The sequence below is a fragment of the Suricata suricatta genome, chromosome 11, assembly GCF_006229205.1.
Source record: "Suricata suricatta isolate VVHF042 chromosome 11, meerkat_22Aug2017_6uvM2_HiC, whole genome shotgun sequence".
NCBI classification, from domain to species: domain Eukaryota; kingdom Metazoa; phylum Chordata; class Mammalia; order Carnivora; family Herpestidae; genus Suricata; species Suricata suricatta.
This window is the reverse complement of record NC_043710.1, coordinates 71,404,713-71,476,801: the sequence shown is the minus strand read 5'-3', so window position 1 is coordinate 71,476,801 and position 72,089 is coordinate 71,404,713. Positions and strand designations below refer to the sequence as shown.

At 41.8% G+C, this 72,089-nt stretch overlaps 2 long non-coding RNA genes across 2 annotated transcripts; one reads left to right on the top strand and one right to left on the bottom strand.

The window, feature by feature from the left end:
* Positions 1-32,211: 32,211 nt before the first annotated feature.
* On the bottom strand, positions 32,212-49,625 carry LOC115271759. The gene is made up of 3 exons (XR_003900086.1): positions 49,585-49,625; positions 48,765-49,004; positions 32,212-32,532 (listed from the first exon to the last, which is right to left on the bottom strand). It is a non-coding gene; the product is annotated as an uncharacterized LOC115271759 (long non-coding RNA).
* On the top strand, positions 43,135-43,829 carry LOC115271760. The gene is made up of 2 exons (XR_003900087.1): positions 43,135-43,372; positions 43,603-43,829. It is a non-coding gene; the product is annotated as an uncharacterized LOC115271760 (long non-coding RNA).
* Positions 49,626-72,089: the final 22,464 nt, after the last annotated feature.

Here is a 72,089-nt window from a genome sequence, read left to right as displayed (position 1 = left end):
AAGCTCAATCCCACGAACTATGAGATCATGACCTGAGTCTAAATCAAGAGTCAGACCCAGGCGCCCTCCTGCCATCACTTTTAAGGAGAAAGCCATTTACTCTAATTCCCATCTGATGACTGCAAGCCATAGGGTCTTCTCAAAAATAACCTGAAGATTAACTGAAGAGCAACAAGTTCTGTTTAACCAGATTATATGACCCAGATTCATGTTTTCATGGGATATGGATAAAATCAAGATGAAAATAAATCAATGGGATAATTTTCACTCTAAATGTTCCATGAAAAGAGCCAGGAGGAGTCTTACCCAGCACACACTTGCCTACAGATCCAAACACAGACCAAAATGATTTGAATTCAGGGCACCTTGGTGTATATGGGGGCTAAACGGCCAGGCAAGAGAGTATTTCCTGCTCATTAAGATCACACATCTCAGCTCCTGCGGCCCTTCTGGAATCTGTCAACATTGCGAGTCACATCATAACGATAAGGAAATGTTTTTAACTTAACTTATGACCTTCAGTCTAATGAATCTTCTAATTCTACCAGTTCCAACTGTTGAATAATTCAACAAACACTGTTCTGACCCAAGGCAATTTAAGATATGGTGATATTTTTGCTGTGAGATGAAGAGAAGAAAAGAGCTGATGCTGCTTCCCCTTCCAGCTCGTCATGTTAAAAACACCTGAACACAACCATTTTTTAATTTTTCCCATGCAGAGTAAAAAGCTGAGGTGGGAAACAGTGATGGTTTTAAACCACGGTCCCTCTTTATTGTAAAATCTCCCCTGAAAATGTCTTCTCTTTCTCCACCCCCAACCTCTTCCTTAAAAGGAAGAAAATTGTAAGTTGGAACACTATTCACCAAGGGGTATAGTTTGTGCATGTTTCTAAATGCCAGAAGTTTCTGAAGCCAAGGGTAACTTATATTTTAGTCAATCTATGACTGCCTGGGGAAATATGTAAAACATTAATCAGGGTAACCGCAATTGCATACTTCCCATCTGAACGGAAAAGAAATATACACAGAAGAATGACCAGAGATTAAAATTGAGTTCCTGATGCGTCTGAAAGTTCAATTAGCTTCTATGCAATGAACCAAACATCTTTAAAAAGAGGAAATTGTGAAATTAACAGTCTCAAGGAAATTATTTTTTGTTCTGTAAAAAATTAAGAAAAGGAATTCCATACGAATCTCTTTGACAATTGGCGAGTATGTTTAAACTCTTCCAAATAGTACAAGGTATTGAAAAGGTCACTGCTTAGGGGGTTAAGATGCCTGGGTTCTTCCAAATCCATTCTATTGATCACTAACTAGTGGAATGCGCTTAATTTTGGTAGTGGAAAGAACAGGAATATTAGCACTAGGGAGATCAAAATTTAAATTTGCTTAAATGTTTAACTTTTTTTGAGAGAGTAACAAAGTGCAAGTGGGGGAGGGGCAGAGAGAGAGGGAGACACAGAATCAGAAGCAAGCTCCAGGCTCTGAGCTGTCAGCACAGAGCCCATGTGGGGCTCGAACCTACGAACCCTGAGATCAGGGCCTGAGCCTGAGTTGGATGCTTAACCAACTGAGCCACCCAGGTGCCCTGAGGCAGATCTAAAGTTAAAACCTCCTTTGCCTAGTGCTGTGTCCTCCAGGCAAGCTCCTTACCCTCTCTGAATATCAGTGTCCCCACATGTAAAATGGAGACCATAACCCCTCAGGGCTAGGATTAAGTAAATTAAGGATCTGAACAGAGCTTGTACCAGGGTTTCTTCTTCATTCCTTTCTTTCTCTGAACTGATTCTTTTTTCTTTTTTTTTGAAATGAGGGATTTAGGGCAGACAACTAAATTCTCTCTACTCTAAAAGCCTATAATGGTGGTAATGTACACAGAAGGAAGAAGGACCTCAATTTTCAGTCATCTAAGCAACTACACAACATCTGAATACCCAGCTCCCCAGAGCCTAATAAAGAAATGGCCGTATGTGTCAATATGAAAAGCACATACACTTGTGTACATGTTCCATAAAGAATTTTCACAGACTCAGATGACTTAAGAATTTCAGGATGCTAACCTAAAAAAGGAGTATTTCCAAATAAGTAATGGAAACCAATGGCTTCTGTTGAGAAATGTCAGAATAAATATGACATTTTTACTTTCTTTTAAGATAGTTCTAGGTAAAACTATGTTTTAGCCATCTAATCAGAGGATATAAGAGATGGACAGGAGGTGAGAGGTCTAACTGGTACAGCTGTTTCTTTGGGATCATTTCGCATCACTATCACTGTTTTCTTCCATACATTCAAACCCTTTGGCTATTTGTTCCTCAAAGTGATGATGCCACTCTCAGCCCAAAGACCCTCTCCAAACTCTATGCGTGTTCTGAGCCACTACGGGACTCCAGCTCTGTGCTGTCTCTCCTATCCCCAGTCAAAAGAAATTTATCATTTTTTTTATACCTGACGTTAACTCATTAGAACTAATTAACTCTTTAGGTTTCTGGTAGATTTCAGTGTTAGATATTATTTACAAACCTGAAGCAATGTCCCTACAATGCGCAACCTCTACACTGTTTTCATTTTGAGAAGTATTGCTGCATACAAAAAAAAAAAGCATTTGTTTTTGGTCCCAACTCTTCCTTCCCGAGTCACAAGTAATATGGTAAACTCAAGAAGCCAAGTGCATTTCTTCTTCAGTAGATGTTTTCAATAAATGGGTCATATGAAGAGTCAGCGTGGTGGGAATCCATGGAGCAGTGGCGGGTGACAGGTATGGCAGTGTCAGGCAGGCAGGCTCTCCAGGCCCTTCCACACCAGACTGGTGCACTGGCAAAGTCCAAAGTTTCCCCAGCAGATTTACATCAGCACAGGCGGCACACACCATGCCGATGGGCCATGTGCCACTGCAATACAGCTCTGTGGGCGATGTGCCCGCACTACCAGAGAATTATGAGCATGGGTCACAGAGAATGACAATCATCAGATGACATCAGGAAAAGGCACCCAAAAAGCATACCCAAATTTTCAAATGGGGTTTCCCCAAACCTTCTGGCAAACAATCACCCGACAAATAGATCTAGTCTCTCTGTAAAACAGAAATGAGGTGAAGCTTTGAAAACAAGTCCTGCTTTCAACCAGAAGGCAAGCAGAAGAGGCTTTTTCTGCCATGACCACCAGAGACCTGAAGTTGTTGGAGTGGGAAGGGACATGCATTTCTCAATGGCAAAAAGTTGTACTATATTCCCTAATATAAAATATACCCACTAGAATTAATAAAGAAATGAAAGCACCCTAGATTGCACTTAATTTTCTGACACAGACAGTGATAAAAGCTGAGAAGTACCTATCCACCGAGGCCACACAGCTCCGTATGCCTCCCTAATGACATTTTAACAAGGAGGATTTGTACATGTCAAGCAGGGAATAAATAGCATTTTGGTTCGGAAGACACTTCCTTATCTGCTGCCCATACTAAAGAGAAAATACAGTTTCAAGGATATTTGGACATAATTTTTCATTATGAGGTCAGGTTCCCAAACTAGAGAATGAAATAAACAGCATGAATTGCTCAGGGAGCTACTTTGATGAATTTGGAAAAGAAATGCAGCTTATTTATTACCCCTTTCTCTTAATGAAAAACTAGTCGGTATTTCTTTAAAAGAGACATTTAGAACTGGAGATAAATCTCCTTCCAAGTTAAAGATTTGGAGAATATTACAAACCATGTCTTACGTTTAATAATAAAAGTAGTTATTGAAACCATAATTTCAGCAGGGACAACTGCTAAAGTCAATCCCCAAAACTGATCATTGATGGAGGGAAAGGGGAAAGAAGGAGGGAAGAGACGCTGGAGACTCCTCCCCTTCCCCACAACCTGAGCCATGCTTTGGGGAGTCTTCTCCGGACCAGAGGTGTTCCCCGGGGGTAGTGTGCACCTTGCCGTCTCCAACAAATCTCAGAGCCAGGTTGCTCACCTGCCTTCCCCATGAGCCTGGGGCCCTATGAAGGCAGAGAAAAAGGCCCACCCCATTCACCATTTTATCTGTGGCACCGAGTACAGTGCCTGGCTCTCAGTTAATATGGGAGGTAGAGAAGGAAGGAGAAGAAGAAGAGAGGGTGTACTGGAGGGAGGAGAAGTATGAAAGCACAAGGCAGAGTTGTTTCTTTTTCAAATCTCCAACAGTTTTTGTTGTTAGCCTGGTGAAGGAGAAGGTAATAAGTAGTCTATCTTTTAAGTAAATATGGGGTTTCAGCTCCTGGATACCCCAAAACATGCTGAGCCATATAGTTCTCTGACTCCTGAGAGATCATCTTCAGTTACACTGTGAGCTCCCAGGAAGGGACCCCAAACCAAAAACCTCCAGAGAGCCAGTGGTGATTTCTAGATTCTCGGCTTAGCAATTGTTTTGTTTTGTGTCTCCTGTCTTCTACTTATTTTTTTCCTCACTGAATGCCAAGGAAGGCCCTACAAAACAGTTGTAGAATTAAGTCCCAACGACCTAAAAGGTGATCATGGAGCATCTCTGACTCTGTACCCTCTTTACTCAAGGAGACTGAGGTTTCAAATCCAAGTTGAAATGAACACATGCTAACCTCTGAATAATAACAGTAAGGAAAGATCTCTTTCCATAACTGCCTATCAGATGTCAGTGTAGCCCAGTGACAGCCACATTTAATGCCAGGACCTCCACTAGGAGCTTCGAGGGGGAGGGAGAAACAATTGCATAACTCTGAAGACGAATGGCTAGTGTCTTTCTCACTTCTTTGTCTTTGTCACACGAAGTCAGAAAAGATAAATATAAAATTGCAAACTTAAGCATATTCAAGCTTCATGTGTTTATATTCTGAAAAGGAGAAAATGAAAAATATTTCCATTGTCATAGCAACCTGAATTCACCCACAGTAAGTGTATGGTATATGACAATGGTCTGCTGAATTACTGACCAAGCTCCTTCTAAAGGCAGTTTGTTCTATAGGGTAAGGGGGCAGAAAGGACTTTAATGTCCTTAAAACAACCCAAGATTGGTTTCTACAATTTAACCATTTTAATACACATTTTACTTATACTATAAATAACCGTATTTCATGTTCTATTCATATGTGGAATTCCTGGAACATCTACAACAAGAAAACAAGACTTAGAAATAACTGTTGGCAAGAACATGGAGAAAAGAAAACTCTCATGCACTCTTGGTGGGAATGTAAAGTGAGTGGTATAGCCATTATGTGAAACAGCAAGGTGGTTCCTCAAAATCTTAAATAGAATGAAATACAATCCAGAAATTCCACTTCTGGAAATTTTTTCTCCCCAATAAAAGAAAACACTGATGCGAAAAGATATAATATGCACCCCTATGTTCACTGCAGCATCATATACAATAACCAAGATATGGAAGTAACTTAAATACCCATCAAGAGATGACTGGATAAGGATGTGGCATACATATGCAATGGAATATTAGTTGGCCATAAAAAGGAATGAAAGCTTGCAGTATGTGACACCAGGGATGGACCTTGAGGGTAAGTAAAATAAATCAGACAGAGAAATACAAATACCATATGATTTCACTTCTTTGTAGAATCTAAAAAACAAAAGAAACAAACAAAGCAAACCCAGACTCATAGATACAGAGAACAGACAGGTGGTTGCCAGAAAAGGGAGGTATTTGGGGGTAGGTGAAATGGTGAAGGGGATCCAGAGGTATAAATTTCCACTTATAAAATGAATAAGTCATGGATATAATGCACAGCACAGGGAAGATAGATGATAACATTGTACTAACTTTGTATGGTTACAGATGGCAACTAAAATTATGGTGGTCATTTCATAACCTATATAAATGTCAAACTGCTATGCTGTACACCTGAAACTAATATAATACTGTGTGCCAATTACACTTCAATTTTAAAAAAGAAAACAAGGCTCAAAATATAAGTCTCAAGTTGTTCCACACTCATTTTTAAAATATGTTTTAACGTTTATTTATTTTTGAGAGACAGAGAGAGACAGAGCACAAGTGGGGGAGGAGCAGAGAGAGAGAAAGAGACACAGAATCTGAAGCAGGCTCCAGGCTCTGAACTGTCAGCACAGAGGCCAAGGCGGGGCTCGAACTCACAAACAGTGAAGTCATGACCTGAGCCAAAGTCGGAAGCTTAACTGAGTCACCCAGGGGCTCCAGTTGTTCCACATTCAAATCTAAAGTGAATATCTGCATTACTATAATGTTGCTCAGCTTGTTATGAGTAAAAGGGGTAAAAGTCACGGTACCCCCGGTTTCTATTATTTATAATAGAATTCTATTTTTATAATTAAATTAGCTAAAGTCAAAATGACACCTAGAATACACAGGATAAAGAAGCATAATGGTAAAATCTCATAATGGTAAAATGAGGCTGTGGGCTTGGCAGTGATTGGTCAGTAGCTCAAACATAACTACGTGCTTCTGGTACTTAATTACTCTGCTGGTCAGTGTCTCTCTGTAAAATGGAGGTAATGATACCAGCCTTGTAGCCTGAGCACTATGAAGCCCAGAAGACAGTGGCTGTTCAGTAGATGTCAGCTTGCTTTCTTTCTAAAAGCTAATATCAAATGCAGCCCCTGCTCTTGGGAGCTTGAGAAATGTCACTGGAAAAGTAAGTCAAGATGAAAACAAAAAGAAAGAGAGAGAGAGAGATTAAAAGCAATACAAAGTAGGATATGATCAATGCTAATAGATGACACACTGGGGAAATGTTTCATGATTTGTTCACTTTCAAGCATTTAGAAATAAAAATTAAAATTATAACCTGCGTATATACTTACATTCAAATACCATACTTATCACACAACATTTTAGAATAAATGGAATTTTACTTAGCAGATCCAAACTTCTGATTTTGTACAGACATAAGGAAGGAAATTTTAGAGGAAGGCTAAACAGTTTTTTGGTTTTTTTGCAAACCTTTAAAATCTTATATGCAGTGATATGGTTACTGCTACCACAGTATTGACAATATGAAGTATTTTTCAACAATCTGATATATACATATATATATATACATGTGTATATATACATTGATTTTCCAACAAATCAATCTCATTATACATATATATATGCACATGTGTGTATGTATGTATATATGTGTATATAGATATGTAAAATTCCAGGCTCTTATATGACTCCAAAACCCTGAGAAAGACCGAGTTAAATGAATTGAAAAAGAAAATGATGGACAGAACCTGGGGAAATGTGGAGCACATGGAACCTGATAGAGTTACCACAGAGACGCTCCGCCACACACATGATCAGCCCCTCCAGCACTGCACTGGGGACACTGGGAGTGAGGCCACCAAGGATTTGCAGGTGCATGTGGCCAATATTCCACTTATTACAGTAAACAATGTGGGACACAGCAACCAGCTACAAAGTGAGGAGGAATAAGGAAGGGAAAGAAGAGAAAGATAAGACATCACTGTAGGAGCGGAAGGGCTCAAAGAGGAATTTTTGCATTTCAGTCGCTACTCCGACCACAGTGACTGTCCCTAGCTCCCCATACGTCTATTGTTGTGTTCTTTATGGGACAGAACTGGCAGTCCTCCTTCAGAAACCTTGACATCATTTGCCTTTTGGCCACGTATTATAGATTCAGAGACATGGATATTGCCGCCCAAACCCTTTTTATGGGGATGTTTTCTAATCCTGGTCTTATCAAAGTCCCATGTGGAATTATCTATAATTTTCTCAAGGACGGTATGTACTAAACTCCCAAATAATTATAAAAATAAAATTTGTTTCAATTATTTCACTAAATTACTTACAATTTAAATTATTTAAAACATATCATGCTCTGCCTTACTCAATTAGGCCAGCAAGAATTCCACTAGACAGAAAAAGAGATTTGTTTGCTTTCCTGAGACTCTCCATGTATCATTAGAGGGTCCGATGACCTTTTCTGAGCTCTGACAAAGGCCACGCCAAGGATGCCTTAAAAGTATCTCATAACCATGTGGGGCTTGATTCCCCAAATCCAGAACTAAGGTTTCATCAGCTGATGGAAAAAGCTTGATATGTCAAGAGACTCCTCTGAACTCAAGGAAAAGTGGGTATATACTTGCTTTTTCCTATTCAGTACTCAAAAGATTCACTGAAACTACTTCTAGACTACTTACTTTCAGGAAGACATAAAAGAAGGAAAGACAAGGAATTCCGAAGACTGTTAAAGTTACCCATGAACAGTTATTACCTACTGAAGGCAGCTAAAGAGGTCACCTATCTTATAATCTATTCAGTAGTAGAATTTCCAATTAAATGTTGCTTCTCAGAAGGTTCTTATCACTATTCCATCATTTCAGATGCCTCTGGTAAGCAAAAGCTAATCTAGTATCATGGCCTTTGTCCAAGTTTCTTTTGGTGACATAGAAGCAAATGAATGCCTGAGTCCATTTAGCCTTCTAGAGTTTTAGGCATTTTAAAAAGTTTTTTTTTAATTAAAAAAAAGCAAAGGAAAAAAGTCAATATACATTAAAAAGAAGTGATATAGGAATAAGAAAATGTGGGATTCAGGGGGGAAAGGAAAGAATAAATTTAACTGGATATTAATTAGAAGGCATTAATATGAAGAATCCTTAATAAAAGGAATGGCTAAAATATCTTGGCATCCAGCCAGCATGAGCAGGTCAAAGAGCTAATAGTTTGGAGATTCAAGGTACACTGCACTTAACTCTTAGTTGTGGCGTTTCTGCTTTTAGAAGGAAATATCCTGAGGAATCAAGTACTAATGGGTAAGCCACCAAGGGGTTCGAATAACACAAACATTTGGAAGCTACAAGCCTCTTAGGTTATATGTTGCACTGAACCAGGCCCAATGGTGACTATAATTTGCCTGTGCTATTCTTAGCTGGGCTTAAGTGTCACATAGTAAGATTCTTGGATGTAAATTCCACAAATAAGAAAACAGCCAAATTAAAAGACAAAAAGAATGAGAGCAAACGAAAGCTTTGTCCTTAAAATATCTCACCTTAGAGAAAAATTCTCAACCTTGTGGGTATGATGTCATTTTAATACCCAAAATATTGGGGTGCCTAGGTGGCTCAGTTAGTTAAGTATCTGACTTCAGCTCAGTCATGATCTCACAGTTTGTGGGTTCAACCCCACACTAGGCTCTGTCCTGACAGCTTAGAGACTAGAGCCTGCTTAGGATTCTATGTCTTTCTCTATCTCTGCCCTCCCCAACTTGTGCACTCTCTCTCTCTCTCTCTCAAAAATACATAATTTTTTAAAAAACACAAAGAAGAATACAGTTTTTATGCCTTCAGTCTGTCTCACATTCCAATTACCCAGAGGTCTGAAGCTCCAGGTTGGGAAGCGTTGCTTTAAGACATCTTTAAACGTGGCATCTTCCTCCTTACCTTTCCTATTTAATGATATGAACTCATTAAATGCCTTTCTTGCTTGGGTGAATTCTTCCTTACATTCTGAAGTTCCTCCCATGATGAAACTGAAGTAATTTGCCTCTGAAAATACTATCTTTTCAAAAATCCCCTGAGTATGGGGATTTGAAATGATTTATGGAAACAACACTCATCTGAAGTAGTCCACTGTCATAGCATTTTTTAATATGAGTAATGATACAGCTCTCTTTCAGTAACTCTGCCCTATAATAAACTATCACCACACTACCCACAGATAATGATATAACAATTTTTCCCAGCTATTCATACTACTTAATATGTGCAGACAAAAAGCAAACAGGATACCCACTACTTAAGTTATTTTGCTGTCTATCTGATGTCCTACATGCTGCCACACTCAGCCTGCAATTCTCAAATTTTCTCTACTCTTCTGTTAAGGGATATGCTAACGTCCACTTTAACTCATCAAAGAGAGGCCATCATTGCACCTATCGCCTCAGGTACAACCTGAGATGGGAACTACACTATCTCAATTTCAGGACAGATAAGGGACCAGGTGATACATTAACTTTACCATCTGTTTATTACAGATACATAAAAAAAATCTTTCCCACTGTAGATCTTGCATCCTGAATGAGTTTATGGCCCTTCTCTTGTACCATACCAGATGAGAGCGGGTTACACTGATGCATTTACCCACAGGGCCTTAAAGGCCCTTAAAAGAACTATTGAAAGTGGGAGTTTACAAAGATTTTTTTCTTTAACTGTCAGCAAAACTCAACTAAAAGAGAGAAGTCTAGCTATTTTTATGCCATCTGTTCCAATTTCATGCCTTACCACTTTTATAACCAAATAAGAAAGCTGATAAGGATTTCTGCTCTTCCTTTTCCCTGTAGGGCAAAATTTCCAAAGCCCTGAGTTAGGTTTTTTGTTTTGTTTTTTTTTTTTGTATTTGACTCCTGGAAGACAACTAGGAGTCTAAGTTCAAGCACATAAATGAATATTCTGAAAACACACACACACACACACACACACACACACACACACACCGCTTCTAAGCTAAATCTGAACCATTCCTTAACAGGAAACAAAACAAAACTGATGAAAAGAGGGGTAGCAGGGAAAGAGGCCATAGCCAAAGGCTGCATCTGCCCAAGAAACTGGGTGACAGTGACAGGTTTTATAAAACGGGTGCTTAGAATTCTGGATGACAGCTGTACAAACCTCTCCAACTCCAGCTTCACTTTCCTGACTCAAAAATAGTAGCGGCTCAGGGTGTAATAGATCCTATCCCTAGTTAAGTAAAACTGTCTTATCCTTGAAAAACTTGAGGGCAAACTGCAGTCCTATCTTAAAAACACCCTGACCACATCCTCTGCTCTCCATCCCACATGTGAAAAATAGCCTGAGGAAGAGATGAAAGCACACTGAGAAGCTTCTCCTTTAAAGACTGGGCAGGCCATTCCGGGCTCAGTCCATTAGTCTTCAATGATAGGTCTGGTTCCTTTCCAATTCATTTCAACTCAACAAAATTTCAAGTAATGTAGATGCCATAAGATAATGTGCAAGTTATGAGATGTAGAGAAATATTTTGGTTCTTCTTGAAGCGCTGAATTCTGAGAACCAAATACACCTATCCCACCACTGCAAGGTAGACTTCTTGTGTCATCCACCATGTATAAAGGAAAGACAGGAACATGACCTATAGTCCTCTTTTTATAGTTTGTAATGTTCACTACATGGCCATCAGGGTGGTCTCCTTAGAAACTTCTTTTTTTTTTAATCTTTTAATGTTTGTTTATTTTTGAGAGACAGAGACAAAGTGTGAGCCAGCAAGGGGTAGAGAGAGAGGGAGACACAGAATCAAAAGCAGGCTCCAGGCTGTCAGCACAGAGCCTGATGCAGGGCTCGACCTCACGAACCCTGAGATCATGGCCTAAGCCGAAGCTGGACGCTTAACAGACTGAGCCACCCAGGCGCCTCTAGAAAGTTCAACCCAATTCCTACTTATTGCCCACTGAACAATTAGCCTTGATTATACACGTGGCCAGTGTAGGTGCTACCCCCAATTATTGCCATCTTCAGTGTCAAAGGGGAAAACTTCCTCTTCACGAACTAATTAACAGACCCTTCTGTCATTCATTTAAATTGTATTTTTCCGCTTTAAATGTCAAGAGCCTAAATCTTATGCAGCTGCAGAAAGTTCAGATTTCCATACTGTATTTCCTTTTCCTCCCTTTTCTTACTTTCTGAGAACTGTTTGAATAATTCCATTCTCTACTTTTCTCAAACAGATACTATTTGGAAGAGTGAGTCATAGGAATTAAAAATGCAGGAGCACACTAGGAAGTGTGAGGCTGCTTGCCCAAGGTGACACAGCTAAGGGAAAGTCAGATCGCATGGCCTCAGTTCTTTCCTGCCCAGCATTGCCCAACACCACACAGACACACACACATACCCCACACGCATTCCAACTGGGTTCTCTTTTCTCACCTAATTCTGTTAGCACCACCATCTTTCTCTTTGACATCCAAACTCTCATCCTCCTCCCCCACATGTCATCGGGGGCTCAACTGTTCATTCTCCCTCCACACCTCCGTGGTACGATGGTCCCCAGCTCCATTCCACCTGCTCTAGGTCCATTCCTTATTATCCTCATCATAACACCCCTGCCTCTTCAGGGTCTGTTTCCTTCTACCCCATGTCCCTCCAATACCCTGCTTATATGGCACTACCTCCAGATAACTCTATCCTGATCATGGTTTTCATAATGATGCCCAAATGCTTACTTTCCTTCAGTGAAGCTCTACCACCTAATGAATAAAGTCCAAGCTCCCTCTCTGACATCCAGGACTCTTCAAAATCTGGCTCCAATTTTCTCCTCCACTGCCATCCTCCACACGACCAATAGCCTAATCAAATGAAACCATGCACTGCTCCCTACCAGTTCCTTCTGTGCTCCCCAGTCCTGAGCCTCCGCTCATGCCGCCATGCCCAGCTGGGACATCCCGTGGCACAGCCAGGACTGGGGCTAATTCAAATGATCTCACTCAAGACCCTTCAAGCCAGAGTACAATCTTCCTTGTCTGAATTTCAAGCATAGGATACCTGGTGTTTTTACTTCTTCTCTGACTTACTTCTCCCAATCAGGAAAGCATCGAGTCAGTGTTTGCTTCACTGTGGGTCCATCTCAGACTTAACACAACATCAGGCACACAGCAAGCACTCACATGAGGTGTTCCATTGGATGCAGCTGGGATCCCGGAGGCTGGCTTCCTCTATCGGAGTATATTTATTCCTGGAGCCAAGCACAGTCTTACACACATGAGCCAATAATAATAAAAGTCAGAGAAGCAGAAGAGTGAGTAGATACTTTATCATCCTGGGGCAACCTGAATAACACACACACACACACACACACACACACACACACACACACACACATTAAAATAGAAAAGGTATTGGGACATATCAGGGGTGGGTGGAGGGGGCTGGCTTCAATGTTCCTGGTTCCATACACAATTTCTAAGCAAGGTGGGGGTGGAGGGAGGGGAGTGTTCTGGGTGAAAACTGATTACATAATGGGCCCCTTTTGACCAGGAAACCCTGATGTGCAAACAGCTAAGCCACTACACAGATACCTTTAGAGCCCATGGAAAAATAAAATGCTCAGTCATAATTAGGTTATATTGTTCATTAAAACATAGTTCCAGCTGCACCCAAAGCAAGCCTGAAAGCAGCTGAATCTCAGCATTCAGCAATGATTCAGAGGGGGGAAATGAGGCTACGTATTCGTGAGTATTCAATCACACATCAATCAGAGTTCTCCTCCACCTGTCCTTCCTCGCTTGTCTCTATCCATATACATACCTACTCTTCAAAGGCTAGACAGGAAGGCGGAAGTCTACAGGCCTAAGAGGATGGAGGTTCCACTTTCTTGTTGTAATTTTTTAAAGGGAATTTTTTTCCTTCCTAAAATTTTGAGAGATGGAAAATCCATTAGGTCATTATGACCAACCCAAGAGACCAATTCAAGACTGTTCCCTACAGTTCGTTCTCCAGCAATTTTCCAGTCCACTTCCCTGGGGAAATGTTAAAGTGGCCTCCTCCACAGCTACTTTCAAATTTAGCCCAAACCTGGTACCACTGTAAAGCTTTAAATGTAAACTTTATAACAAGACCTGAGCTGAAATTGCAAACAGCTATGAAAACCAGGATCTCTGCTTTTTGCAATGGGGTAAAAACAATCCTAGGCACAAATGAAAAAAAAAAACCGTATCAGGTTCGTATGCATTTCTGAGGTACCCTCGCCATAGCTGTTCTCCCCAGCGAGCCTCAACATGCGAATTTTAGTATCTTCATTCTCAAAAGTCACAACATCTGAGCTAGGGCTGAGGTTTCCATTTGGAATTTCTCTTCCCCACCAGAATGGTCAAAAACAGGCTGCCAACTTCTAAAATTCTCAACAAATTAGTAAGATAGAAGAGCAAGGTTTGGTCACCAACCTAGGACCTATTGTTAATGTTAGAAAGAATCCAAATTGCCCAAAGTCTGAGACTGTATGATTTATAGCTTAACTCTAATTAGGAGAACAGCACCGGAATTGGGGCAGATCTGGGTTCCAATTCTGGCTCCACAACTTATTAGCTTTATAATCTCATACAAATTAAGTGAGGTCTCTAAGCTTGGTTCTGAACCATAAAATGGGCATAATAATACCTACCTCATAGAACTCTGATGATCTTGACCCAACACATAAAAATGCTTATCACAAGGGCACCAGGGTGGCTCAATCAGTTAAGCGTCTGACTTCAGCTCAGGTCATGATCTCAATCAGTTAAGCGTCTGACTTCAGCTCAGGTCATGATCTCAAGGTTCCCAAGTTTGATTCCTGCATTCCTGTTAGTGTAGAGCCTGCTTGGGATCCTTTCTTTCTCTCTCTCTCTTTCTTTCTTTCTCTCTCTCTCTCTCTCTCTCTCTCTCTCTCTCTCTCTCTCTCTCTCTCTCTCTCTCTCTCTCTCTCTCTCTTTCTCTCTCTCCCTCCCTCCCTCCCTCTCACTCTCTGTCTCTTCCCCTCTTTCATTTGTGTGCTTGCTCTCTCTCTCAAAATAAATAAATTTTAAAAAGGTTTTTAGTTAAACATTTTTAAAAGCTTTAAAAAAATTTTAAAATACTTGGCACAAAACATCCTGTAGCCCAGAGTAAATCCATAGTAAATGTTAACAGTATTAAATGCACTTAAATTACTATTAAACCTAAAAGAGTCACAGTACCTTGCATTTAGAAATGGCTCAATTCACACATGTAAAATGATGCCCAAGTTGTTTTTTGGCTTTGGGGTTTTTTTTAATTTTATACACAGTTTTCTTATTCTCTATCCTTTTGTTATTTCTTTATCTCCTCGTTTGTTTATAATATTAACAACCATAAATTTGGAGGACATCTTTTATGACTCCAAATGCTTTATAGAAAGCTTACAAATGAGTCATATATAATCTCGTTCACTTGTAAATTTCCTGACTATAAATTCCAAACATTTAAGGCATTCCCTCTGCAGCTAAGGGAAACCATGAGCATTTGACCAGTACATGTGAATTAAACACGCACTCCTTCCTAGGGTAGTCTCTAGCAGATACCCATATTCCCCCTAAAACAAAAACACCCCCATCTCCGTAAAGGAGCTATCTATTTGCCATGCCAACAGATGACATATCTTTTTAAAGCAGAATGGGGAAAGGTAAAACTAAACCACCAAAACAAAACCACCATCAAAACCATTCAGTGTCATTTAGGCTCAACAACAAAAATTTATCCATTGTTACACATCAATATCTAGAAAAAATAGCACAGATTTCTTATATTGTTTTAGGTCAGTGCTTGACAAGAGCTAGTCTTAAAGGAGGTTCATTCATACTTAACCCACTCCTCATGTTGAACAGACTATATGTTCGATCCCTAACCCATAGTGATAAAATTCTAAAAGGTAGGTGCTATTATTATCACCTGATTACAGAAAAGGACATTAAGGCACAGGAAGGTTAAGTAAATTCCTAGTCTCCTAAGATTTGGGGAGTTGCAGAGCCACACTCAACCCAGAGCAACATATACTTAATTATTCCACTAGACTTCCTCCTTAATATCCAAAGGGCCCAAAGTAGCTCTTTTTCACTGATGAAAATGTAAAAATCTGATTGTTTCACCATTCATTCATTCATTAATTCATTCAATATGCTTTTAAACTGAGTCTCAATTTAATGGCAAGGACTGTTCTAGGTAGTAGGAATTTAGTAATAAAGACGTTGTATCTGCCAATAAGAAAATTTTTTATTTAAAAAAACCCTAAAGTTGGGGCACAGGTGAACCACTGAGGTGGCTCAGTTGATTAAGTATCTGACTCTTGGTTTCAGCTCAGGTCATGATCTCATGGTTCATGGGTTGGAGCCCTGTGTCGAGTTTTGCACTAACAGCGTAGAGCCCTGAATGGGATCCTCTCTCTGTTTCTCTTCCTGTCCCCACCTTTCCTCTCTTTGTCTCAAAAATAAATAAACTTAAAAAAATCTAAAATTAAGAATTATCCACGTAATTCAATAAAATTTACCAAAGAATATCCTAAAATTCAAAATTACATGAATAATCACTTAAAGTCAGGACCAGTGATACAACCTCTTGGAAGAGCCTGTGAAAGGATACAGCAAGGAACACATCCTGGTCTGAAGGGCCAGGAAACACAGATCTCTGATGTTGCTAGTGGGGCTATGAGTCAGGGTTAACTTTAGCCATGGGGTCTATAAACACAAAGCGACTTCCCCACTTGCACAGTCTCTCTCTCTCAAAAATAAATAAACACTGACAAAAATTATAAACACAAAGTAGTCACTGGATTTGTTTCTATAGCATTTGAATTCCCAAGTCCTGTCCAGTGAAACTGTTCAGCGAACTGCCTGGTTTTGTTTTTTTTTTTAATAATCAAGATGGCTGCCCATAAAGTTTCAACAAAATTTCACCAAAGTTTCAAAATGCCAGCCTTCCTTCCACCTCTCCATGGCTGCCTCTGTATGCTTAGAAATTAGGAAAGTTCCTACAAAATTTCAATAGGGTAACAGCTCATAAAATGCTTTCCCCGGTCCGCAAATTTTAAACAGTTCTGTCTTCTAACCTGGCATCCAACATTGGCTTGGAATTTATCTAGGACTCTTCCCTGCCTAATAATTTAAAAGTTTTCATATATAAATCTCTAATAAAAGGAATGCCTTAGTTTTCTCAAATGCTCAGTGGCAAAGGTTAATATTTCCAGCCAACAGGAACTTAATTGTTTGAAATTTCTTTTCTCATGCATTCTCCTTTAAAATCTTTCTATAATGCATTAATACAATGTTTTATCTTAGTACCAGTCTGGTGAATAAAATAAAATTTAGGCTCTTGGATGCTTCTGTGAGATTTCTCAGAATATCAACATGTCTTTAATGTTGTTTCAGTGCCCGTATTTGGATGTGGAGAACAGGGCCCTTGGTGTGGACAATGTAGTATAGTTTTAAGAGATGACAGAGAGAGGGCAGAGTCACTGGATTTCCACTTTGCCTCTACCTTGTATCTCTCAACAAGAAGCACAGTATGCCAGATAGAAAGGCGGAGGGGATAATGTAAAAACCTTTAACCCACAGCCCATCAGAGTAAAGCCCTTTCCCCCTGCAACCCAAGAAGCTTCATTTTTATCTATTTCAAACCTGGAGCTTCCATGGAGGATTTCAACGTCAAGAAAAGATGCCACTGCTTTAAAGGTTAGAGAATTACTAATACCTGATTTGAATTAGTCCAAGTATCCAAACCCAAATGAATTAAATCTTGGAGCGATCTAGAAATTTGCAATGCGATCTTTTTCAGTCCAGGCTTCATTGATAGTAAAGACTGGAAATCTTTTCTAAATCTCTTCCAACTTGAGATTCTATAACTCAGTGAATCTGCTGTCAGCTTGGACTACTACCTTGGACATCTGTGTAGTAAACAAATTCCTCACAAAGGAATTCTTAAGACGTGCCTCTTAAAAAAGAACTGGGAGGAAAAAATATGGCTAAATCATGGTTACAATTTTGTCTAAGAACAGAATTGCCTCACATTAAAAGAAACCTGAGTTACTGTGAAGAAATAACTCTCTATAAATCCCAAGTACTGAATAATTATGCTTAAGCTTTCCAGTTGGTTTCCTTTCCAAAGAGGCAATAAATATGTCCTAGGTGCCCTTGGCAAATGGGTCCCATTCCAAAGAGGAAAAACTCAGAGCAGAAACCAAGGAAATGAGCAGGAAGAATGAATAAGAATGAAGGACAAGGCTGTCAACCGTGAAGTCATCGTTTTGCGTGACATGTTTAAATGTACCAAGGAGAAGACAGCTCAACTAATAAGACCAACCAAAGAAACGAGGAGAGACTAAATCTGAAGTGCTTTAGTAGGAGAAGGGGAAGCAGAAGCTGCCCAGAGGGTGAGAGAGAAGAGAAAGGAATAGAGCCCTATACTCGTATGTGAAGAACCAACTGTGCTCCCACTGTGTGCATACATTACCCAGGTCACTCAGCAACAGGGGACAGGGAGGACCAGCTTCAGCATCACAGAGAGAAACGTGGCCAAACTTACAAGGGCCCTGCCCAGGGCCTCCCCACACTGCCTAAAAAGGAGAAAAGATACACTGAAAGGCTGCTCCCTGGGCAACGGGGGAGACGTTAGAGGGTCTGCAATGAGCCCAGGCTCATGCAAACCACTGCTTGCGCCGGGCAAAAAAGCAAAGGCACAAGAAAAGTGTGGCAATAATTACAGAAGGAGCAGGAGATACTCAGGCTTGACTGCTGAGGTCAGGGTGACAGTCAAATCCCTAGGAAAAGCAACATGGAACATTGTTAACTTATTCCTCCTCGCCTAAAGTTCTAGAAGACTGGAGGGGAGAGAGGGGGTTGGTGAAAAGATGCCTTTCCACCAGATTCATGGTGGCGGGTTCAGAGAAAATTACTACAGACTTCTACTGGAGGAAGGTTTCTCAGTGCTTACTTGCTTCTCAGCAAAGTGAGTGACCTAAGTCAGCAGGACCCAAAATTCTGTGTATAAAAGCACCCCTGATCCGAAGGCACAGCCAGGTTTGGGAGCCACAGCTAAGGAAACAGCTTTCACAGCACGAGACTGCTAGAGACTGAAGTGGACAGAGTCCAGAAACATCAGGAGTAAGGAAAGGAAATGATACATGGTCCCAATGCAGTGCTTGCGGCCAAGTAAATTCGTCGAGGTGTTCAGTTGACATGATTTAGAGGTAGACGGTTCTCTCCTTGATGTCACCTCAAAGAAGAGCCATCTGTAAGCACAGGAATCCTGAAAAATGGTCATAAAGTTCTAGTCCTCACTCTGCTGCTGTTTAATCATGTCACTTTGGGGCAACACAGTTGGCTAATGTGGTTGAGATGGTCACAAGGGCAGCTGAGCCTGAAGGATTTCAGCCCATCTGATGCCATTTCACTCACCCAACAAAGACTCAGATACACAGCGTAGTAGAAGGAGCTCTCAGTCCCAAGGACAGTGCATGAAAACCGGTTGTATGCAAGTCAATACATTTATTTTCTGCATTCTTCCCTCTGGCCCTTCATTCTCTCTAGATCCATGGTTCTTGACGCCTTGGGGCCTCTCTGGAAGCTCCCCCCAGCCAAGTGGCTTCTGATCCCTTTACACATTTCTGATCAGGTCAAGGCCCTAAAAGCCTTCATATTTCATAAAGTGGTAACTGTTCAAAATAGAATAATATATAAATCCAGATAACCTAACCACACTGGTGAAAGTAACCAGTGAGTTCCTTGTGTGGAACTTTCAAGTTTGTTAAACCAAAATGGGGTGGGAACAAGTAAACCAAAAGCTCTTTCAATGCATGAGTTTGTTCACAGGATCTTTCTAGGTCATCGATAATTCAAAAATGGATACAAGCAAATCAGGTCTCATTTATTAGCTATCTTTCACCTGCAAAAAAATTTAAGTTTCATGAGGGCAGGACCTTGCCTGTCTTTGTTTCCCACATATCTCTTGCTCCTTCAAAAAGCCTGACACAGAATAGGCACCCCTTCCTTATTTATTCTACAAAGTAATGAAAAAAGTAATTTGCAATTGTTAAAAATAATTTGTGGGCCAACATCCAGCAGACTTATCTTTGTTAACTTAGATTTCTCCTTCAATTAATACTACAATAAATATGAATTTCATCGGCACGTTATTGAAGAAGTAAGGTAAGGTAACCAGGAGAGGAAAAATACTTGGTTGTAGAAGATCTACAGTCAGGTCACCATGAGGTCATTTTAGTTCAATAATTTCATCAACTACTTTTCATGGATTTAAGAATGAAGCACCTGCTTTTTTGTATAAATGTACCATTCTAAATGTTCCTGAAAAAATTAAGAAGAAAAACGGCATTAATTCAATTAGTGGAAGATGACATATACCACAGTTGTTAAAGAAAAACTATGATCTCTAACATACTTGGGTTCCATTGCTAATTATGTGGGCAACCATCAGCAAGTTACTTAGCCCTCCTTGGGCTCAGGTTGTTTGTCTAATGTACTGAAAAAATAGGCACCTGGGTGGCTCAGTCACTTGAGTACCTAATTGCTGATTATCAGCTCAGGTCATGATCCCAGGGCTGTGGGATCAAGCCCCAGGTCAATGGAGCCTGCTTAGGATTCTCTCTCTCCCTTTCCCTCTCCCTCTGCCCCACTCATGTTCATGCTCTCTATCAATAAATAAACTAAAATAAAGTATTTGAAATGTATTTCATTTGGGTTTTTTAGATTGTGGTTTAAAGGGAATTTCTCTGGATCTGTGTGTTTACTAAAACTGTCTCAAGAAAACACCACATGTACTGTAGAAATTGACTGATACACAGTAAATATGGCTAACTTTATCACATCGCTTTGTTTGATTTGACTTTCTGTAGCAACATTGTGAAAGTTAATGTCACTCTCCTAAACTAGTGCAAAAGTCACACTTATGCCTATAAATTCTGTTTGCAAACTCTCTTAAGAAATGACAGCTATTCTCAGAGCCTTTCCTGGCCTCCTCCCTGCCTCATCCCACAGAGAACATAGAAGCGATGGCTCTGAGTCACCAACGTGGATATCGTTTCAGAGACCCTCTCCTCAAGCTTCGACTGTTTTGTTCTTTCAAAGCACTATCCCTTCAGAATAAGCCACTTCTCACATGTAAGGGTTTAACATTCTGAAGTTCTTCACAAGTCAGCTCTATTAATTACAGACATCTTCAAATGCAGTTTTTCTTTCTTTTTCCCCTTTTGATGTATTAAACTGGCTCTCAGAAATTAAATTAATTCAGAAAGGAATGACTGAGTATCTCCAAATTAAATCAACTGTTAAAAACTGCCTGGAATATGATTTTTTTGTTGCTAATACTAGACTTATCAACCTACAAAGTTGACTTACTTGTTATTTAAAAGGACAATGGGCATTAATACTGTATAACTGCATAGGTCTTGCCAGAAAAAAGTCTCATGTAACTGGTTTATATTATAATAAAAATGCTTAGATGTCAAAAATAGAAAACCATCCCTTCAATCCTCATATACAAGTCTGCTTTGTAAACAGGAAAAAACAAATGTTTTAGGATTCATCTATAAAACAATTTAAAACGCCATACAACTGGTTTATATTATAACCACAAACATTTAGATACTAAAAATAGAGTTTATATATCAGTTTGTATCCCAAAACAGTAAGAAAGGAATGTTACAGGACCCGGGAATTTTAAATGTGTATAGCCAAAAAAAAAAAAGAAAAAAAAAAAAAGAACTTTTTCATGAACATGATCACAAACTACATTTCCTAAGATTTACATGTTCAGAAAATTTTAGGAGAAGAGATCATAGGTACCAACTCGTCTATTATTCTTTTGTAGGCAATGTAAAAATTACACCTTGAAAACAGATGAAAATCTATTCTATTCTGTATGAGGATTATAGATTTGCAATTGGGTGATAATCTGCCATTATCTGCAAGGGTGGCATCTCATTATGTAATGAATATTAAAACCTCTTCTTAGTTGTCAAGTCTCTCCCGAGCTCTCCAATGGTTTCCAGGCGTGCAAGGCAAAGGAGGAGGAGCGCTGCTGCTAGGGCCCCAGGTTTTTCTAGGTGTTTGCACCGCTTTTAAGTCGGTTTCATCATAATGGCACTGTCTTTTGACTTCGCTCTTGCATATGAAGCTGAAGGAGGGAAGACGAAGTTCTTTGTTACACTGATTCGAGTATCTATCTTTTCCAGTACTCTCAGTCTCCACACACAAAAGCCAAAAGCCTCTTAAAAGAAGGTGATTTATGAACTTGTAAAACCCAAAAAGTCAATCAATATGTAATGAAGTAAAGAGAAAAAGAAAGAAAAGCAGGCAGGTGTGACACAGCGCTTGGTCGATGGCAATTACTGACAGGCCTGGATTGAAAGCATTCAGTTCACTTGCTAAGACCTCCAATTCTGATAAACACTGATTGATGAGCGAGAGACACATTTCAGATTGCATGTGCCTCTGTGCTTTCACTTCTGAGTCACAGGTGGTGGATCTGTACTTACAAACACAGGCTGCCTTGTTACGATCTCTCATTCCCCCCTTCAGTTCATCATTTTTATCTAAATTACTCCCTGCAAGTTCATCCGAGGTGATAATGTTTGTTTCCAAAGTGACACAGCTGCCAAAATGTTTCCGTATTTCACAAGCAAAATGCAGGTATTTTAACTTACTCTTAAACCACAAACAAGTCTTCCAAAATGCCCATTGCAACCTTAAAATCCAGCCTTAGACGCTGAAAATGCCAAGTGTTTAAATCTAGGTAGCCATTTGGTGATGGAGCACAGAATTCGGATTTCAGAATATTGGATTCTAGCCCCTCACTTGGTCCCTAATTAGCTATGTTGATCACTAATTCCCTTAAGATCCCTACTTTTCCTATAATCTCTTCACTCTAGCCTTCCTACTTCCCCAAACGAACAGAGGTAGTCCTCTGGGAATGTCTTTACTTTCCTTCCTCAGCATGGAGTGATCCTCACCCTCTCTTGTCTTAGAAGAACTTCCCCTTTTGCAGTCTAAGGTGCAATCCCTGCAAGGTTGGCTTAATCTCTTCCTGTCCTGTGTCTTTTGAGAACTTTTCTTCATTAATTCTCCCCCCACTGCTGTATTTTTATTGGTTCCCTTTTCAATGCACCCTGAACAACTCCTGGGGCACCATTCTCTTAGGAGACAGCATGTTTGCAGCCCAGGTTTCTGTTTCTACTGGCTCTTTCCTCTCTACCTCCATATACACAGTCAAACCTTGGTTTGTGAGAATAATTCATTCTGCAAACACACTTGTAATCCAAAGTACTTGTATATCAAAGCAAATTTCCCCATAAGAAATCATGGAATCTCAGATGATTCACTCCACAACCCAAAAATATTCATATAAAAATGATTACAATACTGTAACATAATACAAGATTATAAAGAAAATACAAAATACAAAGAAAAATAAATTAACCTGCAGTTACCTTTGAAAACCTTCTCGGCTGGTGTGAGGGAGACAAGAAGAGGGTTATTGTTTAAGACGACTTTCACTATCACCAACGAAATCGCTGCTACCTATTGGCTCAGTGGAATCTTCGTCGGCATGCAGGCCATTGTACATGCTTGCACGGATGCTGACTACAGCACAGTATTAATAAACTCTTGTCACATACTGTATTTAACATAACTAGCAATAAGGCAGCAGAGGAAAGGGTCTGTATCTGCAGGCAGCCTGACCTAGAATGAAGCAAAGCACTCCTAAGCTTGTTCTTAGATGGAAAAGCAAAGGACTTTCCATAGGTGTTTTGAAATGACAAAAAACATACTAGTACGAGTTGTGGGCACTTTCCAACATTCTAAAAAATCACTGATTTCTGCCAAATACTGCAGCCTGAGACCGACCATCTGAGCATGGGAGAAGATCACTCACAATTCCACAGCGACAGAAAGCACCATGGGATCACTTGTGATCACGTGACATTCAGTAGCACGTACTACTCATATTGCAAGACATCACTTGTTTATCATATTAAAATTTATTGGATATGTTTGCTCGACTTGAGGAACACTCACGGAACAAGTTGCCTTCAATCCAAGGTTTTACTATATTCATTTTCCATTTATGTTGATAAATAATATACATATCTTAACATATATATAAAACCACCTTCCCAGACCCAACTTTCTCCTTAGGCTTCAGCGCCACTCCCTTCCTTTACTCCACAGCAACACTTGTTGAAAGAGTATTCACAATTTGCTGCCTCCACCTCTTCCCTCTCACTTCAGCCCACTGCCACCTGGCAGGCATTCCCCTCCACCACTCTCTTCACCAGTCAGCATCACATCCTAATGCCAACTCTAAGGGCCTTTTTCAGCAGCCATCCACTGCTGCATCTGTGATTGCCCCACAACAGTAGGTGAGAGTGACTTGCGCTCTCATTCTTGAAAATTAGATTCCTTGGCTTTGTGGACACTCCCCTTCCCTGGGTGTTCCACCATTGCTCAAATCACTCTTTCTCTGGTTCCTTTTCCTCTGCCCAATTCTTAAAATTGAACAACCTCAACTCTCACCAATTCTAACCCTAGAGCAGGGACTGCAAACCATGGCCGGCCTAGGGGCCAAACGAGGTCAGTAGCATGTTTCTGTAAAGAAAGTTTTGTTGAAACAGAGCTGGACCCCATTCATTTGCGTATCTCCGATGGCTGTTTTCAAGCTGTCAAGGCATAAGTAAGTAGTTGTAACAAAGATGGTATGCTCTACACAGCCTCAAATGCGCACCATCCCTTTCTTTACATGAAATATTTGCCAATACCTCTCCAGACAGTTTACACAGTGACTCCCAAAGTGTGGTCCCAGACCAGCAGTGCTGACATTACCTGGGAACATGTTAGAAATGTGGTCCTTGGGGGTGCCTGGGTGGCTCAGTCAATTAAGTATCAGACTTCAGCTCCGGTCATGATCTCATGGTTCATGGGTTCGAGCTCTGGGTCGGGCTCTGTGCTGACAGCTACCTCAGAGCCTGAGACCTGTCTTCGGATTCTCTGTCTCCCTCTCTCTCTGACCTTCTCCTGATCATCCTGTGCATCTCTCTCTCTCTCTCTCTCTCAAAAATAAATAAATAAAAACCAGAAATGTAGTCCTTGAGTTCCACATGAAGCCTATACCTGAGAAATAATGGACGATGGCACAGGAATCTATGGTTTTTAAACCCTCCAGGTGACTGATGCTCAACTCCCATTTAAGAACCACCAGTCCACATGCTGACACTGGACAACCTCCAGGGCTTCAGGAACCACCTGTGCATGTGATAGTGACTCTCGAATCAAGCTCTACTATGCTCTAAATTAGTACTTTCAACCACCTGATTCCTCCACCTGGAGGCCCCTCCCTCTTCATTCAACAAACCCTTTCTCAACATTCTATAGCATAAGCTGTGATCCGTGAAGGAGTCAAGTTGCCAGATAAAAATGTTATGCAATATTTGGGACATATTATACTAAAGAATTGTTCATTGTTTATCTGAAATTCAAACTTACGTAGAGATCTGTATTTTTATTTACTCAATCTAGCAATGCTATGTGCGCCATAAGGTGAACATGAAGGAGTTTTTACCCCAAAGTAGCACAGAGTTCCTTCAGGGAGCCAATAATATAAATACAGTACAAAACAATGTGATAACCTCTAAACCTAACATTTCAAAAATCTCTCTCCCCTCTTCTCATGTCAGTTAACAGCTGCTAGGTCTTTGGGGGCTAAGCTACTTCAAAAGCCTCTTCTAAATACCCAGAAAAGGGGATTCTGACCCTGATCTGGAGTCAAGGGAAAAGTTGTAAGGCAGAGAGGAAAATTCCAGCCAAGTGTGTGTAGAAGAAACAGACTGAATCACAATGGAATGATAAGAAAGACACTGAATATCCATGGATGCTCATTTCTCTAGACTTTGATCTTTATCCACCTTTATATATACCGAGCAGTAACATGGTTGAAGTTTACTATTGAAAGGAATTTTAATAAAGATTGGGTCCATTGTTTAAAAAGCGATATGCAGTGAAAAGTTCATCGTTTGGAATCTGGATCTAAAATTAACATCCTTTGGCTCATGATCCACAGCACAAACCAAAGTACTGAGGCTCATCTGGTAGTATTTTGCCCCATTAGCCAGCCAAGGTTCCAGGAAGAACTCTACCAAGTTAGGTCTGTGAACTCTGATGACAACAGTGAGTGTAAGCCATCTATTAGCCAGCATCCTTTGTAACAAGAAAGTAGGCTTTTAAAACAATGAATTGGGTAGGATGCAAAATGTCTGACCTATTAAAATAATTTTTTTTTAAATCTGACAGTTTACTAATTAGGGGGAAAAGAAGATAATTTCCTAAAACATAGAGCATGGACATTATTTTTTTAATCTAGGCTTTAGGCAGAGAACACTTCCATCTAACTCTGAGCAAACTCATTTTTAAAACTTTCTCCAAAAACGTACTGCTGTTATAATACACCCACATTTGAACGCAGTCCAGGGAATTAGCAGTGGTGATGGAAACATTGACAGCAGAGACAAATGAAATTCAGACTCTCTCTCATTTTCGCTAATACATACTCTACCTTTGTCTCCTCTTCTCATTTTAATCAATACTGGTTTATTTCAATTCATCCAGTCCTGCACTCAACATTTGGCTAAGGTGGAAAAAGGAAGACAAGAGCAAAGAGGCCAGGAGAATCTGCAAGCTGAACACCACTAACTGCCCCCTGACTTTAAATTCCCAGCATTGTTTCTGTACATCCAAATTTGCAACTCATAAATTATATTTGTCTCTTCGCAAAACTATAATTTGTGAGGCTTCTTTAAGTGAAAAGATTTCATCACAAACCACACATTTCTCAGAACACATCTACTCAATAAAATAAGGTTCCCCTCTACTTGTTCCGTGAATAAATAAGGATTGCCAGCATATATCAGAAGGATAAAGTTGAGAACCTTGGTTCTTCCAGTGGTAATAAGCCACCCTCAGCTCCTGTCCCAGGATGTGCTACCATGAACAGAGAGTCCTGCTTTCTGGGAGCTGACCGAATGACTCAAGTGGGGAAACCAAGGCCCCTGGTGCGTTCAGAGAGGACACTTCTGAGTCCACACCAGCAGAACCACTATCTACTCCTCAATGGCTACCAGAAGCCCTTACCTCACACCTTAAATTCCCTAAGGTCAAGAACAGTGTTCTATTTAGCTCCTTGACCCTCCCAGCAGCCGGCAAGATGTCACAGGATAATAGGCTCTCTGTGAATATTTAGGAGCCAGTAAAGAAGAGGACAAGAGGTGGGGAACCACATCAAAGGGTGGTTCTAGGCCTTCACTTTGAAGTTGCACTGAACCGGCCCTGCAAGTATTGTTCTACTATTTTAACTACTCTCGGTTTTCTCCTGCCCTTGATTAAAATCATAAAGAGTATGCCACTCTCAGCACAATTCAAGATAACCTGTCATTATCAGAGGTCTGAGCAGTCCTTTGCACCAGCCAAAGAAGGCACCTCTAGTCAGGTGCTGGTTTATAAAAGGCCAAAGTAGCATCTTTAAAAAATATCTGTATTTGATGCAATACCTTAATCCAGAGACACCTTCTTAATCCTTGAAAAGGGTCAAATCCTCATTCTAGAATTCTCAGTACTAAAACACAAAGTTGCTCAACTCATTCCTCCCATCAATGCCATCATTTCAACTTTTAATGTGTAGGAGATCTTACTTAATGTGTACAACCAGTGTTCTTCTCCATGGTCGTAAGCCTCTACCCAAGTGTAAAGTGTATTCTCTTTGAGTCAGTAATTATTTTAGCCAAAATCTCAAAACAAACTCAGGGTCTATAAAGAGCACTCTATATGGACGTCTGCAAAGAAAATCCACTGTACGGAAATAATCACTAAAAGAATAATTATGCTAACCATTAAATGGGCTAACCATTTAAATATGGCCAGTTACAGGGTACCTGGGTGGCTCATTAAGTTAATAGTCGAGCTCCTGATATTGGCTCAGGTCATGATCTGGCAGCACAGAGCCTGCTTGGGTCATGTCTCTCTCTCTGTCTCTCTCTGTCTCCCCCCTCCCCTGCTCGAATACATTCTCTCCCACTCTCTCACTGTCTCAAAATAAATAAACATTAAAAAATATATATATGGCCAGTTGCCCAAACTGCCAAAGGCTTATTCATAACTGCCATTACAATAGAAATGGATACTTTTATAACCACATTAAAAAAAAAAAAAAACACCTAGCAGGGCGCCTGGGTGGCTCAGTCGGTTAAGCCTCCGGCTTTGGCTCAGGTCAGATCTCACGTTCGTGGATTCGAGCCCCGCATCGGGCTCTGTCCTGACGGCTAGCTCAGAGCCTGGAGCCTGCTTCAGATTCTGTGTCTCCTTCTCTCTCTGCCCCTCCCCCTCTCATGCTCTGTCTCTCTCTGTATCAAAAATAAATAAAACATTAAAAAATATATTAAAAAAAAACCTAGCAAACTAATGAGTTAAAAAAAATCCTTTACCAGAGCAAATGAAACACCAGCAATAATCTGTACTCATTAAAGTTAGCTGGTTCTTACTGAATTAAAATCAGGTTCCTCCACCTTCAGTAACCACTTACTGTTAACACAGCTGTTAAATCAGATGAAATCAAATTTGAATTGCAGACAATTAATTTTAAAATAAGTATTACATGAACACTCAGCAGCACAGACCCCATTTCCAATGAAATACCTGCAAGAACTTGTCCCAGATGCAAGTGAATAAAGCAGCTATCTAAAAATACAGCATTTAGCAATGATAAAAATACTTGAGACAGCAATGGAAACATCACAAATGAGCTTTTCCAACACGTCTTGGCATACAAACAAGCGTATCTTGCAAACATGAGTTATTAGATTTCTTGAGATACCCACAGCGCAGAGGGGAGAAACAAGGAGGCCCCTTGAAATGAAAACAGGCACGGAGGTAGGAGCTGTTCAGCTCAGTGGCCTCTGAATAGCAGGTTCAAAGCCAACAAAGAGTTAAACACCTAGGCTAGCTCTGTAATGAATGCTTAGTAAGTTTGGCCACCGAATATCAAGTAGATACCAGGGCTAGAGCACTGCTAAAGGGATGACCTCCTTGAATCTCATTTGCATAGCAATGAGATGTCACAAAGGCATTAAGTCTGAAACTGCAATGCTGTTTCTAATCCATGCTTTATGTTGTTGTGACATTAAGCAAACTGCGTTTTAAAGTAAAACAGAAATGATTCCAGCAATTCAGGCGTAGGGGAGGGCGAGGGGAAGGGGGAACAAGTATAGATTATAAAATAATAGACTGGAAAGTAGCTATGCAAAGAGCTACTAAGTCACTCTGGGACCAAAACCAGTGGAAAACAACAACAATAAAATAACAACTTTCAAGGATATTTCCAAAGTGAGACCAGGTAAGTAAGTTGCTGGCTTTTGTCAACTGATAGATGTTACTTGGGCCAAGAATAATGCATGTCTACTCACAACAGACAAAAACATCAGTAAAATGAGCCAAACTCTCTCATCAAAGTGTATCTGTTACAGCCTTAGGCTGTTGCCTATAAAGATGCAAAAGCCTCTAGTTACAGTTTGGGGTTTGTTTTTGTTTGTCTTATTTTGTTTTAAGGAATTGTGCTTGCAACTATTATTATCACTAGATAATACTAAGGGAAATTGAGGGTTTTTTTTCCCTCTACCATTGAGGAATGCAACCTCTTAATATGCTGGATTAAATTACTCATATAGCTGAGGCTGCAAAAAAAAAAAAAACAACGAAACAATTGAAATCAAGCTTTTGTGTTAAAGCAGTCACAAAATGAAAAAGGCATTCAACAAAATCTTGAATGCTCCAGTTCTATCTATATGTTTTTTAAAAAAAGAGGGAATAGTTCCAAGCTTTAAGGGTCACCAATTCATTTCTCTCCCATACCAAATTCAAACCCAGTCACAATACAATTAAACAAATACAAAATAAAACAAAAAAACTACCTGAAGCCTTAAACATGCAACTTACCCAGTTACGGTTGTTTCCCTGCATTAATTACCGAAGACCATAGAAATCTTTACTCATTTCTATCACAAAGACAGGCAAAATGAAGTTTTAGCTGCTGTTACTCAAATTCCTGAACCACCTTTCCAAAGGCATAAAAGATAACTCTCATTTTGTGATTCTAAGAGAACCTCAAGTTGTTCACCAAACCATATGAATCTACTTTGGGCAATGAAATTAATATTTCAGTAAGTCTTCTTCCATGAAACAGGAAGCCTTTTAGTAATGACCTTGGACCGGATAATAGGAAAGGAGAGAAAAGCAGGGTCCAAAGCCAGAGGGTAATTGTGATTCAAAGACTCTTTTATGCAAATAAGACCCCTAATCATGCTAATGCAATTTTCTACATTTTATCTTCCATCTTTTTATTTACATTCAGCTGAGAAACCAAAATCAGAAAAGGGCAGATTTCTGGCTTCTTGATCCAAACTGTCCGGTGCACGAAGAGCTCTGGAAACCGGCATGACTGGCAGTCTCTGGGGACCTCACAGCCCACTCCCAGAACTTGGAACATCCTGACTGCTCCGGAGTTCTTTCCAGCCAGTGGCAAATGACTCAGGCAGAGCATCGTAAGAACCCACATTTACTGAGCATTGGTTAACTTTTCTGTCTCCTTTTGTGTTATCAGACTAGCCTGGAAGGGAAAAGTCATTTTTAAGACGGAGAATCCATACTGTTGCCATGGCTCTCTGGATGCATTCAATTTGCCTCCTGCTGGCCTGGGTACACACTCAAGTTTTAAAAAATGAAACCATATTTGCCATGGACTGGCAGGTGTTTTCAAGGGCAGTGCAGTCTGGAGAAGACTCCAAGCTTCCAGCAGGATCACTATGGGGTCGCTATAACTTTGAGTAAGGATGGGGACAGGTGAGGAACTCAGAATTCCACCAGGGAAAGTAACAGCTGTTGGGCCAGCAGAGGGATAAGGAGCACACATTGTAAAATCCACATCATCTTGGTCAAGTCACTTATCAGCTCCGTGCCTCAATTTCTTCATCTACAGAGATAATAACAGTACTTGCCTTGGGGTGCCTGTGTGGCTCAGTTGGTTATGCATCTGACTCTAGATTTTGGTTCCTGTCATGAGCTCACGGTTCCAGAGTTCGAACCCTGCATCAGGCTCTGAACAGACAGTGAAGAGCCAGCTTGCTATTCTGTCTCTCCCTCCCTCTCTCTCTCTCTCTCTGTCCCTCTCCCACTTGTTCTCTTGCTCTCAAAAAAAATAAGTAAACTTTATTTAAAAAAATAATGGTACTTGTCCCATAGAGTTGTTGGAGGATAAATGAGGTAATATACGTAAGCCTTTTTTCAATGTTAGTTGTTATTAACAAATACAAAAACGTATGAAGAAACTGTAAATAAACAAATGCAAGTTACTATTACTAACATTGTCAAGAACTTCTTTTCAATACTTTATCGATTCAACACTTACTGACCAGCAGGAAGCCTGGAAGTGTCCTGTTTTTCAGGATTCTTTATCCACATTTTCCTTTTTTGAAGTTTCTCCCACAGAACTGATTATCCATACAGTAAAACTGGGATAATAAAACAGCCCTTTGTAGTTAACCATATGCATAGTATTTGTCATTGTCGTCCTTATTCTTACCCGAATAATGCAGGGCAGTACAGCTCTGTGCTTCCTTCCCAAACCTGCATTAACAGCAGTAACATCACTGTTCCTCAAAGTGCCTGAATCAATGGGGAGTTTTAATACCTTCCCCATCTCTAACAGCCCAGGCCCTGGCAAATAAGCCTGCAATGGAAGTAAAACCTCTACATGCTATAGAAATTCAACTTCACATTAGGTTCCTCATTCCCATCTTCAACACACTTGCAACCTGTGATTCTCTCTGCCTGGAAATTCTAAGGATGTTCCAGAGCATATACGTGGAGCAACTTTCAGGTCTATCAATTTTAATTAAAGATTTGGGGGAGACATTTTAAGTATATTGATAACTTTATTTCATGTGAAAAATAATGGCTTTATAAATACACTGTAAAATTCACGTAAATTTTTGGAAAAAAATACTTACCCTCATAGCAATCTGACAGATACCCCTAGCCTATCTTTGTGCTCCACTACCACACTCTCAGAATACAAGACCATCCTCCTCTTTTAGTACAGGAATTTGTGTGGCTATATTTGAGAAGCTCTGGTTGTAGACAAGAGCTCTGGGTTTCAATCCTGGTCTTGCCAATTAAGCTCCATGACTTTGGTTCAATTCCTAACCCTATCATTGTCACCTATGAAATAATGATGCTAACATCCACATCCGCCCGTTAGGACATAGTCAATGCTGGGATAAAAGTATATTTCCAAGAAGCCTGATACAGTAGAGGTTCAATAAATCTTAGCCATATTCTTCTCCCCCTGCCATTTCCCCTTTCCTGTGGGTTATTGCAGATCTCAGATCATAATGATGCTTGGAACTCCACCAGCCACCACCTAGAACTCTGAAAGATGCGAAATCAGCCCAGCATTGAAAACCTATGCATCTCATTCATTTATTCATTCAGCAAATACGCATTAAGCATCTATTGTGTGGGAGGCACAGTCTATGAGTTCAAGGGCCCCAGAGGCAAGAAACAGTGTGAAAATATACCATTCCATCCAGGTCATCACTTCACAGATGAAGTGTTTTCCATGACAGCAAATGGCTACAAAGCCTTCTCAGCTGGGGGAAGGAGAGAAGCCAATGACAAACCTTGATGGTCTCCGAGGTAATTCCGGCACGGTTTAATGTTCTCACCAGTGTTCACAAGGATACTGGGGTCCCAATTCAGTTCCCATCAGGGATATTAATAACCAAAAGCTATTAGTGAGGCCAACAAAAAGAAATAAAAAGCCCCTAGACCCAAACAAAGAAGGCTTCCAGCAGCAAAGAGCCACCAAGAAGAAACTGCTGGAACTTGGTCGCCAGTGATTCATCTCTGCAGCCTGCCCATTTACTCGCTTTCCAGTTCAGTGGTGACAGCGATCACACCATTTAGACTCAGCACTCAGACTGCTCCAGCCTGCCCGGAAATCTGCATGGAAGCAAAGGATCAAAATGCCTTTTCATCTAAAGAACTGTGAATTAACTCTCTGCCTTTTTAATCACTCTCAATTACTTTCCCACTATTTATAAGGATTTTTTTTTTTGCATAACAAAATCCAACTCTAATCAATATATGCAGTATATCCCAGCTGATTAGTGTAATTCTTGCTCCACCATGATGCTGGAGTTGTGCCAGCCTTACCTAGCACACAATTAAATGTCTGGTAATGCCTGCTGCTACCCAGCAGGCCTCGTGAGTTAATAGGGAAAAAACGGGATTCACATTTGCCTCTACCAGCCCCTAAGTGCCCTCGCTCTCTCTCAACTGCTTGTAGACACGTATGTACAAAGTGTGCCTGGAGAAATCAAGGCCTAGAATAATCACACAAGCCTAAAAGACACAGGAGCATATGAAAAGGGTCTCCAAAGTCTAACTTGTCACCTTCTCGTTTCAGTAAACCCTTCCAGAAATAAGATATCACTCTTCTCACCCTCTACTTCAGTACTGAATGGTGAGAGCACATTCTAAGGTGGAAAAGATTCAGGAATCCAGACCCACCTAAACCCAATATTATGAGTTATGTTCAGTGTACCTTCAAGTCAATTTTCAATAAACACAAATCACTTAATAAGAAATTAAGAGCATTACACACTTCTCATGCTCCCGTGGATTTGGTGTTAATGAGATTTTGTTTGTTAAGCTCACAGAATGACAAGGTGTCTAAAAGATAGACACCGCCTTTTCCAATTTCCATTCACTCAAGAAATAGTTACTGTGCATTTTTTGTAATATGACATTCCCAAAACACACACCTGTTCACATGCTGATTTTACCAGCCTGCCCCTCAAATAATGCTTTACTGCAGAATAATGGGGGGGAAGGGGGACTAGGTATTTGGAATTTAACAAGACTTGCATTCTAATCTACTCTATTACTATCAGCCAGGTAATTTCATACATTCATCCATACACACTATGTGCCTGACAGTGTAAATCTAATGCTTTAAAGCAAGATTCTCTTGCCCACAAAGGTCAGAACTGAGTAAACAGTACCCATGGGAACCTCCATGTCTCAGTACACACCAGAATGGCGTGTTAACTGTAGTTCAGTATAACAATATTTATGGCACAAGGGTCTACAAACGACTTGATTTTTAAATATAAATTAGAAAGACTCCAAGGATCCTTGTAATAACAACATTCTTATGTACAAATGTGTTTTATACAGAAAAGACTCAGAACTGAAATGTGCTCCCACCTCCCAGTGTATTTTACCTTTGTGAACATTAATTTCCATTACGTACAAATTCCTCTATCAGGACCGCCTCGAAAACAAAGTGGTGCTACTGAAAGGTAAACAGATATCTGGACGTATCCAACATGCCTTTTGGTGTATTTGCCACACTCATTGAGAACACACAGGAAAGAGGGGCACCTGGGTGGCTCGGTCAGTTGAGCAGCAGACTCTTGGTTTCGGCTCAGGTTATGATCTCACGGTTTGTGGGTGCCATCCCCACACTGGGCTCCGTGCTCACAGTGCAGCGCCTGCCTGTGATTCTCTCTCGCGCGCTCCCTCTCCCTCTACTACTCCAGGGTGCTTCTCAAAATAAAGAAGAAAAGAGAAGAGAAGAGAAGAGAAGAGAAGAGAAGAGAAGACAAGACAAGACAAGACAAGACAAGACAAGACAAGACAAGACAAGACAAGACACAGGGAAAGGCCACAGCTTTGACGGGTCTGTCAACCAAGAACCTGGGTGTCTATGCCTGGAGGATCTTCCTTTTGAGCAGAAAATGTGGATCTCAAATATATTATGTCTCACCAATACCAGAATCATAAAGCAGCCCCAATGCCTCAGTGATATTTTTCAGCATCTGGCCATAGATCAATGATACACTATGCAAGCTGAATATAAACAGAAATGGTCGTCCGGTTTTACGTATTGAACAATGGTAATATCCAGCAATAATAAGCATGGAGGTGCGGGGGTTACTCTCCTCAGCCTTGGGAATGACGGTCTACAGTGAGGAAGATATACCACCACAAGTAATTTCATTACACGGCAGAGGGTACTCAGTGCCCCACAAACTGCAGTGGGGACCTGAGCGCAGAGATGTGGAAAAGCAATACAGAAGGTAAGGTTTGATCAAATCTGCAAGTCACCATAGGGCTCCAACTAGTGACTATACACGTTAGGCTGGGGGGGGGGGTGCACATATAAAGGGGCCAACAATCACCAAGGAGCACACAAGGTAAGAAGGTGGATGATAGAAAGTTACAAGCCCAGAGCGACAAGGGGCTACTTCTCTGCATGTTCTAAAGTCTGGGAATAGGAGTGATCTTTATTTTGAATCTTCACGAAAGAGCTAATATTGTCAGAGGTGTAATCCTGGGTAGAAATGGCCTAAGCCCGGCCCAAATTCAGTTTTTCCATTTCTTCACCCTCTCCATAAATGAGGTGGGCTTTTCCATTCTAACTCTGGGCCATCCCTGCAGTTCTCCTAACCCCAGTCCCTTCCCAACTTGCCCCTCTGGCTCCTCATCAGATCCGTCACCTCGAGGTAGTGCTGAAGGAAAAGGTCACATTGTACCTTTCAGACCATCACATATTTGAAATAAAATATACTTTTCACATGTGGACACTCTTGCCTCTAAGAAATTTGATATACAAAAATTTAAAGTTAAAAAGCAGACAAATTAAGGAGAAATAAGATGTTCCTTGTAAAATAACGTGCCCCAGGATCTGCTTAAATAGTGAGTTTTCCCTAATTGAATGCATTTACAATGTGATTTACTTTGAAAAATGTGATTTGCACTCATGTTTAAAAACGTATCTATTGTATAAGAGCAATCTAGGCTTATTCACTTTGATTATTATAATAACCACTGATGAGCCGTATGAAAATGACATATCTCATAAAATATCTATATCTCTCTCTCTCTCTTTGAAGAGGAAATATGCTATTAATCCTACCTACTTAACAGAAATATAGAGAGTATAAATCGAACAGTGTGTGTGCACTACTGAGTAAAACTTGGGAAGAGAGTGATGAACATAAATAATTACACATACTGGGGCCCCTGGGTGGCTCAGTCAGTTAAGTGTCTGACTTCAGCTCAGGTTATAATTTCACAGTTCGTGAGTTCAAGCCCCACGTCAGGCTTTGTGCTGAGCTTGGAGCCTGGAGTCTGCTTCAGATTCTGTGTCTCCCTCTCTCTCTGCCCCTCCCTTTCTCATGCTCTCTCTCTCAAAAATAAACAAACATTAAAAAATAATAATAATTATGCATACAAAAATCTACACCTTCCAAAGGAAAGGAAGATTATCCAATTATTGGATAATTCAGGAAGACCTAGGAAACTGACTTGGCAACATAATATGTTTTCATCTTCCACTTCCCAATCAGTTGCCTACATTGCATAATTTCCTCATTGTAGGAGTTTCCTTCTGAATGTCAATGAGGCACTATGGTTTCATTGTTTATCCAGGCTCTTCAGAGCAGATGAGGTCACTTCAACCCAACAAAAGATGCTTGTGTCTTCTTTGTGACTTAGGGCACCCATGTGTTCTGTCCTTTTCTGGGCCTACCTAGGTAAATATCACCCAGTTGAGAAAGTCAAATTTCCAAGGGTCAGGCACCACATTTTCTTAATATGCTTCATGCAAAATCAGCCCAAGGTCATTAGAGCACTCAATACATTTTTACCAACAACACAGACTTGAAGATAGGTCTTCAGAAAGACTAACAGTGTAAGGTGGACTTAGTTTACCCAGACAACGAATGCACTGCTGTAAGAAGGATGGAATGCCAGAGTATTTGTAACAGCTCCCAGTTACGGAAACATACCCATGAAGACAAGGAATTAAGCAATCTAATAAAACCAGCTGTTCACATTAAGACTATTACAAGAGACAGCTAAAATTTAAATTGTCAAAAGGTAGTTGAACAGTTGATGAACTGTTTTTCTCGCATCTTCTCTTGTTAACATTCCCAAGTTATTTCTTTAAGTAAATTGTGATACTTTCAAGCATTTATAATTATCAAATGCAGTTCTAAAATAAATATATCCCACAAGTCTATTTAAAAAGAAATGGGGCACCTGGGTGGCTCAGTTAGTTGAGGGTCTTACTCTTCATTTTGGCTCAGGTCATGATCCGATCCCAGGGTCATGGGATTGAGCCCCACATCAGGCCCTGCACTGAGCACAGAGCCTGCTTGAAAGCTCTCTCTCCTTCTCTCTCTCTCTGCCCCTCTCCTCTGCTTGCATGTGTACCTCTCATAAATAAAAAAGTAAATAAATAATAATAAAAAAAGAATTTCCCAATCTCTTATGCGATTAAAAACTTTTTCATGCCAACAATCTGGAGTAATAAGGATTTTACCACTAACCCGTCAACCATAAAACTGAAAAAAAAAAAAAACACTGAAAAATGTAGATTGTAAATTCTGGGATCAGATAAATAAAGAGCTAATAGTTACAAAGAAGAAATTAATCTCACAAATTACTTTTAAACTGCTAGAGCAAAAATTCCACTATTAGTTTCACTTCCCACTCCTAGTTTTTCATAAGTACAAAGCCCTGCCTGATGTTTTGGTGACACTTCATAATGTTAGAAAATATCATGGGCTCACTCCGTGGGGATAAGCATCAATGAGAGAAGTGAACTCATCCTAATCAGTTGAAAAGTCAAAAAAAGCACACATCACTGAAGTCAAGAAGCACAAAATGGCAAATGATCAAGTTCCAACAGCTAAAAAGATCCAAGACATTATGAACTTTTAATGAGTGAAACATGCCATAAGAAAGAGACCTTCTGTCAATAAATCCAAATCCTGGTTCACTAATTAAACCATCTAAAACAGTGTCTGAATATGTAGACACCAGACTTCAACATTTCTTAATCATATTCAATTCCAGGCATATTTTTCCATTTAATTGACATTCTGAAATGCCTTTGCAGTCCTATCAGATAGGTACCAAATTCTCAAAGGAGATTACTACACACTTCTGAATTCTGATTCATCTGATTGAAACTGTTATTGTGAAACTTTCTTTTGGAAATGTGGAAAAGATGCACACCCCGCCTTCTCCATAACTCTAGCAACATTACGCCCATCTATTTGTATCTGGTTCACTTTCCTGTGTACATTTCTTTAGACTGAGGCTCTCTACAGCCAGGCCAATCTTATAAAACTATAGCTAAAACCCCGGGTGCCATGGAACTATAACCACATGACTCACACAAACTCTGCTCAACCAATCACAGAACCAACTGCCATCATTTGGCCACCGCTTGGCGCCAAACACAACATTTTAAACTGCAACCTTAGAAACAGAGTTCAGATGCCCACAACAGTTTTTTTTTTTTCAGATGTCCAAAATATTAATCATATACGTATAGACTTAAAAAATCAACAAAATGTCATTTGTAATAGATGGTCTAGGTTTCAGAAAAGACCAACTACCCCTCTCCATTTCTTCCAAGATAGAATTGATTGGGGCACCTGGGTGGCTCAGTCGGTTGAGTATCCGACTCTTGGTTTCGGCTGAGGTCATGATCTAGTGGCTTTGTGGGTTTGAGCCCCACATCAGGTTCTGCGGCTTGTGGTGTGGAGCCTGCTTAGGTTCTCTCTCTCTCTCTCTCTCTCTCTCTCTCTCTCTCTCTCTCTCTCTCTCACCCAACTTGTACTATATTTGTCTCTCTCAAAATAAATAAGCAAACTTAAAAAAAAAAAGACATAGTCTCATTCTGCTTTTGAAAAACACACAAACGTGCATGTGTGCACGCACACACACACACACACACACACACACACACCATGTTTATCTGATAGGAAAAAAATGACATTTATACTGTCATGCACATTTGTCACTAGATTTAATCTATATTATCTGGCATGCTTTCAGATGTTTACAAGTATTAAGTAATGTTCAATGGTATTTAGTAGCGTTAATAATTTGGGGTTAATTTCTAAATGTGAAACATAATCACTGCTCTAACGTGCTCACTTTTTAACTTTTCCTAGTCCTGGAACACTATAATTTTTATCAGACTGTTTGGAATTTAATTTAGTTGAAGTCCTGAAGTTACAATTAAACTTCCAGTTGACCTTTCATATCCGTGCCTCCTCATTCAATGGCTGGGCTTATCTCTGACATCTCAACAAAAGAAAAGAAATAACGAGTAACCGAAATATTATCTGCAACTGCTCTGCAAAGTACAAATAGCAGCAAGTCATGCTAAATATCCAGTGCTCTAGCCTTTCCAACTCACATTCTGGAAGCCAGCATTAATGCATACTATTTACCTTTTTTTTTTAATGTTGTAAAGCAAGCAACAGATCTGAATGCTGAATTCCTAAAGAACAGAACACCTCAGAGTTCTCTGTGCCAAAGCTAACTCTGAGATTCCTAACTAAGCCTCAGAGGAAAACAGAGAACTAAGAATATGCCAAGTACATCAGCCTGCAGGAATGAGGTTTCTTCCTAGCGTGTGCCAAAAGCATGCCTGCTAAACTTGGTAGGTTTCCTTCAAACTCCATCATTAAAAATGTTTGTTCCTCAGATGTACACATCTTTAGCCACAAATAGACCATAAGCTCTTTAAGGACATGATTCATTTTTTTATTTTAATGCAACACATCTCTTGTAAGCCAACAAATAAAAAGAGAATTGAGCAAACATTAAATTCATTCCCTGATTTCAGAAGTATATAAATACAGACCCTCAGAGCCAGAGTACAATATAGAAAGAGGAAGAATTTTTATTCCTGGAGATGTTCGAAGCCTTCAAAATGTCATTTGTCAGCCCCTGGACCAGCTGTGATTACCATCCGGAGAAGGAACTGAGGCAAAGTAGAGAGAAATGGAGGATAAACCCACAGTTGGCAACAGCAGGAATGTTACCCACTGGCAAACTGGGAACCAAAACCTGCTGCAGCAGGGAGGCCATGAACCTCCTAGCTACTTCCTTCAGGGCCGAGCCAGTTCCACTTCCACTCAGCATAGATTCCCAGGGGCTACATTCCTGGCAGGAGAAAGCAGAGCACAAGTGTCCTTGGTTTTCATTCCAATCCCCTGAGGTCTAGGAGCTTTGGCCAGGAGTCAACCTCCAAGTCTGAGGCACAACCTTTACGAAGAACGGAGCTTCTCCAGGCGGACTAACGCCAGGAAATCTGCTGGAAGGCTTTAAAAAGATCCTGAAGCCTGGATCCTACCCCTTGAGATTCGGATTTCAATGGCCTGGATGCAGTGGTTTTCAAAGCTTTTGGGTGATTCTAAAGTGCAGTCAAGGCTGAGGACAGCTTTGGGACTACTTCGGGGAGCCCTGGGTGGTATGAGAGGCCTCAAAGAGTCACCTGTGAATAATAATAGGTGGTGCCATAAACAACCCATTAAATTTTATAAAAACAGAAAAAAATGAGTGCTTCTTTAAAGGATCTCCTAAAAGGTAGCTTATTTACATTGATACTATTTAGATACTGCCAGTAGTCCACTAAAAATCCCGGAATTGGTGACATAACCACTAGAGAGCCAGTGTGTGTATACACAGGGGAGGCATGCACATGCACCTGTAGGTAGGCTCCCGACACAATTAAAACACTTAGGGGTCCTCTTTGAAGTTGGCGGGAGGGGCACAAAAGGATAATGATGAAAAGGGCCTGACTAAATTCCGGTATCTTCTCAAAATACTGAATAACATCACAACAGCCTATGTGGCCTATTCTGTGATATGTCCTTCCAGAAAAGGAGCCCCATCCTAAGGAAATGAAAGAATTAATTCTGTAATATTTTGCCCATATTAGGTTTCACTAAGAATTACTAAATTGCATTATATTCACTTTATATTTCTCCTAAAAGTTTATTTCAGTTCATATTAATCTCTCCCTTGTCCTCTCGGACCCTATTCAGTGACACTCTTTTGTCAAACAACAAACATGACCATGTGTTGATTTCTAGTTTGCACACGTGGGTAGCTCCCATCTTCCCAACAGAAGAGTAAGCACGCAGAAGCAAAGGATATATCTGAATCCTGCCCACTGCCTTGCAAAGCGAGGTAGGTTGAGTAAATATTACTGAAAAGAAATTTTTAAAAAATGTATTTTTAATGTTTATTAATTATTTTCAGAGTGATAGAGTTCAAGCGGGGGAGGGGCAAAGAAAGAGAAAGGGAAGGAGAAAGAATGCCAAGCAGGCTCCCGACTGTCAGCACAGAGCCCCCACAGACATGGGTCTGATCTCAGGAACCTCAGGATCCAGAGATCATGACCTGGACTGAAATCAAGGCTTGGACGCTTAATGGGCTGAGGCAACCAGGTGCCCCAAAAGGAATGAATTTTTTGAAGAGATAAAGAAAAGAACAAGAAAATAGGGAAAAAGGAAAAAGAAGCTTCTTTTTTCAGAGAGAAACATAAAGGAAAGGGCTTTAAACTCTATGTGACTTTACAGAATAAACACAAAAGGGTAAAATTTAATATACCCAAGAACAAAAGTTAATTAAACAAATTTCCTTTATTAAACAGAGGCTATCATCCAGTCTCGGAAGCCTGAAAGTTCAGAAAGGTGAAATACCGAAATTTCTTCAAGGATTCCTCTCAAGGTCTCCTGCACGACTCTTCTGCCCAGACAAGGCACTCTCATAAAACACCATCTAAGGAAGGACAATCCCACAACCCTCCCCAGGCCTCCCCCCAGGCTCTAAATTCATACACATCCACCCAGAGAGGGAAGAAACGCACTTTGATTGTACGAGGAGTCGGATCATTCCGTTTTGAAATGTGTTCCCTATTTTCTCTGAGCAGCATCCTGCCAGGATATCCATTCTCAAATTTTCATCCCTTCTATTTCATACAAATATATCTCAATCCTAGAACAAGCTAAAATGAAGACTAACCTGGGAGTGCCATTCTGATCCGGAGCTACTAGCATGGTCATTTGTCACTGTTACATTAACTGACAGACTATTTTGGTAGGCCAGAAACTGACTGGAAGCCACTAGACAAGTGTCAAATATCTTCTCAATAAATTCAATCTGTGGCATTAAACTGAATCTTTTTATTTTTATTTCTTTAAGGAAAGGCAAGCTTCCCTAAAATGACTCTTACAAAGAAATTTGGGGAAAAGGAGGTAATGTAAACAAAGAAAGAGTAGAGCTTTATTAAAGTAGATACTCTTCAACTAACTGAAAATCAGTGAGTTTAAGAAGCTTGTAGGATGAAATTGACCAAAAGCCAGAGAAGATATTTACCCTCAACGTCTTCATCCAGAAAGTCACCTTGTAAGGACACAAGTCTAAACCAAACAGATTCTATGACAGGCTTTAAGTTCCCCCTCTGATCTAGAAGGCCTAGGTTTCAGTTCCCTGAAACTATCAGGCAGTTACACATTGCCCAAGGCAGGAGAGACCACCTTCGAAACACCCAATCAGGGACGGCCAGCTACCACTCTCCACATTCCTAAGGGTGAGGTCTATAGATGGGAACTTTAAATAGGACCCTGTTACCTAATGTTAAAGTTAATATGATAGTGGCCGAACAAGACCCTAGGCTCACCCTGTAACTGGTTGATTTTAAAGGTACTCTAGATGTTGTAATTGGATCCTGCCAAAAGTAACGAATACTCTAGACAATGTGTTTGGTTAAACCTGTTGTCAATGATATTGTACATTATGATTGGATCACTGTGCCTGTGTCGCAATTTCCTGTAACTCCCCCCTCCCAAAACTCATAAAAGCCCTACCCCACCATGTTCGGGGATCTCAGCACGGATCCACTGCGCTGGTAAAGTCTGTGAGCCCGAACTTAGGCCCGGAGAGCCTAAGCCGTAATAAAACTGCCCTTGGCTTTTGCATGCATGACTCAGTCTCCCTGGTGGTCTCTAGTTTTTGGGGGTGATATTTAAATCTTGGGCATTACAACCTAAGCTGCAAGTTTCTACTATGTGCTATGCAGTAGACACTGTGGTCATCCTCAAGAGGACAAACATAAAACAAAGACCCAACCCGCACAACTGGGCAGAAAAATCCTCATAATGATGCCTTCAACATTTAGAGACTGAAAACTATTTCAGAAACTTTTATCAATAAGTAAGGCAATATACACATGTGTTTCTTCCTTTAACACCTTTAACATCTGTGGAAATCAGGGGCTCTCTTCCCTTCGGGAAGGAACTGGACAGGAGACAAGGCCCTCCCTCCAGGTCTGTCCCATACCCTTCTTTTAAATTTCTATTCCTCCCTGATGTTTGTCACAATCAGCAAAGACAAGGGTTCATCAATAGCCCATCCCCAGCAATCAAAGGAAATCAATCCAAATGGCCAGCCCACCTGATCCCATCAGATGGGATCTTCCCTCAAAGCTCCTGCCCAAGGAAAAAGCCTAAGAATGACCCACAATGGAAGAAATCAAACACCAAAAATATTATCCTTTCCCTCTTGGCCCAAAGGTAAAACTCCGCCCCCACCAGTTAACTGGACAGATGTGGGGGATCATTGAGTACCACACCCACCTCCACAATTGGTAAGACAAGACCACCTTGGTCCTATTTGCATTATGAGCTATAAATACAGCAGAACCACACACCACAACAGCCACTGGGAGGACTCCTCGGACCAGCTGGTAATGACTAAGTTTCCTCTCCCCCCCAGTAATTGCCTACTTCTTTCTATTTGACATAATTCATCAGCCAGATTACAGCAGGTCATTCAGCAGCATATGAAGAAAGCAAGGATAACATAACCTGACACATCAAAATGTTCTTCTGTGAGCAGCCTGAAGAGCTGCTGCTTTACAAAAAGCTGTGAGCTGGCAAAATAACCATAGAGCATACAGGTCAGTGGGCATCCACTCTGCTTATTGCTACTCATTTCATTTTTGAGGAGCTCAGCACAACTGTAATTGCTAGTTAACAGACAGATTGGGTCCTGACTATTTAAAAGAATTCCCAAAAGGACTCCGCCAGGAACCAAAATAAATAAAATGTGGGAGAAAAAAGCAGGGTGGGGAGCTGATAGCCAGTCCCTAGTCAACAAACACTGACTGTGAAAATCCTGCATCTACAGGAGATGGACCCAGCCCAGCTGCGACTGATTTCTGATCTCCCAGCCAGCTGCCTTTCATGTGGAGTTCTCTGTGTGGTGAAGATATGAAGACATTATAACTGGACAGTTCTGGGAACTTTCTCATCCCAGTGCACTGTGCATAGAAACTGGCCCTGGCACTATTCATTGTCTAAGTTCCAAAAAGGCAACCACAAGGATTCATGATTAAATATCAGCATTCGGTTTAATTCTGAGACAACTTTTCTCTTTGTAAAATGTTAAAAAAAAAAAAAAACACAGCCCTTCCCCCACCCGAATCCTATCAGAAAAAAAAAAAAGCACATCAAAGCGCTTAAATTATTGTGCATTTTTTGTCTTTGTCTCTTGGCACCTTGGTTTTCTTGGCTGTTCTTTATTCTCTCACTGCTCAACTGTTCCAATTTAGGAAAAGGAAAAGGAAAGAAGGAAGGAAGGAAGGAAGGAAGGAAGGAAGGAAGGAAGGAAGGAAGGAAGGAAGGAAGGAAGGAAGGGAGGGAGGGAGGGGTAAGCAGGAGCAGTTGGCTCTGCAATTTCCAGGATTCTGCAAAATCCCTCTCAATCTCTTCTCTCTTTCTCCTCCATCCCCTCCCTTCCCTTCTCAGATTTCAATCTTCACGTCACAAACCATAACATCATTCAAGCATTTGGTAAATGTTAAGAGAAGTTCAGTGCCCGAAGGTAGGGGCAAAATCTGGGCTATCTTTGGTCCACACCGACAAGGGGGACCTCGGCCCTCAATTCCTAGATGGCGGGCTTCCCCATTTCACCACCTGAACTTGGCGCCTGGATCACCGGCAAAGTCGTCTGCAGTCTTTCTGGCCGTTTCTCAGTCTCCGTATCTATTTTAACTCGGCCTGGGCGCAATCAGAGAATCTAATCCTAGCAACAAAGCCAGAAGCACAAATCCACCGTGATGAACTGGTCGGCCTGCTCCCCCGCCCCCTTCCTCCCACCGCCCGCGACTCCCTTTGAAAAGAGAAGCGTTGGAGCCAGAAAATTAATACGTCCGAAGCTAGGAAGAGAAAAGCGACGGAATACAAAGTGGCCAGAAATGGTCTGGGTTTCATGTTTATTTGTAATCTTTTTAAGCAAGGACCCTCCGATGTGTACCCGGGCTGGACAAGCCCTCGGTGGGAGCATCGAACAGCCCCCGGGGCTGCGCAGACAGCGCGCCCCCCGCCCCCTCTCCCGTCTGGCTGGGGCCGGGGTGAGTGGGGGAGGTTCGCGCGGGTTTGTCTGACACTTGTAAATGGAAGTGGGATCCAACTTGGAAAACAAACGCGCCGGAGTCTGGGGGCGGGGAGGAGCGGGAGGAGGGCTGGGGAGGAGAAAAGAGTCTTCAATCATTTGCGCGGTCCGCGCTTGCCTCCCTCCCGCCGCGGCTGCTGCAGGTTCGCCCAAACCAGAAGCGGAGTCCCAGTGGGCGCGCGGCGGCGGGGAGACCGGGCTGGGGACCGTGGCGGGCTGAGTCCGCCAGAAGCCGACCGCCCACGCTCCGGCGCCTCTCCCGCCAGGGAGCCTCTCCTAACCCCCCCAAAGGCGACCTCGCCCGGTCACCGCAGCCTCGCTCTCTCTTCACATCCATTCAGGGAACCTTCCACTGCCTAGCTGACCCCCATTATTACAAGGGGCTGCAGCTGCAGTTTGCCACCACCACCGCCACACACACATACACACGCACACGCCGGGGGCGCCCCGGTTTCCTCTTGTCGCAGGCTACCCTAGAGGCTCCCCCAGCTCGCAGCCAAACTCCCGCCACCCCCGCATCTCAGCCCAGAGTGCGCCGCCCACGACAGCGGAGCAGGGGAAACTGCACGATAAAAGTTGCTTTCCGAGAAGCCTAATCCAGGTCAATGTTTAATGATTTCGGAAAACACGCGCGACCAAAGTCAGCGGGAGAAAGGAAGGAGGACTAGATCACGGCACCGCTAAAAATACCCGGGCTCGCAGCCCTGCGCACGCCCGGGGGCCGGATGCACTTTAGCTCAGCGACCCCCACTGGCGGAATCCTCGCGCGCATGGCGCGCCGCGCGAGGACAGCCCCGGCGGTCTCCTCAGCCTCCCGGCCGCTCCCCTCCGCCCCTACTCCGGCCCCCGCACCCACTCTCGTCCTGGCTAGGGGGCCGTCTACACCCGCCCGGGAAGGGGCCCCCAGCGCGGCGCTAGCGCGCCGTAGCGTTCCCGCCTGCAGACCCAGGGAAGGAGGCAAGGCACCCACAGTACCGTCAGAGCCGCGCAGCTTTCTTTTCAAAGACAAGCAACCTTCACGCGTGCAAGCCCGCCCGCCCGCCAAAAATCATGCACTCTCCCCAGGCGCTGTTTCCCTCTCCCTGTGAAGGTAGCTGGAAAAATCCTCCCACCCCGCCACTCTGCTTTTTAAAAGCTGTCGCCTAACCCGAGAGCTGCTGCCTTTCATAATATTTCACCCGGCCCACTACCCCCGCAAGCCGGAGCCAAGCATGGAGCCGACCTGCGGACTGTGCAAGAAAGCCCCTCCCGTCCCCGGAGAAAGTGGAGTCTGAGCCTCCGGTTCCGCCCTGCACCTCGCCAAGCAACGGCCCAACTTGTGCGTCCGGGTCGTCCAAGTGCATCCATTGGCATCTGAACATCCCCACTGCGCCCGAAAGCTACCGGCTAACTAAAAGGCTAGCCGTCGGGATCCTCTCATCCATCCACCTGCAACCGGCAGCCGGGGCTTGGGGGGCGGCGGGGGGGGGGGGTCTCAGGGATAGGTGCACCGATCCGCAAGCCCCCTCACGCGCCTCCCCAAATCCTCAGCCTCAAACTTAGCCAACTCTCCATGCCAACCTCCCGGCTACTGCCGCAGGACCGAGCCCCTCTTCTCTCCTGGCGGCGGCGGCTGCTCGGAGCCGTGCCGAGGCAGGAACTTTACAAGGTGAAAAGTTTCCCCACGCGCTCCGCCGGCTCTCGCCTCCCCGAGCCCACCGCGCAGCCCATTTGCACCCGGCAGCTGGAGCTTGCTCCCGGAGGCGCGCTTCAGCCGGTGCACCCGGCAGCCAAATAATCTCGCTAAAATCCCCACGCACCCTTGCCTGCGCTGGCGATCCACGGCTCCACTAGGCGCTGCCTCCGTGCTCTTTCGTTCCGAGCGCTCCAGCTCAGAGCGAGCTGGCCACACGGCCGCCGCCGCCGCAGTGCCTGCCGCGCGCGCTCTGGGACTGGAGCCGCGGGCAGAGGCGCTCGGCGTTCGGGGGGCTCGCAGACGGAGGAGGGGACCCGGGAGGAGGAGAGCGGCAGCGGGAGGAGGGGGACGGGGCGCGAGATCCCAATCCGCAGCCCGGATCACAGCGCAGCCTGCCGGGAGCAGCGCCGGCTCTCGTGTCTGCTCCTTGCCGCAGCAGCCGCCGCTACTGCTCGCCGCCTCGCTGCTCCCAGCTCCCCATCACGGCCGACGCCGACGCGCAGCCAAGCCCCTCTCTCGTCGTCCCCTCTCGCTTTTCTCTCGCTGTCTCCTCCTCCCAAACCGCGAGCGAAAAGGGCGAGGGGGAGAGGAGCCTCGGCGTCCGGGCTGACTCGCGATCTCGGAGCGCCGCGCGGGGCGGGGGGAGAGGGGGCGGGCGGGGAGGGGGCTGTGGGAGAGGCGCGGCGAGCTGGAGGGCGCTCCCGGCGCCGGGCCTGGAAGCTGGACTAATTTTAGAGCCCGAGTCTTCCCCCACCAGTCTCTCGGGGCTCGAGGAGAACCCCAACGTGCCTTCCTGCCTCGCCTGGAGCGTGGTGCCGGCTTCAGGGAGCGCGCGCACACCGCTTTCAGCCCGACCAGTAGCACAGCCTGGCGCGGGGATGGAGCTCACGATACTCTCCGAGGGCAGACGAGGAAACTGAGGCACAAGGAGGTTACCATGGTTTACCTAAGATCCTAAGGTTAGTTTGTAGCTTGAAGATTAAACCATCAAACCTTGGGCCTCTTGATTCCAAATGTGCTTACCAGACCGGGCTCCTACTTAACTACTTTGCACCTTTTTGAATTCTGGGGTCCTATGATTCCCTGTGGAGGAGTAGGATTAGCCTACAAAGGTAACGAGGAGCATTCTCTACCCTCCTTCTCTGACCCCAAAGGGTTTATCAACATTCTTGTCGAAAAGGAAGAGAAGTACTCTGAAGGGAATGAGTGATTCATCGGGGGCTTGAGTTGCAACTCCCACCAGCCCGTATGCCTGTTCCAGTAACTTCTGCACCCGCACCTCTCTTAGTACTCCCAGACCACACCCACACGTCCACGTGAGGCCGCACCAGAGCCTAGGCTCGTCCCAGCTCTGTGTATCCTCGCACTTGTGCCTTTCTTCCCCTGAAAGCAGAGAGCCCATCTTGGCACCCTCCTCCCCCTCCCCACCTACTCCCCCACACACAGCAACGCACATCTGTCCGGAAAGCAGCTCCCAAGCAGGCGGGTTGCCTCAGATGCTCTCTCCCAGGCGGTTTCCCCTCGACTCTACTACCATTGGAGCCTGGGGGAGAGGAGCGCTTCTATTCTCCAGAAGAAATCCTTCCTCCTTTTGAACCGTGAAATTCTCTTTGGGGATGGAGGTAGGGGCTGTTACGGGGGACGGGGGTGGAGGGGGGGGGGCTTTGTGCTCAGTCACTAGAGTAAGCCCTTTGAAGAGCCAATTGATTTTATCTGTCTGTCCTTCCAGCTCCCAGCCTGGGGCCTCTGCCCTGATGCCACTACACAATGGCCCCACCGCTCCCCACAGGTGGAAATTTCCCCTTGAAAGCCTCCAGCAGCCTCGCAGCCCTGACTGCTCCATAAAGCACCGGCATGCTCTGGTCACTCTGCTCAGAGAGTTTAATGTGAATACTAAAGAACACTGACAGGTCCCTATACATCAGCTAATTCAGAGGTAATCGGCATGATGTAACCTCAGGCGTCATTGTCACAGAGGACCAGAAGATGGGTCTGCAGTGAAGGGGAGCCGCTGCCTGGGCCAGCCAGGAGGCCTTTCCTGCCCTCCCAAATGTTATCATCTGAATAATTTTATTCCGATTTTATTTTTACTTCAGTATCTTCCTAAGGCATTGAAAATTTATTATCATACACATATGTCTCTGGCGTGGCATTTTCCCCTGGACAACAGGATGCAGCTAACGGTGTAGCAGAAATGTTAATGAATCAGTGTCTTTCCCACCTGAGTGCTTCCCTGGACCATTAGGACAAGCTGGCTCCCGAAACCAAGCATCCTGGGTAGGAGTCAGCTGATGGTTTGGCCAGTGGGATGTCGAAGGAAGGAGATCTGGCAATGAGACAGGGCATCTTCCGCCTTCTTCCTGGGAACACTGCCAGGTGTGTGTAGGTGTGGCCGCTGCTGCTGCTGGTGATGTTCCCGGATTCCAGCTCCTCAGAATGTTTTCTTATGCCTAGGAGGCACCTTACAGATAAGTGCAGAAATCTGTCTAAATTTCAGGCTCCCTATCCCAAGGCAGTACATTGATAATAAAGTAAACAGCCTTTACTCCCAGGGCAGACATAAACCATTATAGCCAGTGGGTAAGAGATTTCCTACAAGGATGATAGAGTGGTTTATCTAGTGGGCCATCCCTCTGGTCCTTTAAGACCTCCAATAGTACTTAATACTCATTTCATACTGATTGTGTTAGAAGACTCTTTTATTTCCTTAAAAAATGCCTACTGGGTGCTAGTACTATGGCAGACACGGACTTGATAATTCAGTAGGCTTTTACAATAAGGGAGAATTGAAAGGACGCAGGTCTGAACCAAACTGACTGCATGACAGGCTTTAAGTTTCCCCTCTGACCTTAAAGGCCTAAGTTTCAGTCTCCCAGAAACTATCAGGCAGTTACACATTGCCCGAGGCAGGAGAGACCACCTTCGAAACACCCAGTCAGAAAAGGCCAGCAACCACCCTCCACATTCCTAAGGGTGAGACCTGTAGATGGAACCCACAGATAGTTACCTGTTGTTTAATACTAGATTAACCAGTTACTCACCCCACGTGGGGATCCTTGGCTCACCCTGTAATTGGTCATTTTCACAGAAACAGTAAATGTTGTCATTGGGTCCCGCCAAAAGTAACAGACACTCTAAACAAAATGGATGGTTAAAGTTGTTGCCAATGCTGTGATGCGATAATGATTGGGTCACTGTACCTATGTCACAATTTCTTGTGACTCCTCCTTCCCAAACCCCATAAACACCCTGCTCAGCCCTTGTATGGGGCTCTCAGCACGGATCCACTGCGCTGGTGAAGTCTGAGAGACCGAGCTTAAGCCCAGCGAGCTTAAGCCTGTAATAAAACGCCCTTTGCTTTTGCATGCGTGACTCAGTCTCCCTGGTGGTCTCTGGTCTTTGGGGACAATATTGCGATCTGGGTATAACAGAATCTCTTGATCATATTTTTATTTCTATCACCAGTTCCCTACGCAAGGTCTGACACAATCAACATTAGTAAATTTTAAATATTACAAGAATGAACACATAAAGAAAGCTTGAGACTCTTCTGCTAGGCCCAATGAATATGATATGCTGGACGTGGAAAGGGGGCCAGCAAATGAAAAACTGAATCTATGAAAAAATAATGTTACTTTCTATATGACACCTCCTAGGTACCATTTCAAATCCTCTGAGTCTACCTGTCTATTTTAGGCACTGCAAAAGCTGTCCGATCTAAGTGGATTCCAGCCAGCTTCACACAGGTATAGCCTGACAGTGCCTTGCCCTAGGCCTGCCTCTCTTACATCTCTCCTCCCACCCAGAGGCTTCTTGGTTAAAGCTTTGGTGTAGACTAAAATCCAGAAAGAAGCATGAGAGACCAAACAGCGTATGGTAATCTTTGACTAATGAGAGATAAGGGCCCATGGATAAATGCTCCCCCTTTTATCCTCTGACAAAGGATCCTGAAGTGCATTACATTGAGCTTCTCAGATGGTCTTGCTGAATTAAGCAGCCAATCACCTAAGGCAGTGGCCAGCTTGATAATATATCCTTGTACTGGTTCTTCATCCTTTGCTGGTTCCATCCCTGGGACCCCACCCCCCAAGAAAGTATGTTCAGAAAGTCCTTGTACAGGCAGGCTCTACTTTCTGGCAACTGCAGGCTGAACATCTGCCACCAATTTATATTAACATTTATATTAAAGAATAATCAAATGATTTTTCAAAATGCCCTAGATCAAACACACACACACACACACACACACACACACACACACACACACACACACAGGCTTCTCTTCCTGATCACTTATGTTCTGCCCAGATATGTTCTAATTAATCCCAAGGAAGTAACTGTCCAGTAGGATAATTGAGGCAGTGCCTACTTGATGGTTAAGCTTCTACAAGCATTCCATAATGATTTCCTTTACAGGAGAGTTTGTTACCACAGTGGGCTATTGAGGAAAGTGGTGGAATTTCCTTCCCTAGAAGTATTTAACCAAAGGATAGGTGCTTATCAACTTGAGGTAGGAGTGGTTTTGTCAAGAAACTCTGGTAATACAATTTTTTGAAAACAGATAAATTATATCATAACAAGGAGTCAGTTTAGGGTGATCATTAAGTGAGCGGCCCCTGGAGGGAGACTGACTTAGAATTCTCCTTTTACATCTTCAACCTGTATTGTCTTGGATAAGTTACCTTCCCTACGTCTCAGTTCCTTGAATGTAATCTAGGACCTGTAACGGTATCTATCTAGTAAGATTATTATAAGAATAAATGAGATAATTCATAAAAACATGTGTTCAACATATAGTAAGCACGTAACAAATTTTAGCTATTATTATTCTTTTAGAGACAAAGAAATCAACTTTTTTTTTCTGAGCTTAAAGTCAGTGCTAGAAGCCATAACAAAGTTCAGACTCTATCACTAACTTCCGTGCTATAATTTTACGATTCTGATGTGACATCTTCCTATTCACATAGCTGCAGGGCAGACTTTTATTCAAATATAGCAAAATGGTGATGTTGCAGATATTCAGTCTCATACTATCCATTATATCTATATATTTAGTGGATGGGAACATCTATTTGTCCTTTTCTTGCACTTCATTAATAAAAAATCTCCTTAGATTTCAAATTCACCTTTTGCAAAATGACACTGTCTAATTAAGATGACATATACTTCATATATGACTATACTTGTAACTCAAATATTTTTATAGAAAAATATTTCTTCACTTGACTCTGCTCATTTCTCCTCATTATAAAACATGGAAGACTATAAAAGATACATTGGCTACAGTGTATCCCAGTGGCTGTTATTTTGGTGGGGGGGTCACAGACCTCTTTGATTAAACTTACAGAACTTTGTTTTAAAAATACACATCCACATATGCATACATTTTTGCATCTGCTTCAGCAAGTTCCTAGTCCTTCTAAAGTCCCTCCATAGAATCCAGATTAAGGAAAGTGTTGCTCATGAAACAATTTACTCCAGAGCTCAAGTTCTGTTTCCTCATGTTTTTGGTTTCTGGGTTAACATCGCTTTTTTTAAATCTGCTATTTAAAGGAAGGAATATATAGTACCTCAGGGGTTAGGAGTACAAATTGTACCTGAAATGAACTTGGATAATTCCAAACTCTTAAGAACTCACTGTTAAAAACAAGAATTTGTCAGCCAGGCTGCCTTTCTTGGGGACCCAATATACAGCCAGAAGTATACTGAATTAACTTCCACTTAGGCTACAAAGCTTATTAAAAGATGAGTAATTAAAATGTGCTAATTTGAAGTTTACAAACTCCAAATTAAAACTCAACAATAACCAAATTAAAACAAAAGTAACTGCAGGATTTTTCAGTAATTACACCCAAAAAAAAATCTTGTTGCTGAGGAATATTTTATCATGGACATTTTTTAGAGTTGCAGGGATATAATACTACTAAGAAACAGACTGATTTTTCCTTTTAATGTTTCCTTTTAAATTCTCTACAGGTTATGCTTCCATGCAACCTACCACCTGCATACTGGACAGAATTCTCCTTCTGTCCTGCCGCTGGTGCGCACACCACTGCGCGGGGTCACCCTTGCTCCTTAACTATCCTGAGGCTGATCCATCCCAACCCCCCTTATTTTGAAACAACAACCAAACATAATTGGACAGGCCTAACTACTTGATTTTCATCAAATAAAACTGTCTTACCAATTGTTCTCATCTTTTTTTTAATTTTTTAAATGTTTTATTTATTTTTGATACAGAGAGAGACAGAGCATGAGAGGGGGAGGGGCAGAGAAAGAAGGAGACACAGAACCGCAAGCAGGCTCCAGGCTCTGAGCTAGCTGTCAGCACAGAGCCTGACGCGGGGCTCGAACCCACGAACATGAGATCTGACCTGAACCGAAGTCGGAGGCTTAACCAACTGAGCCACCCAGGCGCCCCTCTCATCTTTATTTTTACATCATGGCTTTGGCCCTATGATTCTCCCCTCTTTGACTAAAGAGAGATTAGTAATAAATGTAGTTTCAGACACTCACTTTTAACACATCTATATTTTTAAATATGTATTTGAGAGAGAGAGAACAAGCAAGGAAGGGGCAGAGAAAGAGGGAGAGAAAGAATCCCAAGCAACGCTGGCTCCATGCTCAGTGCAGAGCCCCATGCGAGGCTCAATCGCAGGAACCCTGAGATCATGACCTGAGCCGAAATCAAGAGTCAGAAGCTTAACTGACTGATTCACCCAGGCATCCCAACACATCTATATTTTTAACACAATTCTATATTCTTTAGGCCAATCCTTTTTTTCTTTTTCAGTTCATTCATTCGTTCACTCAAAAAATACTCTCAAATAGCTATGTAGTTGGCCGTCTGTTACCTGCTGGGGATATAATGGTTAGCAAAAATGGAAGAGATAGCTGCCTCTTGGGTTTTGGGACCAATGAGAATTCACCATTTATCAAATTATCATATAAAGAACTTTAACAGAGACAGGGTTACGAATAAATGCTTCAAGATGTTTGTTTAAAATTTTTAAATGTTTATTATTTTGAGAGACAGAGTGTGAGTCGGGGAAGGGCAGAGAGAGGAAGACAGACTCTGAATCAGGCTCTGGGGTCCGAGCTGTCAACACAGAGCCCTCCATGCGGTTGCAATCTACAAACTGCAAGATCATGCATGACCTGAGCCAACGTCGGACACTTAACCAACTGAGCCACCCAGGCGCCCCTCAAGTTGTTTAATGATTACCACCACCTCAGAAAAGGGGACTTTCCATTCCTCTCTCTATAAACTATACTTATAAACTATACTAACCTGAAGTCCAACACTAACCATGGCCAATACGTAAATAAGACATTTAATGCTACACCTGATATATGTTTTGACATAATCCTATAAATGATGAATGTCATCAAATATTAAGCTATTAATAGTTTCATCTCCTCCAAAAGTTTTCATCTATTCTTTTGACCTCTCATTAAACCTTCTTTTCCTCAAGTATCCTGAGATGAAACTTTACAGATTTTCATTCAAAATCACTACTTTTAGGGATGTCTGGGTGGCTTAGCCATTTGAGCTTCAGACTCCTGATTTCTGCTTAGGTTATAATCTCATGGTTGTGAGATGGAGCCCTAATCAGGCTCTGCACTGAGCACGGAGCCTGCTTTAGATTCTGCCTCTCTCTCTCCCTCCATCTCCCCACTGCACATGTTGTCTCTCTCTAAAATAAAATTAAAAAAACTTTAAATCACTAGTTTTAAAATTACCTATAAATTATGGGTACTTACTGTCTGCCCCTATATTTCAGTACAATAGGTAAGTTTTGAGTGAAATATGTGTATGTGGGCTAATCAAGTTAACCGCAATTTATAACATATTTCTGTTGGGAAAAGCATTCCAAGTTTGAAACAACTGGCTTACAGACATTTGGAACATTACTTGGTTGTAAATCAAGATGTTCCTTTACGTCTTAATTTAGGGAAAAGGGAAAGTTGCTATGTGATATAAAAGTGAGGTAATCATCTATTGTAAGTCCCATCAAATCTTAGCAAAGTACAGTTTACAGGCCTCACTGGTTTTTAATTTGCCTACATGTCACAGCTGCGTATTACTTCAGTCTTTATTTACCTCCCTAGTGTACCATCATCTGGGCACAACATGGAGACTTTTGGCTACTTGCTACAAGGAAGAAATACATGGTCTTCTAACTTACGCATTGACTAACGCAGAAAGGAAAGTTAAAAAGAAATCCACGTAAACTAAGAAACCAAAGAAAAGTAAAAAAGCCTTTCTAAGAGGTTGGTAAACAAATAGTAGCAATTGATTGTTTTTTACTTGATCTTAAATGATCAGCAAAGTGTTGTTAAAAATAAATATTGGCAGACTGCCTTAAATTAAGGAACATAGACCCCCCCCTTTTAATTTTGAATTCACAAAAAGGTCTATTTACCCTTATTTTTTTGAATACATCAGCTAGGCAAGCTAGTGCCTGTTCCATTTCACCAGGCCAAATGTTAGCCTGAATGAATGTCTGTGTCGTTTTTTAAAAATGAGCTGCATCAGACTATTTGCATAACAAAAATGCCACTGAGAACCAGCCCCTCGCCTGCCCAGGGCTCTTGTCAAAGGAAGCTGGAAGAACAAGAACGTCACCTATTTTCATACCTAATAACTTTGTTCACCCGAAAATAACTACTTACCAAATACAGCTGCTTTTCAGTAAAGTGAAAAAAAAATACTGATTATGAGAAAGTAGCAGGTTCAAGGAGTTGATAATAGGATTCAGATTTTTTTTTTCATTTCAAAATCTACCAGCCTAAATTCAAACCAGATTTGCAGTGATTAAACATTCTTTTCTTTTGGCTGTGAGTCAGGAGTGAATTTGAAACAAGCTACATCTTCAGTATATTTTCCATTGGGCAGATTGGGTCACTATATAGTATTTGTATAATTGCTGAATTGACATAGAATTCATTCATGCACTGACAACCTACTATGTGCAGAGGGGCAGGTAACCTCCAGTCCAAGTGGAGTCTCTATGCTCCCAGTGGTACCCAGTCTTTACCTCTGTATCACTTTTCACACTGCCTCATTCCCATCTTCATCTGGTTCTATCCATCTCTACAGCAGACTAGGAGCCGCTTAAGGATAAAGATGGTCTTTAACTCTGTATCACCAAGATAAGCATCACAAGGCGAACGTTCAACAAAATGCTTGGTTGTTGAATGAATAAATACATCTTAGTAGTAGTTTGGATGTTCAAGACATGGGAGAGAATGGAATTGGCATAGGAAGGCTCACATTGCTTTCATCTTATTGAGAGAAAGGGAGAGGGAATAGGAGAGAAAGAGGGAGAGAAAGAGAGAGAGAAGCCTAATTCAGTGCTTCTCAAAATGTGGTCCCTGGACCAGCAGATTTGCATCAATTGGGAACCTTTTAGAAATGCACATTCCCAGGCCCTACACCAGATCTGGTGAACCAGAAATTCTGGAGGTGGAGCCCAGCAATTTGAGTTTTCACAAATTCTACTGGTGATTCTGATGCTTATTAAAATTTGAGAAATATTAGCCTAGATCTTCCTTACTCTTTTTCTTTAAAAAAAAAAAACATTTTAGGGGCACCTGGATGACTCAGTCAGCTGACCATCCTGCTTTGGCTCAGGTCATGATCTCACGATTCATGGGTTCAAGCCCCGTGCCGGGCTCTGTGCTGACAGCTAGCTCAGAGCCTGGAGCTTCTCTTCAGATTCTGTGTCTACCTCTCTCTCTCTGACCCTCCCCTGCTCATGCTGTCTCTCTCTCAAAAATAAAACATTTAAAAAATACTTAAAAATAAAATAAAAACATTTTAATTATTTTTTTAATTAGAGAGAGAAAGAGAGTGAGAGTGGGGGAGAGGGGCAAAAAGGGAGAGGGGGAAAGAGGGAAAGAGAGAGAGAGAGAGAGAGAGAGAGAGAGAGAGAGAGAGAGAGAATCCCAAGCAGACTCCATGCTCAGCACAGAGCCCAACATGGAGCTCAATCCTACGACCCTGGGATCACAATCTGAGCCAAAATCAAGAGTCAGATTCTCAACTGAGTGAGTCACTGAGGCGCCCCTCTTTTTTTGTAATTAAAAAGAATTTAACTCCAGTATGGTTAACATATAGTGTTGTATTAGTTTCAGGTGTACTTTTTAAAAGTTTTTAAATTTTAATTCCAGCATATAGATCTTCCTTACTCTTAACATATACACAAGTGCTCACCGTTCAGAGTAAGCCCATGTGAAGCCTAATTTTGTGTCCCCAAAGACAGAAATACCACACCCCTTTAACTCAACCTTTAAATCGGTGCTCAGGATGTATTCAGTTAGCCTAATTTGGCAAATACTCCAAATTATCCTCCTTTGCTTCTCATAGGGAGGTGTTTGGACTCGAATTGCCAGGTAATTGCTTTAATTAACCAATTCATTTTGCTTAGGTAAGCACAGCTGGTGGTAAAAACCATCCAAGGTATCCTAAAAGTATTCTAGCCTGTTCCCCTTAGGTTGAAGCCAGCCAGAGACCTGCCAAGGAGGGGAAATGAACCACTCCGGGAGGAAATAGAATCAGTATCTGCATCTACTTGACCATTTTGCAGGATTCTTTTCTACACCCTGGTTCCACTGACTGATGCTACCATCACATGGCATGTGAGTGGTAGAAGGAAGTGCTTTCCAGCGCAATATTGGGTCCACTTCGGGTGTATTTCCCCATCGTTAGAATCACAGGTGGAGACATGGGGTGGGTCCTCCTTGCTGTCACCTCAGCAGCTTCGATTTTCCTGTCAACATCGAGTGCAGTTGTGCATGGGTGTGAACTGGAATTTAAGTCTGTTCCTGTCATGTATGTTGTTGCCGTCAGAGTCACGGGGGTACACGATTTCTGAAACCTTCAGACAGGAACTTTGAGGCAAATGATTACAAGTAATCCTTTTTGGGTTTTAAGAAGTAATCAGATTACTAACATGGATTAGGCACCTCCAAAAATGAAAGAACACCTATGGAGTTATGGAAAGTATTTTCATGTTCTCTAGGTTGCACCTAAAACAAACTAGCAACCTTTTTTTTTTTAAAGCCATGCTGAAAGTATTACTTTCCCTGCGATATTTGAAACCCCGTGCCAATAACTTTTTATTTGCCTTTAAGACAAAATTGACTCGCTTGATAGAACCTTCTATCTTTCTGAGTTGGAAGGCTTAGGTGGAGGAATGTCTGAAGAAAATTTCATTTCTCAGTACATATTTCTGAGCTTGTTTGGGAGTGACAGTAATGGCATTACAAGGTATTGGAGCACTGCTCTTGGCAGCTAGCGGAGAGGCCAGAGCCATGTGAAAATCTCCTGCAATCTGACCAGCCTCCTCCGGCTCCTGGAAGTAGTAGCCCAGAGTGTTTTTTATTAGTGGTCGCAGTCAAGGAAGCTGGCACAGTCTCAATATTGACGAATAACACTTAGAGGTCACATCATAATTGTGTTGTGTGTGTGTGTGTGTGTGTGTGTGTGTGTGTGTGTGTGTTTTAGCAGGGAGTAGAGTGTTTTATACTAAAACTCTGAATATTACAGTAGAGGATTTGTAACAATATTCTGATAATCTTGGACTAATAGTAAGATCCAAGATAGAATTGTTCATTTATTAGCCCATTTGTTGACTTGTGCAGGCATAAATGCATTCCATAAACACTGGTGAGTGCCTAATATGTTCCAAAAGCGAAGGGCATACAGGTTAACCTGACATACATCGTCCAGGCCACAAAGAGCCTGTACCCTGCTCTATTTGTGTCTAGTCACCTCTCCTGTGCTGGAGAACACAAGTCAGCAGTAATTTGATGCAGTCTAATATGCACCCTGCTTCCTTTCCAGAGGGGTTTTCCCTGTCAGAGTATCTCTTGGTCCCTAACGTGCCTTTATTGTTAGAGAAAGGGGGACCTTTTTTTTTTAAGTGAACAACTAACTGAAGAACCTTTCCTAGCAGCCACTAGGATCTCAGGTGTGTGTCTCTGTCTCATCTGGTGTAGGGGTGCTTCCTGAACAGCCTTCAGGGGATTGTTGCCTGTGGTATCTGTCTTCCCTTGGAGCAACTGGATTCCTCTGGGAATAGAAACAGCTGCTGAGTGATTGCTCAGCACAAATCATTCTCTTACCCCAAAAGGCTTAGAAACAGCTCTTCTGAGACCAAACTTGGGCAGGCTTTTTACATATTGTGGTGGGCTGGGCCAGTGCAGGAATGAGACGGCTTCTCCCTATTGCTGCTCTAAAACAGCACATTTTTCATCAGATTTATTAGCATTTGCCTAACAATTGATTAACTTGGAAGAAACAATCATATTTAGTCTGAATGATCCTTCCATCTAAGTATAAGAAGTATATCATTGTGGTTTTGGATTAAAAGTGTAGATAAATAACAATCTTTTCTAACTCTTGGCTTTTCACAACGCCGATCCCTAACTCAGCCTGGCGTGCTGAGTGGCACTCCATCATGTACCTGTTGAAGTCACTGAGAAACTGCATCAGCAGTACTCTTGCAACATAATCTGCCACTCAAATGTCCATAGTTCTTGAAGGGAGCCCACTTGAAATCTCGGCCAGGACCTTGAACTCCAGTCCAACCTGAAGGCTATTATGACCCTGCATTTGTCTCACAAAATCTCTGACCCTGCATGCTACCGTCCAACATTGGCAGTCTGCCCTGCGACAGGGACCCACAAGGACCCTTCCAACAGAAAAGGATGAGGAGGCAAAGGAACAGGAAAGGGAAGGGATATTTTAAAGAATCAAGATAAGAGAGTTAGCCCTTTCTTGTTCTAAATCAATAACCCACACAAATATAGCATACATGTGACATACATTACATATATATAAGTATATATTAAACATATGCCATCTAGCTAGCATAACCTAAAATACTTAGTTGCATAAACCATTCAACCTATAATTCTTATATGTTAGATATAGTATTTGCTCTGCTTGCTTCTGGCCAAGTCCCTTGCTCTCAGTATGCTTACACTTGAGCTGTAAAGACAGAGGAGTAGAACAAAGACCAGTTAGGAACACAGCAAAGACCTGGATCATAAGGAACATTATCCACCTGCCTGGAGAGTAGGGCACATGATGAGAAATTTGTAATGTCTGGGAAATGAGAAATTACTGCATGCTGAGATAGAAAAGCTTCACTAAAGAGGTTCAACTTCTGCTGAATCTTGAAGGATGGGAAGGGATCCAGAGAGGTGGGCAGGAGGAATTGGTAATTTCCAGTGACATATATAAAGGGAGTAAGATTGAGAACAGAAATGCATAAGCCTGTTCCAGGGACAGTGAGAATACTGGGCTAGTTTTCTGTGAGAGATAGCCAGATTTTCAAGGTCCTGGGATGGTAGGCAAGGGAGTCTGAATGTCATGTTAAGGTAGCTGTAAGACATCGAGGGTTTTTAATTGAGAAGTGACAAGATGAAGGTAGTGTTGAAGGCACCAACGGTGGTGGCGTGTAATCTACTTTGAAATGGGAAGACAGGGTAACCAGTAATAGTGACACTGGGCAGTGGCTAAGAGGGCAGGGCTTGCTGGTGGATCTGGGTTCCAGTCTCCACCCCCCATTTCCAAGCACGTGCAAGTCACTTCTTCCTTCTGAGCTCTAGATTTGGATGGTGTTCTCTATTCTTTTCAAACATACAGTAAAAACTACTGAGAACCTACTCTTCCAAGCACTGTTTCAGGCACCAGGGATATAGCGGTGAGCAAAACAAACAAATCCCCTTCCCTGAGCTCCAATGCTCCATAAAAGTAAGAGAACTGAGAACTAAATGAGGAAATGTATATACAGCCCATGGCATAGAGTAGATAATAGATGGTGACTAGAAAGTTCCCTGTAGCAGTACTTAGGTTATGAAATAGAAAAAAATTCCAATAACATGCTTTTCCAGAACGATTATTTGCCAGAGAATAAGCACAGGTGAACCTTTCAGGGTATGGATTCCATCCCGCTGGCTCTTTCTCAGGCAAGCATCCGTCCATCTGTTCCAGTTGGGATGGACTTCACCTTTCCCGCCTGCATGGATATGCCAAGCTTGTTGCAGATCCACTGGGTCAGACCCTGGTGATCCAGGAACCACTTCTCTCCCCAGAGGCCTGGGCTCTGGAATAAGCCATAGGTCTTTCCTTAGGCAAAAGCAAAAAGTCCTTTCTTCCCTCAGCCACTCCCAGCACCTCCTGCTTTCCACCTGATTAGATGATGAGAACTGGAATTCTCTCCTCAACATCTCTGCACTTAGCTCCACTCTGCTCAAGCAAAATGTGGTCTTGAAGGATTTGTTCATGATCTGAGCACCTACATTTTTTGTCACCAGATGGCCAACCAAGAGAACAAACTATGTTTGGTGTCTTTAATATGCTCCAAAGCAATGCCAAGCAAAGCACTGAAATACATTTTATTTTTATTTATACATTAGCCACTGTAATTTTTACTTGCAGTCTGCTGCCAGTTCGTTATTCAACAGTATTTACGGACTATCCATTACAAGCAGAATATTGTCCTAGGTGTTAGGGCTGAAAGTCTAGAGCCAGCATCCATACTGCTACTATTATATATCAGAGAAAATATCACTAGACCAGGAAGCAGAAAACAGGAGTTCCAGTCTTGGCTATGGCATATGATCCTGAAAACGCTTTTAAATTCAATGGGATATCAGAACAATATAAAAACAGTGAACATTCATGGAGTTGCTATGTGTTTAACAATGTACTAAGTGCTTCACATGTGTTGTTTTATTCTCAGAGCAACCCAGTGAACATTGTCATATTATCACTATTCTCCTTTCTACATGAGTGAAGTGAGGCTTGGAATGCTTGCCACCCCAGTACCACTACTGGAAAAAATGTTGAAACTACATCTCTCTTAATCCAGAGCCCCGAGGCTTACCCTCCATTCCCCAGGGATATTTATTATAAACTTCTAATTGGGGCACCTGAGTGGCTCAGTTCGTTAAGCACACAACTTTGGCTCAGGTCATGATCTCACAGTTTGTGGGTTCAAGTCCTATGTTGGGCTCTGTGCTAACAACTTGGAGCCTGGAGCCTGCTTTGGATTCTGTGTCTCCCTCCCTCTCTGTCCCTCCTCTGCTTATTCATTCTCTCTCTCTCTTCAAAAATAACTGAACATTAAACAATTATAATCATCTAATTAGTTAATATCTATTAAAGAGCACTCTGAGTTGTTAATAAATGTAGAGAATTCTCTTTTTTCAGCTGTTAAACCTTTGAAACAAAGTATTGTATCTGATTCTTGTGTACACATTGCTCATGCTTAGCCTGAATGAGCTGGTGATGAAGCAGTATTTGTTGGATAAAACATGTGTATACTTGTGCCACCTTCTTCCCAGCCCCACTGCCATATCAAATTTATCTCCATGTCCATGGAATTGCCCCTGACAGATGTTGCTACTGACAGAACGGGGATTTGATACTATTTACATATTGAAATGAAGTACCCTTAGCTCTAAAATTCTGTTTTTGATTACTTCACAATTTTTAGTACACACAGACGTAAAAGGCTAAACAGTCATCCTTGGGAATTTCTACCCTGTTAAGCTGAGAATCTATCCTACAATATTGTCATGACTGCATTATGTAGGCAGTGCAAAAATGCCAGAGGAGCACCAGGCACACAGTGCTCATTGAGGGAGAATAAATAAAGAAAGGCATCCCAGAGAGGTTTTTGGGGGAGGATTTTGAAGGAAGAGAATGGGAGGCGGCTATGAAAGCCCTCCTAGGATATGATACACCAACCCCTCTCCTCTGGTTTTCTTCCCTCTTCCCTTGGTCTCCTAACATTGTAAGACTAACAGCAAGATATTTCTTTTAAACAACATTTATTGTTTTTCTTTTATATCTTGTTTCATGTTTTAAATAGTCATAAAGTTGCAAGCACCAAGTAGATGAGTCATTATGGCAAACACCTCTTCTACACCACTTGAGATGTCTTTTCCAGCTGCCGCTCTGCACCAGCTCCCATGGGACTTCATGCAGACTGCCTCAGGCCAGGGACAACACTCCCAACTGGTGTCCATGTGTCTGCAACCCTGACGTACAGGAGAAGGAACACTCTGTTGTGAATCTTTGTCCAACGGGAGATGGGTACCTGTGGATAAAGTCTCTTCTTTCCCGTCTTGCTGTGGATGATCTTGAGATTCTGGTTATAGAGCTTCCTGGACAATACAGTGGCGGACGAGCTTGAGAATGCATTTGTGTGCGCTCTCCTTCTTTCTCTGCTTCTCTTTCCTTGCCTCTCTCCCTACCCTCGCAACTCTTGCTTCTTTGAATTGTGTTTCCAAGAAATTAACAGCACACACCCCCTCTGGCACAGGCTCCACTTTCTGGGATACATAGGTTATGGCAAACATTGAAAGTGGAAGCTTAACATCTTAGCAATGAACGTCCTTAAAATGAGGTCTTTAGTTTTGACTCATGGATAGCAAATGTGATACCCTGAAATATAACAGCGAAAAGGTATCAATCTATTTGTTGGAGTAGCCTACACATATAAAAATCATGTTCCTCAAAAATATTTAATGAAAATGACAATATTAAAGATGAATAAAAATAATTGACTTATTCTCTGTGATCTAATTTTATGTAAAATATGTATTTATGTATAAGTAAGGGTAACATTAAAAAAAATAGCCACTAACGTCTTCATTGTGATTATCTCCAGGTGGTGGTATTATGGATAGTCTTTATTCTTTTTTTATGTCTTTCTGGAATTTTCCCAATTGTCTATGGCCATGCTTTACCTTTAACATTGAGGGGGAAAATAGCCAGTTATTAGAAGTGAACATAAAGCATCATTTATTCATTCTTTTAAATTTTTTCTCTATAAAAGCAAGGGTGTGCTCCTGCCTGCTGAAGCCCAGTGGCATCCAAATCCCCATCTTTTTCACAGATCAAGAGTTGGTGTGGTTTATGCCAGTTAGAGTGGCTAAAATGGACAAATCAAGAGACTATAGATGCTGGCGAGGGTGTGGAGAAACGGACACCTTCCTACACTGTTGGTGGGAATGTAAACTGGTGCAGTCACTCTGGAAAACAGTGTGGAGGTTCCTCAAAAAACTATCAATAGAACTCCCCTATGACCCAGCAATAGTACTGCTAGGGATTTACCCAAGAGATACAGAAGTGCTGATGCATAGGGGTACATGTACCTCAATGTTCATAGCAGCACTGTCAACAATAGCTAAATCATGGAAAGAGCCTAAATATCCATCACCTGATGAATGGATCAAGAAGATGTGGTATACATATACAATGGAGTACTACATGGCAATGAGAAAGAATGAAATCTGGCCATTTGTAGGAAAGTGGATGGACCTCAAGGGTGTCATGCTAAGCAAAATAAGTCAGGCAGAGAAGGATGGATACCATATGTCTGCACTCATAGGACTAATAGGAGACCAGGAGAAACCTAATGGAGGACCATGGGGAGGGGAAGGGGGAAAGAGAGTTGGGGAGAGAGAGGGACTCAAAACCTGAGAGACTATTGAATCCTGAAAAGGAACCGAGGGTTGAAGGGGGCGGGCGGGGGGGGGGAGGAAGCGAAGGGAGGTGGTGGTGATGGTGGAGGGCACTTATGGGGAAGAGCACTAGGTGTTATATGGAAACCAATTTGACAATAAACTATTTAAAAAAAAAGAGTTGGGGTGGTTTATACTGTAATTCAACTGCCAATAGACGCCCAGAGACATCCTCATACTTCAGGTCTGTGGGAGGTGCCGTGGCAGTGAGGCTGAGTACACATTCACTAGGTGGGAGGGTGACATTAATGACAATTAGTCGGGGGAAGGGCACTGAGTGAGTCATAACAGCATAACGGGGTTCTCAGAGCACAGAGGTAGACATGGCCCCAAAGCCTAGATTTAATCTCCATTTCTAGAAGGCATCCTGGCCAACCTTAGCACCACCCTCAGTTGGTGATGATTGATAAGGAGAAATAAGTACAGAGAGTTTTTGTATCCTTAGCATCATACTTGCATTATACACAGATGCAGTAGGGGACTGCCTGTGTAGGTTGGTGAGAAGATTATGCCTAGCCCTGAGTCTGTCATACATGCCTGAAATTCCACCAGTATTACCTCGCTATGATGGATTAAGTGCTATCCACCACCAGGTGAGGAAGAGTCCCTCAGCATATTCCTGGGAACGTATTATACCACTAACAATGCCAGATTTTTACTTCTTTGATAGCAAATTAACAGCAGATTAAAAGGACAAGGAGAAAATAAAGAAAAGAATTTGACATCAGACACTCTACAGAAGCAAGTTATTGCCTAGCATAAAAGAAGTAAAATGAATATGCACTACCAAAATAATAGTTTAATATCTATCTACCTACCTACCTACCTCTCTATCCAGCTAGCTAATCTCCTTCCATCCATAAAACATGACTTAAGGTCTCTTTGACTGCAGCATCCATATGGTAAATTACCCCAGATTCTTCACCTTTTCTGAATTTGCTTCCTTTGCCATGCGACTTTATAGTTGTCCCCTCTAAGCTTTGAGCTCTGCCATTAAGTCTTGCATGGACCAATGGTGTATGAGTAGAAGTGAAGCCCCTGCTTATTCCTCTCTGTTTCACACCATTATCATGAGAAGAGCAAGTCCCAACTGGCCCACTGATCCAAGAAGGATTAGGGATAGTTGAAAAAACTTCCCCAAATACACGCAGACTAGATCAGCTGACATCCAGGTGACCTCTAGATGCATAACTAATAATTAATGTTTCCTATTTTATTTTTAGAAAGTTCTGTTTTTATGCTTTTGGTTTTTTACATTTTTAAAATGTTTATTTATATTGAGAGACAGAGCATGAGCATGGGAAGGGCAGAGAGAGAGGGAGACAGAATCTCAATCAGGCTCCAGGCTCTGAGCTGTCAGCACCAGAGCCTGATACAGGGCTCAAACTCACAAACCGTGAGATCATAACCTGAGCTGAAGTCAGACACTTAACCAACTGAGCCACCCAGTTGGTTCTATTTTTATTTATTTATTTATTTATAATTTAAAAATATTTATTTATTTTTGAGAGAGAGAAAGAAAGCACAAGTGAGGGAGGGGCAGAGAGAGGGAGACAGAGAACCTCAAGCAGGGTCTGTGCTGCCAGCTTGAACTCATGAACTGTGAGACCATGACCTGAGCTGAAATTAGGAGTCAGATCTTCAACTGACTAACCAACCAAGAGCCCCTAATGATTCCTATTTTAATCCATCAAGTTTGGAGTGATCAATGACAGAGCAATAGCTGAGTAACACAATGCTCTTTGAGGTTCTACACTCCAAGTCCATTGTTTCATAGCTCAAACAACTTTGAGCATCTTGTATACAGGAACTATTTTTTCTCCAGCAAAATATTTAGCACATTGTATATGACTGGTAATGTATACTGAATGAATGCTTCCCAACCTCCCTTTCTAGTCTTAACTCTATGTTATGGATTAAACTGGACCCCCTACCCCCCAAAAAATATATGTTGAAGTCCTAACCCCCTAGTACTTTAGAACATAAACTCATTTGGAAATAGCTTCTTTGCAATAGTGATCACATTAAAATAAAATCATTAGGGTAGACTGTAACCCAATATGACTGATGTCCTAATAAAAAAGGGAAGTTTGGACACAGAGACAGACACACACAGACAGAGATGATGTGAAGACACAATGAAGAAGGTGGCCATGTCACCGGGCTGAAGCAATTACAAGTCTTAAGGAAGACCAAAGGTTACCTGCCACCATCAGAAGCTAGGAAGATGCAAAGAGAGATCCTCCCTAGAGACTATCCAGCGTGTCGGCTTGGCAACACCTTGATTTTAGACTTCTAGCCTTCAGAGCTGTGAGACAGTGCACTTGTGCTCTGTGGGCTGCCCAGTGTTTGGTACTTGACTACAAGAGTCACGGGAAACCAACACGGTCTGCTGCTTTGCTCCTCACTCTCGACCCCAGCCACGCCACTCCCATGCCCATTTATTCCTCTGTCCCCTGATTCATACAACTCCTCTGTTTGGAATTCTCTCCTTTCCCTTCCTCAGCTATTTGACTTCTTATTCAACTTTCCAAACTCAACAGAAAGCTTGGTTCATGGCCGTCCTAAAGTACTTGTCACATCATAGGTGACCTGTTTTGGATGCATCCTTCCCACCCCCAACGCCAATTCTGTAAACGTATGGAGGACAGGAACTCTGTATTATTCGTCTCTCCTTACATCTTCCTCTTCTGCTATGGTTCCTGGCTAGTATAGGCATTTGGTAAATATCTGTTGACTGCCCATAGAGGTTTAAAGGATGAGGCTTTTCTTTGAGAATAAAAATGTGAGAAGTGGCCAGTAGGACACCTGCATGGTGGCAGGAGAGTATTGCTGTCGTGAGGAGAGTGTATTCCACAGGGCTGGTGCAGTGGACCATCAGGAGGAGAGAGTGGGTACTTAAGCTGTTTCTCAAAGAGAGTCCAACTCTCCCCACAGCAAAGATGTGAGTTACAGTACACTTCTGGGTCTAGTCCACACACTGAGCATCTGCTCTTTGTCTTTGCAAGTTCATGACTGAAAGGAAAAGAACAGAGAGCTGAAAGCCTCCTTCTAGTCGTCCCACTCCAAGCTCTCACATTGGGAAATGAAGATCTTGTGGGTCTTTTGAAGTCGAGAAGATCTAGGTTGGAACTTTTCATACCACTTGTTCACTGTGTGACCTTGAGCAAATTCTCTCACCTCTCTGAGCCTGTGTTTCCTCATTTATTAAGATGGAGATGATGCTTCCCACTTCATAAGGCAGTGGTAAAGATCAAATGTCACACACAACCTGAAAAAGAGCGGTGCGTGGCAGGCATTCCTAATAGCTGGCTTCCCTGCCTTAGGCCCAATCAACTAATAATTCGACCCACAATGAGAATACCGCCTCTGTTGCAACACAAGCAAATGGTTAGAACAGTCTGATCTTCAGATCACACTGGCTTATTCTGCAGGAATCATGGTAAAATATATGAATGTGATTAAAGAGCAGGGAAAAAAATGGTGCAAAGCTTACAACTCTGAAGAATTTATGTCAAGTTCAACCCTTTATACAGTATTACAGATGAAAACCTTACAGAAACCAGGGTGAAAATGACAGTTGACAGACCCTTAACTCAAGCAATAAAAGGGGTCTCCTTTTGCAACGATAGAAGTATAATAGCACTTGGTTAAATTTATCAGGGTGCACAGCTTTTTAACTGTTGGATAAAAATCACAGTATGGTACCTGGATTCAGGAAGGAATATAAATAATATATTTATAAATGCCAACAATTTTGTGGCCTCATTTCATACCTGTCACCTCCCATTAGGAAATACATCTTTCTGTGAGTATTCAAACACACTAATCTTCCTTTCGTCTTTAGAACTATTTCAATTTCCATTATTAAAGCCGGTTTAGAGGCAAATTCTTGTTCTTGAAAATTGCAGTTCATGAAAACCCCCTTCAAACTGAGCAAGATTATTTCCACAGTGTCTGGTTCCTCCATGTATGCATTTATTTGTATTTATCAGAAGAGGGTTCTGGCAGCCAAACGCAGATTTAGCAACAGGTTGGCAGGGACGCCAGGTGCTTGACACCACGGTCCTTACAGCCTCAGGTCCGCTTCTGCTCAGACCACCCTAAGGATCCCTCTTAGGGTGATTCTTCATGGGCTCCAAGAGGGAGGAGAGACAAATATAGAGCTTTACCTTACGGTGAATACAAATATGTTTAAAATATATTTACCCCTGGAGGGTTAAGTTTTACTGTGTGTAAAAAAGAGAATGTGAGTTTTAGTGCCTTTCTTAACCAAGCCCTCCTATTAAATTCTTTAAGTTACATATGAGAAAAATAAAATTAGAGAAAAGCAATATAAATAACTGAATTGTAGAGCATGTGTAATAAACACCTCTAAATCAGAAGGGCCCATAAAAAGAATATTTTGAAGCTCTGACTAATAATATTAATATAAAAACACTTAAAAATTAATATACCCCGTGCTGCCCTTTTTCCCTCCAGGATGCTGAGAACGCTTCGCAGGTTCTTTCAACCAGCCTTTAACATGTGCTATGGGGTTGTGGACGCACGAACTTTCTCCTGATTCGCACATGGGTAGATCAGACCTCAGAGAGGTTAGGTAAGTCTCCCGATTGTTAAGCCCCACATTACATGTTTAGGGTTATACTTTTTCAAATTCTTTTACACAGTGCATCTCACTTTATTCTAGCCCAGAAGATCTGGCTTTAACCTTCCCACACAGCCTTCTCCCATTTCCAGAGCCAGGCGGCTTCCTTTATAAGTCTGGTATTCACACCTCCCTTCCAATTATGGAGTCACTTGACTCTTCTCCCAAAATCTGCCCTCAGGCAGAAGCCAGCTCAGATTAGGAAGGTTTTGTGCAATCTTTTTCCTCCCACAAACTCCTGTCTAACAATCAGACATTCCTCAGGGTACTAACTCAGATAGTGTAAAGCTCACTGAAAAATACAAAAACCAAAGGCAAGAGTCAGAGCTGACTACTTTTAAGCCTCAAGACAGTGTTGTAAGATAGGCATTATTTTCTTCTTGAAGGGAGTCCTACATGTCTGCGTTGATGCATCAATCATTTGTGAAGAACTGTGCTCATTACTAGGAATACGAAGATAAGAGAACTTTTGTCAAGGGAATGTTGTAAATTGTGCACTTAAATACTACCTTTTCCCCCAGACAGAAAACAAAAAACAAAACCAAAAACACATAATGAGAAGTTTCTAAAGAGACTTTTGTGCTTTAAAATAAGGTAAGTCCATAGACCACAGATGAAATAAACAAAATAAATGAAAAGTAAAGCGAGAAGGTGTCCTGTTGGCCTCCCGGCCTCCAGGTCAGAAATAGGCAGTCAGTCAGGAGACCAGTTTATGCAGGAAACTGTACTGAAAGTGTTTCTCAAAGAATTGGAGACCTAAGCCAGGCTCACTGCCTTTTTTTTTTTTTAAGTTTATTTATTTTGAGAGAGAGAGAGAGAGAGAGAGAGAGCCTGAGAAGGGGAGGGGCAAAGACAGAGATAAGGGGAGAGAATAATAAGGCTTTGCACACTGTCAGCGCAGAGCCCAAAGCGGGGCTCGAATTCATGAACCGCGAGATCATGACCTGAGCTGAAATCAATGCCACTTCACAGACTGAGTCGCTCAGGTGCCCCCAAGTTGACTGCTTAAAATCAGTGGCAGAGGTGGTTTCTTCACTGGTGAAATGATGTAGAAAAAGTATATCACCTGTCTTCTAGGATAGAATTCATAGGTAGCTGCACAGCTTTGGAAGCTGGGAAACATTGCTGCAGCCTCAGGACCAAGAAGGGAGTCAGGTTGGCTCCCAGTCCTGCCAAAGGGTTTGGAGAAAGAAAATTCAAAAGTTTGACAGGGAGGGGTGGGGAGAGAAGGAGAGGAGGAAGGAGAAGGAAGGAGAAAGGAAGTTGAAGAATGAGAGAGAGAAAGAGAGGTAGAGAGTAACAAATACATCTCTACCGAGATTAATCTGCAACCCCAAATCTAAAATACATTTCAGATCAACAGAACACTTAACACAGACATCCAAAAAGTCCCCAATTTGAGGAGGGATTTGCCACAGAATGAATTGGAGGAATAGAAGAATTTGAATGTTATAATAAGTATGTTCGTTGTTTTTAAAGGAGCAAATGAAAAAATATCTCTATTTTGAAGAAGAGATCAGGATGATATTCCTTTTAAAAAGCTCTTTTTTAATGTTTATTTTTGAGAGTGAGAGAGAGAGTACAGCTGGGGAGGAGCAGAGAGAGAGGGAGACACAGAATCTGAATCAGGCTTCGGGCTCTGAGCTGTCAGCACAGAGCCCAGTGCAGGGCTCAAACCCATGAATTTTGAGATCATGACCTGAGCCAAATTCAGACACTCACCTAACTGAAGCCTCAAGATTCCCCCAGGATATTTTTAAAGTACAGTAGAAATAAAATAAAACTAAGTGGATACAAAAATAAGTTACAGCAAACACTATACTTTACAGTAAAATAGTAAAGCATTGTTTTAAAAATATGGCATAGAAAAAGATGCCATTGTCATGAATCCTCTTTGACATTTTACTGGAGAGAGTAGCCAGTAAAATGAGATTAAATAAATATTGACATTAAAATCTTATTTTTAAAAATCAAAGATAATATTTAAAAAGTGAGAAGACAAATCATGAAGTGGGAGGAAGTATAAGCAACAAATCCACAAAGGTCTAAGACTGAGACTATGTAAGGAACTTGTACAAATCAATAAGAAAACTACAACCAATCAACAGAACATGAGCAAAAGTCATGAACAGGCTTCACAGAAGAAGAAATCTATGAAGAACATGTATACAAAGAGATTTCATAGTAAGAATAACTTAGGGAAATGAAAAATATGTGATTTCAAACCTATCATATTAGCAAAAATTAAAATGGTTTATGATACCAAGTGTGGGTGAGGATATAGATCATTGAAATTCTAATACACTACCAGATACTTTAATTCTAAGGTACATACATTAGAAAAATTCTTGCACATGTTCACTAGGTAGCTTAGACAACAATACTTACAGCACCATTGTTTGCAATTGCATATGACCAAATGTACATTGATGGGCAAATGGATAAATTGGGATATATTTACACAATGAAATATTATAGAGCAGTGAAAATGAATAAACTAAAGATATACTCATCAATGTGAATACATGTCACAAATAATTATATTAAGTAAAAAAAAGCAAGATAAAGAATACTACACAGAGTATATATACTATGTGTATGCATTTTTGAAATGTGCAGAACTATTTTAGAGATATATAAATCTAGAGTAAAACTATAAAGAAAAACCAAGAACTTATACATACAAACTTCAGAACATATTTAATTTCCTATGGGAGATGGCAATAAAGTTGGGAAAGGTTAAAATAGAAAGTTTTAAAGGTTTATGTCTTATTTTTAAAATTATTTATTTACTTATTATTTTTTATTTGAGAGAGAGAGAACACAAGCAGGGGAGAGGGGCAGAGCCAGGGCAGAGAGAGAAAACCTTGAGCAGGCTCCATGCTCAGTACAGAGTCCGATGCGGGACTCACTCTCATGACTCTGGGATCATGACTGGAGCCAAAATCAAGAGTTGAGTGTTCAACTGATTGAACCACCCAGGTGCCTCTATTTCTTATTTTTTAAAGCAGATTATTTAATACATGAGTACCAACAAATTATACCTTATGTATACATTGTAATATTCGTTTGTATGACATTCATAATAAAAATAAGTGAATAAAAGAAAATATATAAGGAAGATAGAGGATAGATTACAAAGCTCCAAACTAATGGAGAGGAGGTGGGTGGCTGGCTCAGTCAGAGGAGCATGTGACTCTTGACCTCAGGGTTGTGAGTTTAAGCCCCACATAGGGTGTAGACATTACTTAAAAATTATATCTTTAACAAAAAACATGCCTAATAGAGATTTCAGAAGAAGAGACTAAAGAGAATGGAAGGAAATCATCTATGTTCTGTAACTCCAGG